The following is a 72,089-nucleotide window of genomic DNA, read 5'->3' as shown; positions in this document are numbered from 1 at the left end:
TTCCTTCAGAAAGTGCAGGTGTGGGGAGGAAAAAAAAAAAAAAAATGATATAAATAATTTAGCAAATGTGATTATGACATAATTATTTTTCTTTTTGTGGCATTCTGTATGCTTTTTCATGCATTTTTCAAAAAATTAAAAATAAGTATCATGCCCGTACTAATAAGTATGGAACTGTTACCCTATTTAGTGTAGTATCAATGACTCTTCATGAAGAGATTTGATCCCAACACCTGTATCTACTATCTTACACCTAAGCAGACAAAGGAATCTGAGGAAAGAGAGGACTAGAACTACACATAGCCTGCATGTGAAAAGCTTAACAAAGAATCACATTAATCACATTTTAAAATAGTTAAGTCCCTTTGGAAAAGGCACTTTCTCATTTTTTTTTCCTCTAGGTGAACATAGGTTTCTTTTTGTTCATGATAGTAATGGAGATTTGTTTTAGGGTCAATTTGTACATTTTTCCATCTTTTCACTAACATGAACTCATATATGTTTTGGTTATATGCTGTCTAGTCTTTGAAATAGTACATGTTTCTAATTTATGTCAGCATGAAAAGTTCTATGTAAATAAGTTATCACAATATAGACTGTTTAATTGGGGCATGCTATGTCACTGTAGCTGCTCTATTGAGATGTCTCTTGGGAAACTGATTAAGCTTACTGATAGTGAATGGTAATATGGTAATAACCACTGCTTAATCAGGACAGTAATTAGCATCAATTCTGTCTAATTGAACTAAATTTAACTGGAGTCAAGAAGTAAAGCACTGATTAACCTCCAAACTATTGATCAGGGCTCATGAATTCTCCAAAGACACAGAATAATTATATCAATAAATGACATAAATGTTTAACTTTATAAATCAAACGGTATCTGGAAATACAGTACAGCATAAATAGTATTCCTACTTGGGCAAAATCAGTCTGCATACATTATCTCTGTAGTCATGATTCCTTTTCAAATTTAAATTGTTCAACAAAAATTTACATAGCTGATAGTGTTTAGCTGATTCTGACTATCTGCAGTGCTTTTTTTAGTACCTGTATATCAGGGATCACTCAATTCCACAACTTTGGGTAACTGGTAAACTGTAGAAGTATGGCATAGATGTTACAATGTCTGAAAGTAATGATACACCAGGGCAGAAAACTGCTTAACACTGGATCTCTTACTGTTCACATCCTTATACCTGTAGAATTATGCCAGCAACAAAGGGTTTCATTTCTTCCTCATAAGATGTTATGGTAGCACATTCTTGTCTCCAAATGTTGCAGACTTTCCATATTAGATCCAAAATGCTCAAGTGTACTTCATTGCACCTTTGAACTAAGCTGCAATTTTTAATTTTTTTTTATTATTATTATTTTTTTTTAATTTTCACATACCTTTAGACTTAATTATCATGTTTCTGCTGTCCTTTTCCAGAAATTCCTGTGCAATGTCCACTCAGGGCAATGTCACCAATTAAGAAAGGATGGCTATTCTTTCGGTGTTATGATAACTTTCTTTTTCTTTCTTTCTTTTTTTTTTTTTTGAGTTTCTTTCTGTGCTTTTCTTAATATTTCTTCATAACAGTTAAAGAGTGGAATTGCAAACTTGTCTTATATCTACCCTCAAGTTAAACCAATTATTTCACTCATGTTTTTTTTTTTCATGAGAATGTCCACGGAGAATAATTTCCAAAGGAATCAAAGTACCTTTGTTATAAACAAAGGCAAAAAGGAACTACATTCATTTTAGACCTTTTCTACATAGCTAGGATGCATGTATATAATATGCATGTCATCTTTGCAAAGCAGAAAGGAATGTTGTTTCCAGTCTAACCTAAGCTACAAGTATGAGAGACAAAACTCCACTGCTTTCTCCTGTTCTCTTCCTGAATGCATGCTATTTGTTTTTGTTTGTTTGTTGGTTTGTTTTTTCTTTTTGATTAATCTTTATTTTGTTTATTATTGACATAGAATTTTACAACAGTTGAATGAATCATCCTTCCATAACACCAGTAGAGGGTTTTTTTTTAGTGTTTGGACTTTTTTTCCCCCAAAATCCTGATTTAGTTGATTAGGCTGCAAATCTATGCAAGTGTTCCATCTTGATAGCTGAAAAATTATGTACTTCCAGCAAACAATCGTGTTTTTATTATTTGTTTTGCCACACCTAACTTCTCAAAACAACCTAGTCAGTGTGTATAAGTTCAAGACTTGTTCAAGTCACCAAGATATTCCTTAGACACTTCTGAATTATATAGTTTTTGTGTAATAGCCTAACTTTGCATGGGTTTAGACTAGATGATCAGAATACTCATAATCAAGGGACAAACAAAATGGATTTGGCCTGGATAGCCAGCTGTCTTGATAGGTAGTGAATTCCAATCTTTTTTTTTAAGAAAGCCTTCTTTGAAGAAAATTTGATCATGTTCTTCTAATTCATTCAGTACGACTTAGCCCATCAACATTGTCTATTTTTCTGATGACCACAACTGACTTACCAATACTGAGTCAAAACTACTTAGGTACGCCAGGTCTGTCTATAGATATTCATATATATCTCTTTATTATTCCCCTTTTTACAGGATGAAGGCATAGATATAAGCCTGGTGGCTCTTTAGGAAGCCCAAACTGTCATGGCAACAGCTTTCTTTTGGCCTCCCTTCTGTGTTTGACTTCCAAGGAATGAATAAGAGAATCAATCTGTCTTGTTGAACACAGGGTTAAAGTTACCTTTAAATCAGAAGCATAACAAAACTTTTAATGCTGTTACCTTTACTCCAGATTATTGTGTTCCCTTTTTGGGTAACCACCAGTCTATTCACACACATACATGGGCAGAGCAATTGTCCTTTCCCACACTTTGCATCATGAGATCTTACAGAATCGTAGAATCATTTCAGTTGGAAGAGACACTCAAGATCATGGAGTCCAACCATATCCTAACATAACTCTAACACTAAACCATGTCCCTAAGAACCTCATCTAAACACCAATCTTGCTGCTCTTTGATTGTAGTTAACCACTATCATTGCATGAACATCCCATACTGCAGAACCAGTACAATCAACCTGCAATCCCATAAACCATGCCAAAAAGTTATGGTTCAAACTATCTCTTACAAAATAGTGTTCCCTGAAATAACACTCTGCAAACGAATATGTGCTGAAAAGTCACAGCTATAGTGTGAATGAATATGGTCAAAACACTTGTGAAAACACTCTGATGCAAGTGGTGGATGAGCTGACTAGGAGAGGAGCACTGCTGAACCTCATCCTCACTAGCAAGGAGGGTCTGGTTGAAGCAGTAAAGGTTGAGGGCTGCCTTGGGTGCAGCGACCGTGAAATGGTGGAGTTCAGGATCTCCTGTGGCAGGAACAGAACAGCAAGGAGAATTGTAACCCTGGACTTTAGCAGGGCAAACCTCAGCCTTTTCAGACAATTGCTCAGGGAAATCCCATGGGTAAGGCTGCCTGAAGGTAGAGGGGCCCAAGATAGTTGGTTAGTGTTCAGAGACTGCTTCTACCAAGCTCAAGATCAGAGCATCCCAACACATAGGAAGTCAAGGAAGGGAACCAGGAGACCTGTGTGGTTAAACAGGGAACTGCTGGGTAAGCTCAAGTGGAAGAGGAGAGTTTATAGATCATGGAAGGAGGGGCTGGCCACTTGGGAAGAATATAAGGCTGTTGTCAGAGGATGTAGGGAGGCAACTATAAAAGCTAAGGCCTCCTTAGAATTAAACCTGACGAGAGGGCTCAAGGACAACAGAAAGAGCTTTTTCAAATACATGACAGACAAAACTAACACCAGAGGTAATGTAGGCCCAGTGATGAATGAGGTGGGTACCCTGGTGACAGAAGATACAGAGAAAGCAGAGTTACTGAATGCCTTCTTTGTCTCTGTCTACTCTGCTGGAGACTGTTCTGAGGAGCCCCAGAGGAAGTCAGGACAATGGAGGAGTTTGCCTTAGTTGATGAGGACTGAGTTAGGGAGCAATTAGACAATCTGGACATCCACAAATCCATGGGTCCAGATGGGATGCACCCCTGGGTGCTGAGGGAGCTGTCTGAAGTCATAGCTAGAATACTCTCCATCATCTTTGCCAAGTCTTGGGAAACAAGAGAGGTGCCTGAGGACTGGAGGAAAGCAAATGTCACTCCAGTCTTCAAAAAGGGCAAGAAGGAGGATTGGGCTAACTATAGACCGGTCAGCCTCACCTCCATCCCTGGGAAAGTGATGGAACAACTTATCCTTGGTGCAATGTCATGGCATATCGAGGATAAGAGGGTCATTAGGGACAGTCAACATGGCTTCACCAATGGGAAGTCGTGCTTGACCAAACTCATAGCCTTTTATGAAGACGTAACAAGGTGGATAGATAATGGAGGAGTGGTGGATGTGGTCTACCTTGACTTCAGTAAAGCATTTGACACAGTCTCCCACAGATCAGCTAAGGAAGTGTGGTTTGGATGATTGGGTAGTGAGATGAACTGTGAACTGGCTGAAGGAAAGAAGGCAGAGAGTCGTGGTCAATGGGGCAGAGTCTAGTTGGAGGTGGAGTGCCTCAAGGGTCAGTACTGGGACCAGTACTATTCAATATATTCATCGATGATTTGCATGAGGGAATAGAGTGCACTGTCAGCAAGTTTGATGATGACACCAAGCTAAAAGGAGTGGCTGACATGCCGGAAGGCTGTGCTGCCATCCAGTGAGACCTGGACAGGCTGGAGAGTTGGGCAGGGAAAAATGTAATGAAATACAACAAGGGCAAGTGTAGAATCTTACATCTGGGCATGAACAACCCCAGGTTCCAGTATAGGTTGGGGAATGATCCATTAGAGAGCAGAGTAGGGGAAAGGGACCTGGGGATCCTGGTGGACAGCAGGATGACCATGAGCCAGCACTGTACCCTTGTGGCCAGCAAGGCCAATGGCATCCTGGGGTGTATTACAAGGGGGGTGGTTAGTAGGTCGAGAGAGGTTCTGCTTCCCCTCTACTCCGCCCTGGTGAGACCGCACCTGGAATATTGTGTCCAGATCTGGACCCTTCAGTTCCAGAAGGGCAGGGAACTGCTGGAGAGAGTCCAGCACAGGGCAGCAAAGACGATCAAGGGAGTGGAGCAGCTCCCTTATGAAGAAAGGCTGAGGGAGCTGGGTCTCTTTAGCTTGGAGGAGACTGAAGGGTGGCCTTATTAATGTTTACATTTATATAAAGGGTGAGTGTCATGAGGATGGAGCCAGGCTCTTCTCGGTGACAATCAATGATAGGACAAGGGCTAATGGGTATAAACTGGAACACAAGAGGTTCCACTTAAATATGAGAAGAAACTTCTTCACAGTGAGGGTGACAGAACACTGGAACAGGCTGCCCAGGGAGGTTGTGGAGTCTCTTTCTCTGGAGACATTCAAAACCCGCCTGGACACATTCCTGTGTACCCTCATCTAGGTGCTCCTGCTCCGGCGGGGGGATTGGACTAGGTGATCTTTCAAGGTCGCTTGCAATCCCGAACATTCTGTGATTCTGGAAAAGTATTTTCAATGTTTTAATTTTTTACTTTGTTTATTTATCTGTGTTAGTTATAACTCTCATCAATTTTCCAGTTGGAGATTTTTGAATCAATTGCCATTGCTGATATACACTATGCAACAATACAGAATGTTGCCAAATAGAAAGTACAGGGTAAACTGGTGTTAAACTCTGTTCTTAACAGTCCCAAACTGTGTAGACAAAAGGTTGGATGATCTGAGAGAATCTGCAAAAAAAGATTCCAGCTCAGACAAATATATCCAAAGGCAGCAAATACATGGCTTTTGACTAGTTTAAAAAAAAAAAAAAAATCTATGCGCACTTTGTCTGACATATTTTGATTTTTTATATTTCACTTTCCTTCAATTTATTCTATACACATAATTCTTCCCCTTATCCTTCTGTCAATTATTTCCTTTCTTTCTGGTTTCCATTTTCTTTATGACTGACCCCACCAAGTAAAAATGCACTGTTCATCCAAGATGGTGTTTGTTGTTCATTGTTGTATGTTCAACCCTTCTTCCACCCATTATATATCTCATTTGTTCATATTTCTCATTCCTATAACTCCTTTGAGTCATGCTGAATCTCAGATACTCCCTTGATAAGCAGGAACAACAAACCTGTCATAGCAAAAGTGAAAAATATGTTCAAATGGATTTCTTCCTAAATTTTATTCTGGTATTAACTGAAACATTTAACTTGAAAGTAATTTTTTAAATTTCACATAAATGGTAAGTTGATTTTTTCTATAAAAGTTGTGTTCTGCAGAGTATGTGATATGTGTTTTAAAAAAACAGTTATTTGATTTCACTCATACTTCTTAACATATTTCACTACATATGAGCCTTTCAGATATAGGTATTGGCTGGATAGAAGCCTTACAATTAAAATTACTTGTACTCAGACAAAATAGAGATATTTTTTCTTCTCAGCATTCAGAGTGCTAGACAATACATATTTGAAACATTTGGTTGATAAACTGTAAATTTCTGTATCTATCTAGTTTTTCTTTTTAATTATTATTTTTTATTTTTAAAATTTTTATTTGAAATTTATCTGAGGGTGGAATACTCACATTATCTGATAGATGAACTTATTTGTCTTCATGAATGTCTGAAGGAAAATTCAAGATAAAAATAATTACACATACAGAATCACAGAATCACAGAATTGACTGGGTTGGAAAAGACCTCAGAGATCATCGAGTCCAACCCTTGGTCCAAGTCTAGCCCGTTTACTAGATCATGGCACTAAGTGCCATGTCCAATCTCAGTTTAAAAACCTCCAGGGACGGCGAGTCCACCACCTCCCTGGGCAGGCCATTCCAATGCCTGACCACTCTCTCTGTAAAGAATTTCTTTCTAATATCCAGCCTAAATTTCCCCTGGCAGAGTTTAAGCCCATGCCCCCTTGTCCTATTGCTAACTGCCTGGGAGAAGAGACCAATCCCCACCTGGCTATAACTTCCCTTCAGGTAGTTATAGAGAGTGATGAGGTCACCTCTAAGCCTTCTCTTCTCTAGACTAAACAACCCCAGCTCCCTCAGCCTCTCCCCATAGGTCTTGTGTTCAAGTCCCTTCACCAGTCATGTTGCTCTTCTCTGGACCCGCTCCAGCACTTCGATGTCTTCCCTGAACTGAGGGGCCCAGAACTGAACACAATACTCCAGGTGTGGCCTCACCAATGCAGAGTACAGGGGAAGGATCACTTCCCTTGTCCTGCTGACCACGCTATTTTTGATACAGGACAGGATACCGTTGGCCTTCTTGGCCACCTGGGCACACTGTTGGCTCATGTTGAGCTTCCTGTCAATTAGTACCCCCAGGTCTCTTTCTGTCTGACTGCTCTCCAGCCACTCTGTGCCCAGCCTGTAGCGCTGCAGGGGGTTGTTGTGACCAAAGTGCAGCACCCGGCACTTGGCCTTATTGAACTTCATCCCATTGGAATCAACCCATTTTTCCAACCCCCTTGGTTTTGGTAAATGGGGTATAAAACCACTTAGAAACAATGAAAAAACTGTCCCTGGATTTTTTTGTGTGCTTACACAATGCAAACTTTATACCAAATATAAAGTCTCCAATTGGCAATATTTAAGTATCTATTCTACTTTGCCTGTATAGTATAATATTCTATTGATATCAGTAGATACTATTGAAAAAAGGATATTTGTTTTCTATCAGGAATAATTTAATACCTTTTATCTGATTTTTAATTTTCAGTTGAGAAGTAAAAATGAAATGTGCTTGCATATAGGTAAATTTAAAGAACCTTTATTTCAAGGGAATGGAAATAGTTTCTTGTTTGTTCCTGGCTATGCTATTATTCAGGCTCTGTCTCTGGGGAGCTATGTAGTCGGTAGAGACTGTAGTCTTTGGGGAGTCAGGGATTAATTTACGGGAATCACAGTGTTTCCTTGGAATTATTAAATTATTTCAAAACAGAAATTTACGACAGAATCTTGCTCCTCTGAACAATTTTCATCCATTGCCAAAAAACACCTACATAAGGTATGTATCATTAGACATTCAAATTAAATATTTATGATTAAAATGTAACTTTCCATATTAAATAAAAGATGGTGTTAGTACTTCCAGGATAAAATTGTACTGTCCCATCAGAATGTTTAAATACGTCTTCAAAAGCTACCGCTCAGTGTCTTAATGGATTGTTGAATAGATGTTACACTTTTCTCCCAGTTAAAGTCAGAATTGCCTTTCAAGTGTAACTAATATGTGAATAAACATCCAGGTTTATTCTACTCTCTTTGTCTTTGTGTGAACATTTTAGAGAGTGACCTTTGCAAACAGTGGCTCAGAATGTAAATGGATACTGACTTTCAAAGCTTTTGACAAAGTTAGCACACAGAGAATATGCTGCTATGAAATTAACAGTTCTGCCAGATGGTTTGTACCTGCAAGCTCTGCAATGATTACAATAACCTCATCATACTCCTAGTCTTTCATCACCTTGAATATTTTTATTGCAGTTGTGCAGACATCTTTAAACATTTCACCTCAAAGAGTGAAACTTTCATTTGGGTGAGAAATTCCATCATAAAACTGTGAATTACGGAAATGAATAATCTCATATTAATACTAAGTTTTTAAGTTCCTCACCACCATTTATTCCTTGCTAGGGAGATTGGTAGTATGCTTAACGGCTCAAGAGAAATTTTGAGGTGCCCTGAACACGGAATTTTCATTAAGCATACCATATGTTAGAACTTTTGGAAGTTATTAATACTCTCATCACATTTGGCACCAAAAACATCCCACCACTCTAATGGAAGCACGATCATTTTTTCCCCCTCTTTATAACATATTTCTTAATCCTATAACAGTGGAAAGGCAGAGGAAATCACTCATTGTCATTCTTCAGCAATCCTGCTCAGATTAGAAGAACCATTATAATTCCCATAGTTTTGTCCCAAATGCATTTATAATCAAGTTTTTTTAAAAGAGTTCTCACTGGGGATCCATTTTAATTCAGACTGCATAGTGAATATCTGCATAAGAGTGACACTAACTAGACAGCCACCCTACCTACAACTAAGTGTTCATTCAGTTTGTGAATGTTACAAAACAAAGCACATTCCTGAAAGAGGGCTCTACTTAATCAAGTGGTGTCATAGAGGTTAATTTGCAGTCAGAAATGTTGGGTGCTGTGACCAGTGTCCATCTGAGGTACATTTCAGGGGATCCTGTTTTGGACTAGCTCTATAAAAGTCCTGTGAAGGGCTGCAGAGGATTGAGAAAGCTCTTTGAGCACATCTCCCAGACAGTTTCTAAGGGAATTCAGGTCAGTTCCAAAGTCTCCCTCAAGTAAATTGAAGCACAACAGCTCACAGTAGGATAAGTCTCTTCTGAGGCATGTTCCTGATTTGAACTCAGTGCTAGGGAGACACTCAGAGATGATTGATCTATGCGCTCGCAGAACTACACAGCAGAAGCAAACACGAGTGACAGCTGACATTACACACTAGCTCATTGCAACTGTAGTTTCCTCTGAAAGGGGTGAGCTTGTTCTCAATGCTTCCACTTGACACAGGTCAGCATCTCAGATTGCATCGAGCAATTGTCCATCTACAGTGTGAACTTGTCATCTACAGTAGAAAAAAAAACACCTGGTGGGGAGAGGTGTTCATATGGCATCAGAGAATTAATGTGCTCTGGACCACAACTGTCTGATCTGAAACAAAAGAAGACTGAAACTGGAACCCTCAGCCCTCTAGAATGCCAGTGAAACCACAGACTCCAGGTTTGTACACATTTTTGGACCAAGGAGGTTTGATTCAAGTTTCTCTGTTCCGCAACAGAAGTCTTAACTCTGAGGAAGTCACTTATTTTCTTTGTGCTGCATTTCGTTACTTATAAAATGGTTAAAATACTTTTCTGTGTGTAGTTGTTGTAAGCATAAATAAATTTAAGACTGTGAAGTACTCATACACTACTCCAATGGGCTTGCACAAGAATTATAGATAGACATGCAGTGAATGAAAAGACAACAGTGAACTTGAAGTGTAGTAAACATAATATGAAAAGAAAACCAAAACCCCAGAATGATTCCTACTCCTAGATCTACTTGACAGATTTTAAGTTTTCTGACTAGTATCTCCTTGTTTCTACTGTATTGCTGTGTGGAAGAACAAGAAAAGCAACTAGCGACACTGGAAAAGGGTATTTCCATCTCTTTGACAGGTCAACAAGACAGTCCTCCAACTAGAGCTTTAGAGGACAAATGTTGTAACCCTCAGTTTGCAGAATGCTCTCAGGCTAAATAAACAGAAAGACTGCAGGAAATATTTTCCTTTTTATATCTTCCATTGTTACTACTCCTAGCTCTTAATTGTCACAAGAATAGGTAGAAAAAAGTCTCAGGAAGAAGTGTGATTATATGGATTGTAAGTGGATTATATCCTTTTAAATATCAATACATCACATGCGCTCACTCACTGAATAAGGCTTGCCAGCCAGCTGCCAAGTTGTTTAAAGTCATGCTAACAACCCATCAATTAACAAGTAGAATTGCTGCCTTCTGGTATGGAATATTCTGTCTCACTCCCACCTGAATTCACTCCACATTTGATCATTTCAGTCTAGCTGTAATTTGCTAGATAGCAAAGTAATATCCATCGTATTGATTTGATTTAATACATCAGTTTCTAGGTCTTATGGGGAAAGTGCAAGTCAACCCATACTAACTGTCAAATTTGAGGATCTTGAGCTCTCCATTTCGTACATAACCTGCAGAAGTTTTCTTTTTATTGAATAGTCTTGGAAAAGTTTTCTCACCTCTCCCTTAGCAGCTTGCAGGCAGAGGGGAGAAACATAGTAATATAAAATGACAATATTAGAGATACTGAGCTGTAAGATAGGCAGGAACATCTCTGAGGTTTCTGATTGCATTTACATTGTCTGTACCACTTATGCTCCAGGATGCTGTTGAACTCTTCATTGTCAGTAAAAGTGAACAAGAAAGGCTTAGCATTTTCCATGGCTGTGGATAAAAATTACTTGAGAGCAATCATGTGATCAGCTAAATCTCTGCAGTCTATTAATGCTGGGAATACCACTGTGAATGGACTTGATGCTCTGTGGGGTGCAGAGCTCATGAAAAGCTGTTTATGACCTTCTTCCATATGAACATTATAAGACCGTGCATATGGTAAGTATAATCTCTCATCACATCTTTCAAAGAAAGCAAGTGTGAGCATATGCTTGACTTTCTTTTTGAAGAAATGAATAGAACAGAGTCTGCCTCTTTTTCTCCCCATTTTGCAAAGGCCTTTATAGAAGCTATGATAGAATGTTCTATAACAAGAGAGGCAGAATAAAGAGCAAAGGTTTTATAGAACTGGCAATAGTTACTCTCATACAGATAGCTAGGGGAAAGTGACATACTGTACGGTGATACAGAAAAGTAGAAGAAAAAACACACCAAAACTCTAAAGCGCTGAGAAGCAGGTATTCTCCTTTAGCCCAAAATGGGGACAGAATGGAGGTGTTCTGTGCTGAGCAGAGGGAAGATTTGGTTGCAGGATAAAGTGAAAAAGGAGGGTTATGGGGTGAAATATGAAAAGACGAAGTAACTCAGCAGGAGGATGATTTCTGGAACATGTGGCAATGTGAGTAAAAGATGTCCTTCATCTGCAGAGTTTCCCAGAGAAAAGCAAGACTGAAAGTGCATGCTGGGAGTTTGTTCTGTGCAAGGGCTAGATTCTAATTTCATTTATTTTAAGTGTAATTCCACTGAGTCCAATTCTCATCTTTCACTGTTATTATACAGGCATAATTTCTTGGATTTCTTCCAGTGTAAATATCCAAGAGTTTCTGGATGTAACTTAAGATATATACTCTATGCGCATAACTTTAAATTTAAATTGTTTTGGCTGGACAAAGATACTACTGCCCATTTTTACACTGTGAATGCATGGATATCAGGCTGATTCAGATTTCCAGTGCCAGTACTTGGAACTATTGTTCAGATACATTCTGAAAGACAACTCTCTCTGTAAACACTATCATCAGCAATGCCATGCCAGAATACTCATGGGGAGAAAAAAAACACAAACCCTAAGGAAGTATTTCCATTTTACATAAAATACATCCTAAGTGAATTCAATAACTTGAGTACAAGACTTTTTTTGAGGTTACTAAATATATATTGCCTTTTCATGTTTGTTTATGAGAGAAATCTAACAAAAGAAAACTGATCTCCTTATTAATTAGGCTCAATCATTTTGCCTTTCGATTTGTAAATGCAATTTACAAAGCACCTTGTTAATTATAAGTTTGTCAGACTAGTTGAGTGCTTTTTTCTACAAGAGCTACTTCCAGTGCCCTCTAAGTCAAAACTGACGAGTTATTCCTGTGAAATTTTTTCCCAGAATAGCTAACATTGCTGATGATTGTGTATACAGTTATTGCCATCCTTAAGACATGTCAGCATCTTTGAATGCAGGCATGAGTGCAGATTTTGTGTCTATATCTAAGCTTGCATTCAGCTGGCTAGCTTTGCAGGTGACAGTAGACTGCACTGGTCTCAAATCAATTTATCTGCCTGAATATTATCCCAGGATCCTAGTGAATTTAGGTGCCTGGATTGACCTTTATGATATAGCAGCAACAACATTTGAGCTCACTGTGTTGAGGCTGCACAGTGTTTGTCTCTGTAAGCTGCTTATTCCACTGAAGCGTAAACTTAGGATCAAAGCGCAGATGTGCCGAAAGCAACAAAGAGGTGACTGCATGCAATGCAAGAAACAAGAACAGCTCTTAATCTAGACAGTCTTCAGAAGATTTTTTCATATTTCAAAAGAGTTCAGATTCAAGATTCTTCCTTCTAAAGTATAAAATAGCAAAGGTGTTTACATAACCAAAAATAGTTCACCTCTCAAAATGTTCTATTTGAAATACCCTTACTTACTTGTACTCATTATAGTAAATATCGGGGTCAAGATTTTAATGGCTTTTCAGGAATAGAATGACAGTTTCTTGAAAGTCCTGTCTTGCTTGGAAACTACAGAAAAACTTGATCTCTATGTTTCCCCCTGACCACTTTATTATTCTTGTGCAACGATTACTGTTTCAAAAGATTATTTAATAGCTAAAATAATCTCCTAATTTGCATTGGATATAATCATGCTCCTTCTAGTTGTTCAAGATGACTACTGATGCCTATCCACCTAGATTCTTATATGATCCCACTGGGTAACATCATTTATCTCTGTTTAAAAATAGAAACCATTAACAACTTTCACTTTCTTTCTGCTTTCTCACCCTGCAGCAATAATTGGTTATGTTCTTTAGGGGTGGATGAGAGATGGAGAGGTGAGGGAAATAAAGTTGAAGTTTCTGTTTCATAAAGAGCTTCATTTTTTATTTTTTATTTTTTTAAACTTGGCTTCATTTTAGTGGAAAGTGAAGAACAGACACGTTTACAATCTCCATGAAAAGCCCTAAAGCCTCAGTTCTCATGGTTTCTATGAAGAGATTGAATTCCCTGGGCATTTACTGTTCTTCTGGAGAACACCTTTGCACCTGAAAGTCCAGCAGTCCAGATTAATAAACAGCTACAATCATAAGAGATTTTAGCTTTGGAGGAAAAGCTAAACTAAAGATCTGAAAGATCTTTAAACCGAAGATCTGAATTTAAATCTGAGACCTGTGGCCATTTTTTTTTCTTTTCTTCATATCTTTCTGATATGTTAAGGCATCTCTAGTGAAAATTCGCCTGCCCGTAAGTTTTCCCTGCATTTTCAGTAAACAATGTAATAGTTATAGCAGAATAAAAATGTTGCAGTAAACCATGACTGCAGAGAAAGAAGCAATCCTGTATTTAAATAGAAGTAATTGTTGTGGAAAGTTCTCAGTATCAGTGAAAATAAGCAAATAAAATCTTATCTAATGCAAGGCTTACTGTGAGAAATACATGATGCCAAGAAGCAACAGTAATTGATTGATCCAGAAGATCTACATAATGTGTTCTGAGTCTGAGATAGTCAAATTCTGTCTGAACATAAATTTCAGGTGTTGACCCATCATCACAACTTCAAAATATCTCTCTTATAAAATAAAACTTCTATATATATATACATATATATACATATTGTTTGCAATTAAATGAAGTGGGAGAAGTGTGGAAAACCCCAGAAAATTGGTTTGAAATGTGAACTTACTAAAATATTACATTACTTGCACTGGTATGACTTTCAGAATTTATATGATTTTGTACATTTCCAGAGTTTTTTTTTTTTGACAGAAGGAAGATGTATATATTCTTGTTTATTGAGGAAAAGCAATTTCAATGCAAACATATAATCTCTACTTTATTTACTGTTATGGGAAGACAGTGGTGACATTTCCTGACACAAAGTACAGGGTAAGGGACAAAAAGAAAAAGCATTTCAAGGGTTTCTTGCACACTCTGATAAAAGTCTGATTAACTTATGACAAGAGCATTTTTTCCCTGTATCATGAACTTGTTTTGATGGATACTATTCTGTGACAGACCATTTGGTTCACTATGATATGTGGATTTATATCCTCTTTCAAATATGCCCTTTTGTCCTTTGATATTATTTATCACAGCAGTAATCCTGTTTCATTTTTAATAAAATACCACTTCCTCAAAAGTGAGACTGATGAAATTATTTACTGTGAATTTTCTACCTTTGTAATTCTTGTTTTCTCTTTGTCAAATAATTTATAAACAGATTTCTATCAGGTGATTAACCTTTTGCAGATGCTGAGAGCTATCCAGATGAATTATCTCACTGAGTGTAATGGGGCTTCGTATGTATGCGAGTGTTCACGAATGTGAACAGGGAATATGCAAGATGACCTTATGGCCTTACTTATTTGTGAGTTTGCATAAATGCAATTTCTGTATATATATTTTTTGCAAAACTGTCCCTTTTACTAGCTGCCATCTGTGATATGTTGTCATCATAATGACTGCATTTTAAATAGCAAATGCAATATAGGTTTTAAAATGTGCATGAACATTTGCATCTGTAAGAAAACAAGAGAAAACAAAATGAAATTTTGTTGTAACATATAAAATTTGCATGCAAAAGAAATATTAACATTTTTATACCTTCTTTGACATGAGGTGACTGACAAATATGATACTGTGGGTCACATCTTCCTTTAATTTATGCTATTCTAAACCTGAAAAATCTCGTCTGACTCTAATTAAAAATTGAATCTGGAAATTTGGAATCAATGTTGGATACCCATGCTCCATACCAGAACTCCACAGTTTTACCTTTTCTCCGGGTTATCTTTAAAACTTAGGAAATTAGTTTTATATTGAAGTTCAGCTACTGGTTTAAAATATGCAAACTCCCATGACGATGCTGCATTTAGTTGAATCTTCCACTTTGATACACCCTCCAGCTCTTTTTGTTTCATCATAATAAATATTAAACCACAAAAATTGTTGAACAGAATGACTGCAAGTGAACACTTTGGAATTTAGGTTAGTCTTCAAAGAACAAATTATTTTTGACCACTGACTGCTATTACAAATTATACTTGTCACTTTAAACTTTGCAATGCTCTAGTTTCCTTATTGTTCTAGAATTTTCTGTTCTAATGCAGCATGAAAGAAGAATTGTATCTGAATCAGGTACACTGTAAAAACTAGATCTCCAGTATTTCTTCTGTCCTACTTACTTCTGATGAAACCACTGTATTTTCCAGAAATCTCATCATGCACTGAAAACTTCTCTAGAATTTAGAAAAGAGAAGACAAAGTCCCACCTATATGAGGTAAAAAATAATTCTATATTACAAGTTTATACACTTTTTGAAACCCTAAGAATCTCTCTAAGAACCCTAAGAATTCAGAGAGATTGAATTATGTTAAGCAGCTTAACAGGACACCTTAATTAATAGAGCCCCTTTGATAAATTTTAGCTCTAAGGCAAACTATATTAAGTGAAAAAAAAATAAGTAGAATTAGTAGGCTGCTCACAGAGGTTGAGCTGGCATAAAGCTCGTGTATAGTATGTGTTACAGTCTCCCAATAAAAACAGAGTTTGCTTCATGTCCAGTATTTCTAAGCATCTGGTCAAATAACTAAAAATTATACCATGTGAAAAGTAGGTGTATTCTCTGTTGGTGGCACAAGCATCATTGAAGCTGCTAAAGGGGTTGCATAGAGATTTTGTAGTGTAGCAGGATTCCTAGAATCGTCTTAAACCAATCACCCAAGTGCAAGCACATGCCATGATAAATATAAAGGAGCCATGCTGTGTGGAGGAAACATCAGCCTTTTTACTAACCTTCCTTCTTGATTGAACTGAATACTTTTTGAAAAGGATACAGAAAAATATAATGCACTATACCAGCTATGCAACACAGGATCTGTTTTTACCACAATCTATCTTTAGTGTTTCATTGGATTAAATGTTACAGAATGTTTAAAAATGCAATTTGGTTCAAATTTCTAAGACAAAGTAAAATGGTAGGGTTGACTTAAAAGCTTGGATTTGTAATTTGAAACAGCAATTGAGAACTGACTTCTATTTACTATATTATTTAGCAGATATATTAATTACAGTTGGAGTACTGCAGCATACTGTATCTTAGGATATGGGCATTTTTTTCAGAAATAAGAAAATACGCCAGTATACAAGTGCATTACTACTTTCTATGGTCTATTATTTAAAACAACGATTTCAAGTGTAATTACATTCAGCATGTTGTTTTTTTTTTCATTCTCCTCGTTGTATTCAAATGAGTTCTTTCATCACGTAAATATTTTTGGTTGGGGGGCAGGAAAGAGGAAGGGAGGAAAGGAATGAAAGAGATGGAGCTAAAAAAAGTTGGAAAGAAATAATTTTATTTTTCTGTGCACAGAATGGGTAAATGTAAATTGCAAATATTACCAAGGTTGCCCCTTTCAACTAGAGAAAATTATTAGATATTTTTTATTGTTTTTCTTCAGAGGAAAATATTCCTTCACAGTTTTCTGTTATCATCAGAAAGTAGACAAAAATTTCAAGTTTTACATTTTAAATATATTTTTTTCTACAAGCTTTAGCTATACCAGCTTTGACCAAGAAGCACTATTAAAAGACATGAAAAAACAGTGAAGCTTTACTCCCTGTTTAGTCCTTTCTCCTCTGTAGAGCCATCAGTTAGATACTTGGCATAACTCCCTGGTAGTCAATGTCTTATTTTCTGAGGCCCATGGCTGGTGGCAGGCACCATTTTCTCCAAATGTGAACTTCTTAGCACAGATTCAACTTTAAGCATGCTAGTTGACCAAACAATACTTACGAGTTTATGTGATGAGATACTACTGGAATTGGATTTCAGTACCATTATCAGCTGGTTAAAAAACAAGCTCAGACCCCTCTGCATCCCTGCGTGAGCTTGAACGTTGGTAGCACATGCATATTGTGTAAAATTATTGATTCACTTATAGCGAATAATTATAAGAAATCTACTTTTTTTTTTTTTTTAATATTGTTAATGAAATAGCCAAGAAACCAATTTACTTCCCTTAAAACCAAAACATTTCAGCCTGCCAACATGACAAGCAACAAGCTGTTGGAGAGGATATACATATATGCATATATAGGTCTAGTCAAGGCACATTTCATTTTAGAAGGTTTTCCACTGAAATAATATAAAAGACACATCAGAAAGCTGGTTGTTACTTAAAAACTTACAGATACAAAGGTATACACTTCAGTGAAAAGCTAGGACTAACCTCGCTTGACTGCATAATGCTTTCTTATTATATTGATTCATTCTTTCACTATTATAATAAGTCATTTGCCAGTTATGAAAAGTTCCAGTCCTCAGCTGGGTGAATGGTAGAATCACAGAATAATACAATCACATAGGCTATTTCAGAAGTCAGCAGTACTACTTGTATCTGATACTAATCATAACTTCTCACCCTCTTCAAATCTAACAGTTCAGCACAGTGGAAAATATATCTAAGATCTGACTGAGAATCAAGATGAGTAGCAGATAGCACCGTTACTGCAAATGATGGACATTTTTAAATTATTCTAAAATGATTATAAATCAAAGGAAAGCAAATGTCACTCCAGTTTCCAAAAAGCGCAAGGAGGACCCAGGTAGCTATAGATCAGTCAGCCTCACCTCCATCCCTGGGAAAGTGATGGAACAACTCACCCTTGGTGCAATGTCAAGGCATATCAAGGATAAGAGGGTCATTAGGGGCAGTCAGCATGGCTTCACCAAGGAGAACTCATGCTTCACCAACCTCATAATCTTTTATGAGGACATAACCAGGTGGAGCGATGGTGGTAAAGCAGTGGATGTGGTCTACCTTGACTTCAGTAAAGCATTTGACGCAGTGTCCCACAAGCATCCTTGCTGCTAAGCTGAGGAAGAGCTGTCTGGATGATTGGGTAGTGAGGTGGACTGCAAACTGGCTGAAGGAAAGAAGGCAGAGAGTCGTGGTCAGTGGGGCGGAGTCTAGTTGGAGGCCTGTATTTAATGGAGTGCCTCAAGGGTTGGTACTGGGACCAGTACTATTCAATATATTCATGAATGACTTGGATGAGGGAATAGAGTGCACTGTCAGCAAGTTTGATGATGACACCAAGCTAAAAGGAGTGGCTGACACACCAGAAGACTGTGCTGCCGTCCAGTGAGACATGGGCAGGCTGGAGAGTTGGGCAGGGGAAAAATTAATGGAATATAACAAGGGAAAGTGTAGAGTATTGCATCTGGGCAGGAACAAGCCCAGATTCCAGTATAGGTTGGGGAATGACCTGTTAGAGAGCAGTTTGGGGAAAGGCACCTGGGGATCCTGGTGGACAGCAGGATGACCGTGAGCCAGCCTTATGTCCTTGTGGCTAAGAAGTCCAATAGCATCCTGGGGTGTATTAGAAGGGGGGTGGTTAGTAGGTCGAGGGAAGTTCTCCTCCCCCTCCAACTCTGCCCTGGTGAGACTGCATCTGGAATATTGTATCCAGTTCTGGGCCCTTCAGTTCAAGAAGGACAGGGAACTGCTGGAGGACTCCAGCACAGAGCCACAAAGATGATGAAGGGAGTGGAACATCTCCCTTATGAGGAAAGGCTGAGGGAGCTGGGTCTCTTTAGCTTGGAGAAGAGGAGACTGAGGGGTGGCCTCATTAATGTTTACAAATATATAAAAGGCGAGTATCATGAGGCTGGAGCCAGGCTCTTCTCAGTGACAACCAATGATAGGACAAGGGGCAATGGGTACAAACAAGAACACAGGAGGTTCTACTTAAATATGAGAAGAAACTCCTTCACAGTGGGAGTAACAGAACACTGGAACAGGCTGCCCAGGGAGGTTGTGGAGTCTCCTTCTCTGGAGACATTCAAAACCCGCCTGGACGCCTTCCTGTGTAACCTCATCTAGGTGTTCCTACTCCGGCAAGGGGGATTGGACTAGATGATCTTTTGAGGTCCCTTCCAATCCCTAACATTCCGTGATTCTGTGATACTTATGCAAAATGAATGCCACTTTAGCTGTTATTTCTAAATTATTAAAACAAGAAAAAAAAGAAACAAAGCTTAAGATAATATTTTAAAAAATAATGTATTTGCTTAAGGAAAAGAGGATTTTTTGAAAGTTTTCATTAATGCATTATGTGGTATTGCATCAGTCAGTCACATCCAAACAATGAGACGTGACAGTGTCTGTGCTCCAGCAGGTCCTTCAGCTGTATCCCCTCAGGTACAGGCAGTGCAGCCAAGTGCTCATTGCTCATGGCCTCGGGTGTCTGCATGACTATGATTAAAAACATGGTCTAAATTGATGAGGATGTTTTCTAATGATAGAAAGAAAAGAAATAAATGCCATGAAACAGGATGATGGTCCTGCTCTGAAAAGCCCATCATTGGAAAAAATCCAATACTATAAAACCTGTCTCTGAATTAGCATTTTGCTGTGATCAATTAATAATAATTACAACATAAACAATTAGAATAATGATTCACTTGGATGGGTGAATGCTGCATGGCCATTTTCTCTATGGCTTAATGGAGTGGGAAAGCAACTGGGCTGGATTCATTTGCCACTGATTGTAGGTCAGGACAGTATGAATAAAAGACAGAAAAGGGATTGATTTGACAGAAAAGAAAGTACAGTGAAATCAGAAGTTCTATTTTTTTTAAGACTTCTACGTGAAAGGAAAGATGTTAAGCAATTTACATAGATAAGCACAGTAACATATCCTCAGATCTTCATATTATGTTTCATTTTTTATGTAAAACACTTTTGAATTAATTCAAAGTACTCGTAGTGTGTGCTTTATCTGTTAGAAAAAGTTGGAAGTATTTATCCATTTTGTTTAACTAGTTTTCTATCTTTAAAAAGTTCTGTTAGATATCTCTTTGTAGCTTTATTTTTAACATATCTTTGATGAAGCCTAAAGCTGGAAAAATTTTAATTATTCCTCTTTCTTCCCTTCCTGATTTCTAATAATAAAATAAACTTAGTGATTAAGGCCAGAGAAGAACTGCTGAAATTCATAGCCAACCCTATTCTATCTAAACTGGAGAAAACAAGCTTTGTACAATCCTCTTCAAGGTGATGCCTCAACAGTCCTACCTTTCTGGCTGTACTGAATATCTGGCATAATTAGCAAACAACAGAGAAAGACAATAGAATGTACAGAATCTACAACACATATAACACTGTCACATGAGAATTGGACATGCTGACCCTGAAAAGCCTGTTCTCAGAGCAGAACTGACAGTCCAGGGCTGGATGCCTGAACTCCTCGTGTAACAGCATTAGGCGGTTAAGCACATCAACCTGGACTTTAACACAGTATTTATTGCCTTAGGTAGACATGAAAAGATTTTCCCTGGTATCTCAACTTCTCCAGAGCTTTGAATCTAAATTTTGTTTTTCAAAGAGGTATAGAATAGAAGGTAAAGAGGTAGAGAAACAGAAGTAGAGGTAAAGAATAGAAGTCATTTATTTATATTAATATATGGCTGGCAAAGTACCTCAGGAGGATGGCTCTGTTGTTGTTCTTGTTGAAACTTTGCCACTTGGTGGACAGATGTTTACATTTTTTTGGGTGAAGGAGAGGATATGGAAAAAGAAACATGAATTTTTAAATAGTAATACAGTCATTCAGAATGAGTCCAAATTCTGATCTCTATTCTAAAATATGCAGAGAAGTAAACTGTGTGTAACAGTATGTACATTTATTTACAGAAAATGGGAAGGTGAATGCCTTTGTGAGTTTGCTGCTGTTTTCCATCACATCCCAAGCATGTCAGTGCCATAAGTTCCCTGTCTGATAGATGTATATGAGCCACTACAGCAATGAAATACATACAGAAAGAGCAAAATAGTGGCATAAAGAAAGTGTTTCTTAAACCATAACACAAAAACACACTACCTCAGCAGAGCCACTAACCTTTGAAGAAGAACAGGAATGTATTGTTTCTCTCCACCTTGCCTGGAGAGAATACCATAATTCACAACATCAGTTTTCGGTCTATAATTGGTCTTTGTGTCTCTGAACAGTGTCTCAGAAATTGCTACAGCTATCACATACAGTCACAGGAGGATAAAACAAACCTATTCTGTTTTCTAGGCATCCTCTATTTTTTTTCTTCCTACAAAGTCTGAGGAAAATGGAGTCCCAAAGAAATGAAATTAAAATTGTCAAAGAAAATCCACCTCTGTATTTTTGATATCTTTCCCTATTGCTATTGTTTCTTAAGCTCTCCCTAGCAACTGCTACATTAGCATGGGTTTACTATTAATATGAAATATATCATATAAAACTGGCTACAAAGTTTGTAACAAAATATTTTTGTTTGCGGTACACTTATTCTCAGATGTCCTTGCCTGTGGTAATATATTTAGATGATTTGTTAATGTAGTCCAATGGGTACCTTAAAAATGGAAACAACAGAATTCAGGAAAAGATTGTATCTTGAAAAATTAAACAAGTTCTTCCTGTATAAAACTGAGTAAGTTAAAATAAGCACAACAACAAAAATTAGTTATTTCTCATTCTAAATTCAGTTTTCATTTGAGGAAAACAGAAATTGAAATTACAGAACCTACTGACTAGATTTTAGTTCATTGTCAAGAAATATCTAGTAAAAGTATACCAAACAGCACATGGCTTTAGCAAGATTTTCAGAGTTATTACCCAAAAATCAAATTTATCAGGCAGTTTCTTTGATGTATCATCATAAAAGATCTTCAGCTTGAAGCATATGTCCTTGCTATATCCTAATCATAGCTTTGCTTTACAAACAACAGGCTTGAAAGATTCTGCATATTACAGTGCAGTTTCTCTCCGTATCACATTAACTCTGGTTTTCACATAAATAAATGCCATTGTAACAAGAAAATTAATGTTGGCTGGTAATGTCAGTACCAAGTAGGTAGATTTTTAATAAACTCAAGGTCATATACCTTGACATGTTAGAAAAAGGGGTTGCAACCTCTTGAACCTACAATGCAATCCAGAGTCAAAGAAGGTTGCATATAAAATCTGTACTGAAGTCCTGAAGCTCTGTTTTCCTGGCATTTCGGTTTTCTAGGTTTTTATCTGGCACAGTTGAGACTATGTATTAAGTTATGACATCAATGAGCAACTGCTTTACATAAAGTGATTGAAAATAATTCTTGTCAGGCATCAATAAATCTTTGTTTTATCAAACTTATTTCAGACAGACAGGAGCCAAAAAAAAAAAAGAAAAGAAAGAAAACCAAACCAAACCCCTATGTTTTAATCAGTAAGTGCTACAAATCAGCTAATTAAAAAGTGCACCAGGAATGCTTGTAGTGATTTATAACCAATTTGTGTCTCCAAAAGCATTTGACTGAGACAAATAATTACTGCAAGAGTTGGTAAATGCTAAAGACTTAATACAGTTCATGGCATCATTTTATGTTTTCTTAAAAATAATTATATTATGTCATATACAAGAGAATTAGATTGTCCTATCAGTTACTTAAGCTTCAAGGGTTCTCTGAGCCTGGGAGTAGAAAACTATAGTATTTTAAATTAAACTTAGAGCCCTTAAGGCTTGGTGAGAACAAAGGAGGAAATTCTGAATGTCTTTTAACAAGTTCGGAAAGAAGCTTCTAGCTATTGAAAAAGTTTTTTAATAGCTTTAAAAGATGTTCCTAATTTTTTGCTACATAAGCTTCTAGATGCATTTTTAAGACTTCTGCTCTAAATCCACTCTAATAGTTTTGCTTTTTTCAGATAGACAAATGGGACAACTGTCAGAAAAGTTTTCATCCTGCAAACCACAAAGTTTGCACCTTGCTATAACTATAAAAAAATGATAGATTAGCTGCTTTTTAAAATGGAATATTTCAAGATGCCTTTCATCAGTAGTTAAGGAACTTGGTATCAGTAACATTTTTGGCAATATCAGCATGAAGTGATTCTCTCTGTCCTACAATGTGCAGTATGTGTGTTATGATTTTTTCTCTTTCTCAAGTGCTACTGGCAGTAATTTCTAGTTCTTTTTATTTTTTTAAACCACAGCACAATCAAAACCATACTTAATTGATACATAAAAGAAATCTACGAAAGGTTGCCTGCCACACCTACCTAAAAGCTTTTAAATAAGACTAGTTCTTCGTAAGGTTTTTCTTATTGTTCTGATTCAATGAAAGATGTTTCAGACGGCCCTTGGTTTTAACTAATAGTGTAACTGTTGTTGTCTTGCGGTAGACTTTAATATTAGACTTTTTTTTTTTCCGTGCTTCTGAACACTCATGTAAACTGAAGTGTTACAGTAATCAAGGGCATCATGAGCTGATATTGTGCATAGGAGCACATACTGCAAAATGAATCTCAGTGCCTGGGATTTAGATGTTGACCTTTGGAATTCATATGTATTCCCCGTGGTTCAGTGCCACCTGTCATGAGAACTGTAAATGCATCATAACATTTGTCCTCTAATCTCACACCACCTCAAGTCATAATTATCTAATTCATTGCTATCATCCACCTGACCACGGCAGATGTAACTGAGAGGTGAGGGAGGGACACAGTTTGTAGTCCTTTGACTGTGTAAGACTTAAAGACAGTACCATAAAAGCTGATATTTAGGAATATAGACAAAATTGCAAGCCATGTTTAAGTCTTTACTACTGGGGTATATGATTTGTAACATTTCCATTATCCCATAGCAGAGACTCGTTGCCAATTCAGGGACTCATTATTTGGTTCCTCCTTTGTTGACGGCAGCTGAGAGCTTCAACAGCTCTTAAAAATTACCAATGAAGTAAGTGAATTTTGACCTCTGGAACAAAAGGCTATTCCTTTATAATATAAGTCTGGAGTGGCGTCATACAAATAAGAAGAGAAAATCAAGGTCAGTTTATTACCAGTAATCAAATGAAACACACATTTATTGCAATTTTAAGGAACAGGTCTCTCAGTCCTCATTCAGTGTTTGTGTTGAGCCACAATCTCAGAGGCAGCCCTCAGAGGGCTGTAGAAGGAAATAGCATCAATTTAGCTGTCTGTATCCTGTGCTGAGTACTCGACTGTCATTCTTTCAGAAAATATATAGAAAAATGGATTCCAGAGTTTTGCAATGGGTATGTCCACTGTCTCTGTTCCAGAAAGGCTCTCTGAATTAGAGCACAATTTTTACAGGAACTTAACTTTTTGCATGAAATTTAATAACTAAACACTTTCAGATCCTGTGCTTCAGTTGAACTCATTTTCTCTTTTGTCATCAAAAGAAAATGTTCTTCATGGTAAACTCCTAATACATCACATTTTTATTTAATCTTGGTAAAGTATAGATACTTTGTATCATTATGCATTTTAGAGAACAGTGGAATCAAAAGGATTACAAATTTATTTATGCACCTATGCTGTTTATATTTGCCAGACCTTCTTAAAGAAAAATCACCTTTTCTGCTACAATCTGCAGACTCAGCTGAATTTTACTAGAAACTGATTATGTTCAACAAAAGAAGAAAACACTCAATATATTTCAAAATCAGGCTTTGGGTATGTATGCTTAAGTTCTTAATGCACTTCTGTGAAAATCAGTGTTTTTCTCTCTCTTTCATTGTCAAAAGATTCTCTTTTCACCATTCACAAGAGCAAAATTGCACACTAGAAATTTCAGCATAATCAAAAGGATTCTGAAGAAAGCAAAGAGCCCCCTTATAATGTGTCATTGTTACCGACAATGGGATAGTCAGACAGCAAAAGTTGGACTGTAGCACTTTAAAATGATCATCTGTTTTTTTCCAGAAGTGTACCAGGAATGGAAAGATGAGAAAAGCAAACCTGAATGCAGATTTTGCAGAACCTGGAGTGTGATAGAGTTCACATGGAAAGTTAAGATTCAAAGTTATAGAAAATGGAATTGGTTGCAAAATTCACATTTGGCCTTAGATGTCACTTTTCAGTGACATTTATATTCTTATAAAGTTTAATCTTGGCATCAGACTTACAATATTGCAAGAATTATAAGAAGATAATCTAATGTTATATGGACAGCAGTTGTTTCCTAGCAGAAACACAAACTTTGGGGATAAATCACAAATCATTCAATTCACTCTCCCGCTCAAACTAACAGAAATTAAACAACGCTTTAAAAGTTTTTAAAGAAAAAAATGAAGCATAAAAGGAAACAGAATACTTTAAAATTATTGCTACCCATATTCATGCAATTTGTGAACATCTTATTACAGTTCAAATATTTGTTTGGTGCTCAACATTTCCATATCTCACACGATTCCATTTAATGGAGCAGATGATGAAAGAGATCTGATCCCTGTGTACATACAACAATCGTTAGGAAGTAATGACATCCTTTGCACCTGTTTATGCTGGTCGCATTTGGACAGTTATACTTCTATTCTATTTGCAGTCCCTGTTGGACACTATCAGTTAGGAAATACTGTACTCAAAAACAGACAACGGGAAAAAGAGAGAGATCTATACATTTCTTTTTTTCAAATAATATGATTTTTCAAAAATGTCTAAATTATAATTGTCTGAAATTAATATATAGTATTTTTACCTAGAGAAGCAAGCAAAATAAGCATTGTGTGACCCCGCTTTGATTATAAAAGTGAATTATGTAAGTTAATTAACACTTTCTCTGATTTCCAGATTTCATCTTCCCTTTTTTAACCCTGAGTTCCAGATGCCAGCATAAGTAAGAGACTTTCTTTGAGTTATCACAATGTTTTCCTAAAGGGTTAATTTCAGTAAGCAAAAATGTTAAGAGACTTCAGAAAAAAAAAAATAAATTCTGTGTTGTGAAAAAAGACTAATTTAGGAAATGTTAGGTTTTGTGCTTTTTACATTCAACTTATTGTGTCAGTGTCACTTACCTGTTTTGCTTTGAGCTAAAGTAATTTCCCCTCCTACCCCCTTTTTTTTTTTTCTTTTCAAGCATTTCAGTGAGCACAGACAGGATCTCCGAGCAGCTTTAGAGTATTCCTCTCTTATCCTTACATCTGTTAAAACTGAAAGCTATCAGAGAGTTTGAATGCATTTTTATTTTGGGAGAAATTTAGAGCAAATAGTAGTTCTAACTTCACATTTCCTCTCTGAAAGTGGCCAGTGAAGATATGTGGTGCTAAACATAGAAATCAAGATTGTGGTAAATGGAAATGTGGATTTCGGCATTTATGATCCTAAGCTGGTCAATATAACACACACTAAGTTTTTCTCATTATGAAAGCAGAGAATGCATATCTGCAGTGAATGCAGGTTGCAGTGGACTTTCCTGTTCAAATAATATTTTTATTAATTGTTTTTCCCATTTGTAATCCCTAATCCAGAAACAGCTTTTCACCTTCTGTTATTTTAAACATCTTTATGGAAGAAGTAATAGAATATTTACTAGGTTCGCATTCAAAAATGATGAATGAACTATTGTATGTATGTAGCTAATGTTGGTATGGTAATTCCTATGGACTACAAAATTCATTATGTATTTATTACAGGAAGTGTACTTGAATTTGAGGTGCCTTCTAAAGAACTGAAATAGCATTGCAGGTATTAAAGTACTTTTCTTAGGTTTCCTTAGAACACTTTCAAGTGTTCTAAACTCTGAGAGTTTAGAAGAGACTCTGAGAGTTTAGAAGGTACAATAACCATAGCTAATAAAAAAATAAAAATACCTGTATGTCACAGACTGACGTAGGAACAGGAAACTCATTGGGACCATCTGGAACATGGAGTTCAGTTCTCTGCAGCTATAACAGAGGTATTTATTTTTTAAAGGAGATCTCAGAGCATCTATTCCACAAGAGCAGAGAACCTACTTGTGACTCAGAGGGAATAAAATGAGGATGAGATGAAGCTCACGATAATGAAAATGTAATTTAAATGATCTAAAGAGAATTATTATGCTTTTGAAAAAGAACTATATGTTAAGAAGCACTGGCAAAAATAAAAAAAAAGAAAAAAGAAAAAGAAAAAGGAAAAAAGAAGAAAGAAAAAAGAAAAATGAAAGAAAAAAGAAGAAAAAAAAAGAAAGAAAAAAGAGGAAAAAAGAAGAAAAAAAGAAAAAAGAAAAAAGAAAAGAGAAAAAAGAAAAAAGAAAAAAGAAAAAAGAAAAAAGAAAAAAGAAAAAAGAAAAAAGAAAAGAGAAAAAAGAAAAAAGAAAAAAGAAAAAAGAAAAGAGAAAAAAGAAAAAAGAAAATAAAAAAAGGGCAAGAAATTGAAGAGTATGAGCAAACAAACTCCAGGTTATCTTGAAAAAGAGAGTTACAGTTTCGACGTTAGTGCTCATTTTTATCTCTCTTAATGACCACTCACTGCTACTATATTGGGTAATGCCTAAGAGTCCAACTAGGTAGACTCTCTTAACAGTTACACAGAAGTGTATTTGTCTTATTAACAAAAAATAAGAATGGATTGCTGGGTTCTGGAGGACGGTGAATCTGATATATGGTTTAAAATGTTAAATTCTAACTCCAGTGCTAATATGTGAGAGTTTTATTTGTTCGTTTGTTTATTTTGTTTGTTTTGGATTTTTTTTGTTAACAATGGAACAGTACTCTCAACACAGTACTGTTAATAGAGGAGATATAACTGGTTCTATCTGGAATTTGGTTTTATCTAATAAGTTTCCCTGAGACTTAGAAAGGTATTAAGGAAAATAAAAATGACACCAGAGTCTTTCACAACCCAACTGCAAATGACTTGTTCATAGAATTATGAAACATGAATCAACCAGTCTGAAATAAAAACATTTCAGTGCTCATCTGTGGACATATGTTGCCATTGCAAGTAGTTTCTAGAAAGTTTTTAACTGCAACATAGCACTTTTATGAAGCCAATTGAGGAACAATTTATACATGATCTGTATTTCAATTTTTGCAAAACATTTCTCAGATGAGGTCAATCATAGCATGCTAGTTAGTGTTCAGAAGGAGGAACTCAATCTGATATCTAAAATACCACAAAGAAAGAACAAGGAAGATGGAGGGACAAAAATGAAAGGATAGGAAAGAAATGATGCAATGAATTATTTTTCTTTGCTTCAATCTCTGTCTCCTTTGTATCTTCTTTTTTTCATGTTCCTTTCTTCATCCTTTGATTGTTTCCTTCATCTTGCCATTGTATTTTTTATTAATAGCATACTATTATTGTGCTTGAATATTTCCAAGTTCTTTCTGGGGTCTGTTTCTCATAACAAATAAACAATAAAAGCTAGCTGTGTTGCACATTTATTCTCTGATTTCTTTCATGTTTGGACTTTCTTTAGAAAATATTAATAATAATGCTAGACGAACATCTCCATCCTGTCAATTCTTTGTCTAATTGTTTTCTCTGACTTCAGAGATCCAGAAGTCCAAATTGATGCTTTGGCTTTTTAAAGACTATTCAGTTCTCTAGCCATGAATCAATTTCAAATTAAAACACTGAGTTTTGTAGTATTGCTTTCAACTGCAAAATGTTAAAAGACTTTAAAGATTTAGGAGGGCAAAACGTGACCCCATGGAACACAGGTCCTCATCTATTGCATGTTAAACAGAATTCTTTGGAAATGTCACATGGTCCCAAATAATTATAACAAAAGCTCCTGTTAACAGGGGAAAAAAGTGAAAGTCTCTGAGATTTCTGGCTCAAGCTTTAAGATGGAAATGAATAAGTTAGATATAAAATCATAGACATGAAAACAATTTACATTAGAGCAGTAAATTTTAGAAAAGCTCCATAGAAAAGCTCCTAGTAACTGTTACCAAAGCTAGGTAAAGTGACTAGTGGTGTTTTACAGGGAAACAAAACTCAGTGGCAGAAGGGGTGGTTCTCTTGATGTAACAGATTAATTTCTTATTAATACACATTACATGATGCATACGATCTTACAGAATATCTCACGTGTTAAACTCAGAAGCCTTGGATTCCAAGTTTTATTCTGTTCCCAATTTATGATAGTGTATGCAGTAAAGTTTCAAGGTAGAGTTTTGCTTTAGTATTGCCTCTCAACAGTTAATCACTTTATGTATTAAGAAGGTAGAAATTGTGTTATGATTATTATATGATATATGTTATATATATATAATCATATGTTATATGATTACATTTTGACATGGATTTAATATGCACTTGTGTCAGTTCACCCAAGTTTGCTTGCAAGCTTTTACCTACACTGGTGCCACAGCGAAATGCTATGCACTAGAATGCCCTGTCCATATAAATCAGAGTACTGTGATAGGAAACTTGGCATCTGGTATCAATCACCAGTGGTTTTAATTGGTAAAATACACAGCAATGCTATGCTCTTCTGATGGCTTAAGCTGAGATCTCTTCGTGTCAGGAGCCACATTTTTTTTTCTCTGTTGCGTTTTTTTTTTTTTCCCAATTTATATCCTACCTCTCTGCCACTCCCATCTCAGTCATCACTGAAAACCTTTCTGAAATTTTTTAAATATGTCATCACTAAATATGTCAGATTCAGCTACATGATTCTAAGTTTCTAAACCAGAATTCTATAGCAAACCACAGTCACTTGGTCTTCCTGTATTACCACACTGTTACAGATGCAAACACGATCATTTTGTCATTCTTTTAAAGCAGAATTTTGTAACTACCACATAACACTAAGTGTTTTAACAGGTGTTGAAGTTTGCTTTTCTGGCATTTTCCCAGTACTGCCTGTCATATGTCGGCTTCTGAGATCCCAAACCCACTCACTGCAAAATACTGCAGAAGCCACTCCTAGTACTTCCCATTCACAAGCTCTGAAAACTCCATGGGAGTAATCAGAACAGCTACTCATTTCTACTGCTCTGCTCTCTAGCACAGACTCTGTTGTAGTCCCTCTTACTGAGTCCAGCTTCCTTCCTCCCACCGCCTTGACACATTCTCTACTGACATTGTCTCCATGCATTGAAATATTGTCCTCAGTTAAAAAACAAAACAAAACAACAACTCTGTTTTGCTAATATCTAAATCTGGATGATTTTATTGTCCTTTCACCAATGCTACATCATGCATTAAATGAGATTGTTGGTGTAGGCTGAGGTCTCCATGTTAATGACAGCTGGAGAGAAATCTGGAACTTTCTTTGCAGCAGGTGACAAATAACTAGTTTCCTGGAAACCTGCCTCCTGAAAAACTATAGTCACTCAAAGTAAGATTCACAGTCTCTGTGCACAGGTAAAGAAAACTGATCCATAAAGCTAAATTCCTCAGTTCTTCATGTAATAAATGGAGGTAGATGCCTCCTAATTGGGGTGCTCTGAGGTGCCCTTTGGAGATGCCTACTTTTATTCTTTGGACATATAATGAGCCTATGCAATTAACTGAGGCTCCCAAATTAGGTGTCTAATGTAGACACCATGAAAAAAATCCTCTTCCCCTACTTACAACAGAACATTATGCAATCTGTAGGTCTAATGAAAGACTTTAGAAAAGACCCCAGCTGGAAAGAAAAATAACATCTTTGAACAAGTCCATTTTTATATTCATACAACTTTTATTTTTTCTTTCTTAAAAATACATCAGACAGCGAATTTCCAACTAATTTGGAATTCTGCATAGTTGACTACTTATGAATAACTAGTATGTACATATTATATAAGATACCATTTATGTATGTACAGAAATTAATCTTTTTGAAGGTCATCTTTTCTCCTTCTCTGATACTCTAAATCATTTCTATTTCCATGTAAAAGGGTCCTTATATTTGTATCTGGGGGCTAAATTATGTCTAATATGCTTATTCTATCTTAACCTAAATTTAGAACAAAAAAAAATTCTCAAATCTTTTCCCATTAACAATACCAACTACAGGTTTGTATTTTCTTCTCTTTCCTCTCCTCTCCTCTCCTCTCCTCTCCTCTCCTCTCCTCTCCTCTCCTCTCCTCTCCTCTCCTCTCCTCTCCTCTCCTCTCCTCTCCTCTCCTCTCCTCTCCTCTCCTCTCCTCTCCCTCTCCCTCTCCCTCTCCCTCTCCCTCTCCCTCTCCCTCTCCCTCTCCCTCTCCCCTTCCCCTTCCCCTTCCCCTTCCCCTTCCCCTTCCCCTTCCCCTTCCCCTTCCCCTTCCCCTTCCTTTTCTTTTTGTCTTTTATTTTTTGTATAATCTTTGTAATTCATGCCTCTTCCAAGCTAAATACAGGGAAAAGGCGTAGACTGCTGCAATTCACACAGAAGGTTTTCCAGGCTGCTGTGTGGAGGATGCTGTAGGTCAATGATACATCAGTTCAGAGGGCAGTCATTTTCTATTTATCACTTCTGCCACAATCTAACCACATGTATTAGACCAACACAGATTATATCTGGGCTAGATCATGATATTTTAAAGGCTGTAGATAGTTTTCTTTTAGCTTGTTTCCAATAATGAGCAAGAAAAAAATGACAGGATTTGAGAGACGGGAAATAAATAGTAAAAACAACAATTTGTCCTAATAAGACATCTGAATCAAGCTAATTTTCATTCCTTAAGAATATGTATATTTTAATTAACAGCAAACACCAATGAACTTCAAGAAAATTGACCTATAGATATATTTTATGCTTCACATATATATACCTGTTAAAAACCTTGAAATATTATGCCACCATAGTCAGCTTTGCACACTGTCTATATTCATGTCCAATAAGACACCTGCTCTGTTAATTAATTAATGCTCTTATAAATCTGTTTTGGCCTTTTAAACCAGTACTTAAACTGCAAAAAAGAATGTGGGATTCTATTGTTTTGCTTTCACTTAGTGTTTTGCCTGTCATAGTAAGAAAATTTAATTTGCATTATTAGTAACTGTCAACAGCATACTCTGAGCAGAAGGCAAATACAGCAGGTGGTAAAAAAGAGAAGAGTTTGCTGAAAGCAGAAAAGCAAAACAAATGAATTCCAGGAACTGCTAATCTAGTTATGCATAAATTTAAAACAAAATGCATGCAAAGCTTTCACTGAAGGTGAATACTTGACAGAAAAGGAGACAAACTGACCAGTTTTTATAAGACCATTTGCCAGAAAGCTCAAGTGCTAAAAACCCTTCATAATCTTCTAATTGATTTAATGCAACTTCTGTAAACTTAACCTGTCAGACATTTTGAAACTTATGGCAGAGAGGACTTTTTCTTTGCTTACTAACACATAAAATAAATGACCCTTTCAGTTTACTACACTTTTCAGTGGTCAAAATTTAAACTTTAAAAATGTTTGTGTAGTTAATTAGCATCCACATGATATTTATTGTGACAGGTTTATTAGATAAAATACTCTTAAATGACTTACAAGAAGTGACAAAAATCGTGCTGGCTGACTATTTGATATTTTGTAATCATCTGTTTTTCAGTAACATATCAAAAAAGAGTATGCAGACAATTAGGACTTTGCCAAACAAGTAAAGTCTGTCAGCTTCTTTGCTTTTTCTTCCATTTCTGATGATGTGTGCAGGTTGAGAGAAATGTGACAAGCTCTTTGACAGTTCCCCAGAATCTGGAGAGCAGTCTGTCTGGAGCCCAACACAGAACTGCAATTCTCCCAAATCTCAACTTTTTCCTCATATGGGATATTCAACTTTTGGCACTCAACAGAAATGTCTTCAAAATAATTGGTTATAGTGGAGGTTGAAGATGGCTTGATCTTAAAACATTAGGTGGCTTCAGCTAAATGGTTCTTAAAATTCCTCTAATCCCAGTGGAACAATTGTCTCTGTTTCTTGCAAAACTCTGGAATTACTTGGCCCAAAATTTGTTAAAAATTCAAACAATAACAACAAATCTTCTTGTTTTGAAATTCAAAAGCATGCAAACAGAAGGTGAAGAATCAAGAATTTCTTTCTTCCCAAAAGTTCTTTCAGATGTATATCTTACCTACTTAACAGGCAAATAAGTGTGCCTTCAAGGTTCAGTGACACCAGGTTTGACTATAAGGTGACTTCTCTGTCTTACCCACATGATATGTATCCCCTTTGCTCATTTATTTCTTTACTCAAGTCTTCATAAACGTAACACATAGAAATGACAGAGAAAAAGGGAACTGGACAAACAGGAATGCCAGATAAAATGACTCTTGTGAGGAAATTCCACCTTCACAGAATTAAGCAACTTTACAGACAAAACCCCATATTAATTCTTGGCTTTCACTTCACTGGTACAACAAGGGTGTCAAGAGGTCATTGATAACGAAGAGCAGTAAGGTTCATTTCAGAAAGTCTCCAGTTGCAAGTTCCAGTTGTATCAAGCCTGTTACACCAGTTACTGGAACTGCCACTGGTGCCAGTGGGAGCTGGGGCAGCCATTAGCAGCATAGCAGAGATAACACCAGGATCCTTTGGAGCTGCTAAACTTCTAAGGAAAGGAGTTACAGAAGAACTCCACAGGAGCTCTGCTACACGCAGGGAAGTTAGTGTGCAGATACTGAGGCATAATTAAGGCAACTGGGGCACAATGTTTCATGTTGTTTAGAACAAATTCCTGGATATAGTCCGTCTTTGGTTATTCTTTGCATAGACATTTTTCCCTGTTGACAGTTCGACAGGACAGATGGTCTCAGATCTCTGTCACCACTACACAGAACTCTGTGGAGAACTCTTTCCTTTTTTTTTTTTTTTTTTTTTTTCAGTTGCGAAGTTTAAATTACTCACATTTTTGAAATTCCAGTGTTACAATTACTAATTATGTTTAAGTAAGCTGAGTAGCTTTATTTGAAAACTGAAAAAGAAAAGCCTTCACGCGACTAGACCCCTAAAATCACCTTAAAGCTTACCATCAGTTTTAATGAGGTTGAAGGGACAGTTACTTTTCTGCTTTTTTAACACGATTTTTGCTGTATTTCTTATGAGAAAGTGCTTTTCACTTTAATGATATAATCTATTCTTGAATGCATAGGTGAGCGTGGCAATAAACAACAGTCACACGAGAGATAAATCTCCATTCCCAGCTGCATCTGAGTCATGACTAAGAAAATCCTGCTGTTGCTAATATATTCCTCCACATTTTAAAATCTAATTGTTTTGGATCTATATAAGAGGAGAAAAAAAGAAAAAAAAAGAAAAGTAAAGAAAAGTAAAGTATCAGTCTATGAGCTTTCTAACACAATCAGTCTTGTTAGGGTTGTTGTGCCTTGCAGCACAAATTTTACGGGATAGTTTCAATCTCTTTTACTAAAGAAAAAACAAAAAGGAACATTCCCTTCCTACAATTTAAAGCTAGAGAACTTGAAAGGAGAATAAGAGAATACAGAGAAATCAACTACCACATTTCCTTTTGCTTTTATTAATAAAAAAATAATTCTGATTGCTGACCTAGATATGTATGTTTCCCTATGCAGCTTACTGTTAAATTTTAAGATTCACAACCATAAGTGGACACTGAAGGAAAAAAAAAAATAGAATTTGATTAACAGTTTTATGACTATTAATAATGCTTGTACCTTAGCAAAATGACCCCCTGATAAAACAGAATCTAGTCTTACAGTTTAAAGTGTAAATTCTCCTTGTTGCTATAGAGAATGGCTCCTGTGCAAACAGGTCTGATAATAATTGCACATGATAGTGTATAATGGAATGGGAAGAATTCATCTTTCTTTAAAGCAGCAGGTATGCCTCCTTCCTCTCATAGTGTCAAACCTAGATGGAGGTAGTGATCAAACATGGTGTGACAATTTCTGCAATGTCTCCCTGTGGGAACCATTAAAATTCAAATTATGCACAAAAAAAGTCTTGAGTACTTAGCCTGGTAAAATTTTTTTGTCATCGTCCAGGAAATGTGGAATTAAATCTTGCCAAAAAATAGAAAACATATTTCATTGAGCGTTTTTTGATTTTTTTTCTTCACTGAAATATTATTTTTTTGTCAACAGCTTTCTATTAGCTGGTTGAAAGTGATGGGTAAATCACCTCTCCAGGGTCTCAGCCTCAAGCTTCCTCATCATCTAGACATGCTTAACTGTGAAACCATCAAGGCCAATTCATTTCCAGAAAGCAGGAGACAAAGTTAAATGGTTGAAGAGCAACTAAAAGAAGTGTGATATTGCCTAGGACTCTCAGGACCAGCTTGCTGGATCAATTAAAATTATTTCAACTCAGATTCCAGACCTGCTATAGTCAGCTGTAGACTTTATTGCATTTGTAAGGTTGTACCAAACAGCTTTGAATTTGTGTAATAAAAAGAGAGTGTTGCTCATTAAAGCTTTTTAATAAGCAGAAATTACTGAGAGCTTACTTATGAAAGGTTGTTCTTAATAGTAAAAAACAGCTACATCACACTCTACGAAGAACGCCTCACTAGAATACAATACTTAAGCCATAAAAGCCATTAAACAATAAGAGGAGCTCAACAAGAAGCACAATATCTGGGAATGTGAACAGGAGATCAATACATGATATTGTGCGCTATCCTAGGCTGAGTGACAGCCCTGCCTTGAGGCCATAAAGGGGAAGGTAGGCCTGAATTCAAACTTGAGCTGTCTGACAAAACTCATGAGGTGAAGGAGACTGGAGTGTCTCCTCTGGAGGTAGAAGGAGGAACCTTCCCCCATCCTCTAAACTGCCCCTACTTAATGCTCTCATGTTGGAGAATGAAGAGCATGTGAGTAACAGGCTGGATCCAGGAGAAGCTTACCACTGAAAGCTGTCCAGCCACCCACCAGTCTTATAACCATTGCCACCAGAAAAGAACATAAGGTATTAGTAATAAGAGGTTCCTTGCTGAAAGGCACCAAAACATCCATTTGCCCTCCAGACATTTTCTCAGGTAGGGATGTTTGCTGCCTAACAGGAGCTCATACACATGATGATACTGAGAGTTTGCAAAGTCTGTTGAACCCTGCATATTATCATCTGCACCCACTATTCCGTGTGGAGTCTAATGATATTGTGATGAAGCAACTTAAAACCATCAAAAGACACTATATGTCCCTCAGAGCCATGTTAAAGGATCTGGAGCACAAGCAGTGTTCTCTGTCCTCCAAGTCAGAGGAAGTGGGTTAAGGAAGCAGGAAACAAACTGAACAGGTGAATGCCTAGCTGCATGGCTAGTACTATATTGAATGATTTTAGCTTCTATGATCAACCTTTGAGAAGCCAGGTCTGCTGGGAGCATGTAATGGCCTCCTGGTCAAACTAAATTGTAAGAAGGAAATGTATAGGCAGCAAAACCAGGAACATGTATCCTGAGAAGAACATAGGGACACTGTCCAGATGTATGTAGATGGGATCAGGAATGCTGAAGTATAGCAGGAAATTAATTTGGCAAGGAATCTGAAGAATAGTAAGAAGGGCTGATACAGGCACGTCAGTGAGAAAAGGAAGATTGAAAAAAAATCTATCCCATCCCTAATATATAAGATAGAAGAATGAGTGACAACTGACATAAAGAAGGCTGAGGTACTCAACAATTTTTTTCACCTCAGTTTTCACTGGCCGTCATTCATTCCACTTCATTCAAGTCCCTGAACCTCAGCACAAGGACTGGAGGAATAAAATACCTTCCATCATGAGAGAAGATCAGGTTTGAGACCACCTGAGGAACATACACAAGTCCATGGGACCCAATGGGATGCATCCCAGGGTCCTGAGGGAACTGGTAGTTTGAGTTACTAAGCCACTCTCTATTATATTTGAAAAGTCCTGGCAGTCAGGCAAAGTCCCCAGTTACTGGAGAAAAAGGGATATCCCATCCATTTTTAGAACAGATAATAAGGAGGACCCAGGGAGCTACCAACCAGTCAGCCTCTTGTCAGTGCCCAGTAAGATTACTGAAGAGTTCTTCCTGGAAGTTATGTTGAAGCATATGGAAGACAAGGAGGTGATCAGAGACAGTCAACATAGCTTCACCAAAGGCAAATTGTGCTTGACTAGCTTAATGGCCTTTTATAGCGGAGTCACTGCACCAGTGGACAAGGGAAGATCTATGGATATCATCTACCTGAACTTCTGTAAGGCCCTTGATACAGTTCCCACAAAAATTCTTACCTCTAAATTGGAGATAAAAGGGTTTGTTGGTTGGACTTTAGATGGATGAGGAACTGACTGGATGACTATGTTCAAAGCATTACAGTCAACGTCTCAGTGTCCAAGTAGAAACCAGTAATGAGTGGTGTCCCTCAAGTGTCCATACTGGGACCAACACTATTTAGTATCTTCATCAATGACATCCTCAGCAAGCTTACAGGTGACACTAAGCTGATTGGTGAAGTTGATTTGCTTGAGGGAAGGGATGTCTTCCAGAGGGTCATTTACAGGCCTTGACAAGAATGGGCCCAAAGACCTGAGCCTGGGTTGGAGCAATCCCAATATCAATACATACTACGGGATGAATGCATTGAGAGCAGCCCTGTGGAGAAGGACTTGGGGGGTACTAGTGGATGAAAAATTGGACATGAGCTGGCAATATACTCTTGCAGCCTAAGAAGTCAACCATATTTCTGGCTGCATAGGAAGAAGCCATAACAGCACATCAAGGGAAGGGATTGTCCCCCACTGTTCTGTTCTACTGAGACTCCATCTGGAGTACTGCATCCAGCCCCCCAGTACAACAAAGACGTGGATGTGTTAGAGTGGGTCTAGAGGAGGGCCATGAGAATGGTCAGAGGGCTTAGACACCTCTCCTATGAAGAAAGGCTGAGACAGTTGGGGTTGTTCAATCTGGAGAAGGCTCTGGGGAGATCTTATTGTGGTGCTTCAGTCTACAAAGGGAGCTTCTAAGAAAAAGAGAGAAAAGGTTTTACTGGGAACTGTAGAAACAAGTCAAGGGGCAGCAATTTTAAACTGAGAGTAGATTTTGATCAGACATACAGAAGAAACTTTTTGCAGTGAGAGTGGTTAGAGACACTAGCAGGTTGCACAAAGAAGTTGTGGATACTCTGTCACTGGAAGTGTTCAGTGTCGGGTTGGATGGGAGTTTGAGCAATCTAATCTAGTGAAAGGTGTCCTTGTTCATAGCAGGGGAGATGGAACTGGATGGTCTTTGAAGGTACCTTCTAACCCAAACCATTCTATGATTCTATCATCCATTGTAAGACTCATGATTATGATGATTACATTGATGATATTACATATTTTATGACTGTATTGATACACTTTCAAAGCTGCAGCCTTTAACATTATGCATTTTATTTTTGCATTTAATGTAATTTACAAAAATAAACAGTAAGATTCATGGTATCAGCATGATTTACTGAAATGACAGCTGCCTGTTAACAGGTTGGCACTTTTTAACAAGAAGTGATTCAAAGACCATAATATATTTGCTAGAACATAAATAAAGGAGTTCATTTTGAAGGTTTACTTGTTAGTTTAGTGGGATATATACATGAGCATTAAAATGCAAAACTGTACTTGACACTTTGATCCTGAACATGGCACTCTACTGAAGTGAAACACATCTTTCTCAACTCTACATGCAACAGCAAGTATTTCTCTCTGTGAAGAATACAAGCGGTACTCACTATAATTGCAGAAGTATTGAAAACACTGTTATGCTCCTGACAAGTCTATAAGAAGTGAAGACTTCTGGTGTTTTGCTGGGGCTCTCAAAACCAACTGCAAAGTGGATTTATATATATAAAATATATTAAACATTATAAAAGTATGATTTCTCATAGTCATCATCTAATCAGTGTGGCTAGTTTAGAAATAATATTTGAAGTATCTCCATTAAATATACTATCTACAGTTATTACTGTGTTTTTTCCATTTTCTCTAAGTCTTTGTAATTATGAAAAATGTTATGAAGTTTTTAATTTTTAGTATAAATTTTTAGGAAGTGTTTTGGCATGTTTTTTTTTTTTTTCCTAATAAGTTTGATTGTGAATTTGATATTACAATTATTTTTGTCTTGGAATTTTATTGATTTTAATTGAGCTATGTAAGGCAAAAACTTGTAAAGACAAAATTTGTCACATTTGTTCTTGAAGGTGTATAAATAAATCATCTTACACGTGATTGCACAGGACATTTTTTCAGTCTTCTATATGTCACACCACAAATGACTTTTTCAGAAGCACAGCTTTTCTCATCCTTTTCCTTTTAGTGAGACTAGTCAAGGACCTTAAATATTCACCTATGTCTCACTTGCAGGACTCAAAAGAACTTTTTGAATTTTAGTATGAATTCTCAAACCATTCAAGGATTGATAACTCTGTTTTGTATAAATCTACATTTAATCAACTTATTGTTAACATATGAGAAGATACTGCGTCTTGCAGGAATAATCTTAATGCTACAGTTATTCAATGCCTAAGGCATTTAAAAACAGGCAAGTTTACACATATCACAAGTTCATTTGCCAAACTTACAGATTTCCCCAAATCCTAGGCCAATTAACCTATAAAAAAAGCAAAATATCACAGGAGAATAGTATTAGATAGAAGATTTTTATTAGACAGAGAAGATTTTTATTTTGATTTTAAAAATAAAGTTAGTTAGGATTTATTAGAGGAAAGCTAATTGCAGACCTGAGTATAAATGTGCTATTTCTAGTACATAGTGATTGTCACAGAAGCCTAAATGTTATATTGATGTTCGGTCAACATTTCTGAAGCTAAGGTTTCAAATATGTTATTTAGACCTTTTATCGTGCATTCATCATACTATTTAACTAAGGCTTAGAAATCAAGTAATCTCATTCATATAAAGGAACAATTTGCTGTAAATATTTATCAACAGGAATCATATTGTGTGTGTAGGTATTCTGGAACAAATGTTGCATATTTTAAAAGTGTATTATTATCAGGGTTCTCTAAAGTGCTCTAAATATTGCTGTAGCCATTTCTCCAGTAATGCCGCAATTGAAATAAAAACAGGCATCTAGTTTCATTTCTGTTCATTTGTCTGTAAATTGAGATGATTTTGGAGCATTACTAATTTGCAGAATTTTCATATAGCTTCTGATTAAAATATCACAAGGAATATATATATCTAGGGATTCTGCAATTGTAATTGAAATTGAACTTATTTTGGAGAAAATTTCATGTTAGCTTTTTAATGTCAGTTGTATAGTTAGATATCATTTACATCTATTTAGCATTTTCTACTTTAAAATAGCTTTTTATATCTTCTAACTAGTCACAAATACTCAACTTGCCTCCAAAAATTCCTTCTTATTTCTCATTTTTGCAGATAAACTTTAAACATGCATGATTTTTTACTTTTCTCTCTTGTATCTAAGAACTCTTCAGAAATTTTGTAAGAATAAAGGGGGTAAGGTAATATCACTTAATGTTATGTTAAGTCCTATTAATAGTAGAGAAACTAATATACACATAAGGTGACTTTCCCAAGATCTATTCAGGAGATCACTAACAAAATATGGATTGAAGTGAATAGCTTGTAATTTTTTACTATGTAACTTAATTATAGATTACCTCACAAACAGGTGTCTTTAGCTACCTTATAATAAATATAATCACTTTATTCAGAGCATTTAATAAGCATTCCATTACACTCAGTTCTAGAAATGTGTTAAGATTTTGAAGCTGTTGTTTCATTTCTGTGGCTCATCATTTGCTTTCACCCACCTTTTCTTTCAGTTGCAGGGGTTGTTAATTTTGATCACATAATTTGGTTATTTCCTTCTTGATAAATAAATTAATAACATTTTACAAAACTGTTAAAGAAGAATACTTTACTGACAAGTACAATGTATCATTAACTAGGAGTTTTAACAGCCTGAAAGATTAACTGAATTATTACTCTACACCAATTTCTGAGAAACAAACAGCACAAAAAGGCAAGCCTTTTCTTGCGTGTAAAAAACACTGAAGAAGCCTCTCCCTACAGCATACAGGAAAACAGAAGAACCCAGAAGGAAAATTCAGTCCTTAGCACAAATTTACTATTTGCATGAGCAATAAAGCTGTGAGAAAAATAAATTTTATTCAGATAACTTTAACCAAGGATATGAATGGCCATGGTAAGTTGTGATCATCAAAATTAAGATGTGTATTTCTTTAAATTGGATTCAAAACATACATCATTAGATATAATAAACACACAGTTATAGCTACCATTAAACTAGCTTCAAAGGAGCATCTCTGGGTGTGGCTTACCAATGGAGGAAGAGGGAGAACCAAGGAAGGAAACACAGACCTGAAACCTGAAACTTTTCCCCCATTCTTTCAGGAGAAAAATGCAAAGGATTCTTAATGTAGTTCATCATTGTTTTTTCTAATTGTCTTCTACAGCTGACCACTGAACTGCCTATCTCTTTTGATAGGTCACATGTCAAGAATCCTCAAGATGACAAAGATATTAGGGGAGAGGGTCAGAAGGTCTACCCAATCAGTTAACAAGGAAAGGCTGCTCATCAAAGTCTATGAAGTGTATGTGACTTTTTCTTCTATTTTTCTTCTATTTGGTGCAGACACAGATTATGAAAATAATGGAAAGGGTGAGAATATAGATCCCTGGTTATTTACTACTGCACAGGCTTTTGGGCACTGATCACAATTAGATCATTAAGAAGACACATGAAAATATATTACTAGTGGTATCACTTTAAAAAAGAATTATTCCTAAACTCTAAGGGAAAAGAAATCCACAAAAAACACCAAAATCCAAACAAAAAACCATCTAAATGTAGTAGTTCGCTGATTATTTATTTTCTAATGCCACAACTTGAGGCAAACATTGTCATAACTGAAATAAAAATGAACAGGTTTTTATACTTTTCTCGAGTCTAAGATCTTTGTGAAGGATAAATAATAGCAATATTTCCTTATAAATTTTGCATTCATTGCATGAAATACATGAAATTCCTTGATTCAGATGACATATAGTGTTCACTGGTTCCACAGGTTCAGTGTATATAAAATTAAAAGGTATGTACATGTCTCTGTTTCAAATTTGTGGCAATTCAATATCAAATCCTATTCCTTCTTTAAACTGAAATGTTTAAAATGAGAAAAAGTAAATATATAGATCAGTTTCAATATTTTTTCTCTTTCTTTAGTTCATATTTCCACGTGGTGTCATTTCGTACAGTGATATCTTCAGCTTTCAGGCTGTATTCATGGCAGAGCATTTCTAAATTGCTAATAACCTGTCATTTCTAAGAGATTTGAAAGATGAGTCTCAGAAATCCTCTTCAGTTCTTTTCCATCTTCTAATGCATTAACATTTGTTTTAGTTTCAAGGCAAAAAGTAGAACTGACATTTTTCTCCACATAAATGTGAAGACTCCATACTTTCATTAGCAGACAGGTATTGTTTTAACAAGACAAACACTTTGGAGTGTAGAAATATTCAATATAATATAGATAACCATATATATTCATACAACTGGTGCTGATATAATTCAAAATTAAGTAAACAAACTCAAACTAATATCTAATTAAAGTGAAAATACTGCAATTATTTTTAGAGCAATCTCTCTGAAATAATTTTGTGGAGATTGAAATATCTTCTTGATATTAGTTCCATAAACATGTTTGGTTTTTTTTATGATCTGTGAAATAGTTTCAAGCACCACTGGAAAGTACCTCCTCTTGATGTTTTATTGGATATATCCTTCCCATCATATTTGTTTTCCAGACTCCAAGCAAGCACCAGGGAACACTCTCCAAGCTCTCTATGAGGCCAGTTTCCATGCCTAGAAAATATATTCTCAATTTGTTTTGAAGAAACATGTTTTCAAGCTTAGCAATCTGAGGCTTTTTTTTTTTTTTAAATATATCTTTTTTTCACTGCCTACTGGAGTGGAGGAAAGTGGTGATTAAGATATCTTCAACAGTTACGTGATCAGATATAATCATATGCATATTAAAAAAAAAGATCATCTACAAAACCAAAAATTTGGGGATTGCTTAGAATAAAGAATATCACTATGTGTAAAATCCATCTGCATAGAGTATGCAATGTACGGTTTTGGTTGTATTTTTACAGCATTCTCAATAGCAACCCAATTTGTTTTATAAAAGAACAATGATTATTTTTATATGCCAGCCAGTGGAGCCTTTTAAACTCATCTCAGTCAATATCTGAGACTTAAGAATTTGGGTAAAGTTACCATAAGTAGCATCACGTTTCCTGCTAACCTGGGGTGAACTTTTTAGAATTCATTCCACTCTGGGACAAAACAATTATTTCTTGGTGTCATAAATTCCTAACAGTTCCCTTCTGTCCTCAGCTGTATGTAACAGGCTTGTGCTTATGCTAATTTGATGCTGTGGGATCATAACCCCCTACTGATGCAACAAATTTTAAAGTGTTAACAAAATTACTGTAAGCATTGCAGAAAATGTAAAATAAAAGGTTGCTGTTTTCCAAAAATACCATTCTTGAAAGTATGCTGTGGAATTCATGGTGTGTGCATTCATCTAATACCAATTTATTTTCAAGATAATTATGCAATTTAATAAAAGGAACTCTGCAGGAATATAAAAATTACCGTTCCCTCTCTTATATGAAAACAGTTAGGAGTTGCTTTTGTTTTCTTAAACAACTGAGGTTTACAGAGGTTTTCCTACTTAAACTTTGCAAAGTTCACCCCTAAGGGGAATCTACAGCAAGCTTAATGCTCACATTGTTAGAAAATGAAGATACTCCAGGGACAAGAAAATAAAATAAAGCCAATCTTTTCTCCACTCCAAATAGTTTCTTCCCCATAATTCACCAATATAGTCCCAAATCGGTTTATAACACTTTGGACTTTTCTAAATTACAAATTTCACACTTGCCTTGATTTGAATTGAAATAATGTAATAAGTCAGTGTAATTATTTTCCCCCTTTTGCCCCTATAATGAAATATATCTATTTGTAAAATAATAAAATAGTGTTTGCTATGGACTGAAGGATGGTCAAGTCAAGCTCCACCTGATCCAGTAATAGGTTATCTTTATGTAAAAAAAAAACCCTATAAAAACACACAAATGTTAATGAACATATTTCTTCTTCTTAGAAATTGTACAGTGTTTAAGAAAGTACAGATAAGTGGTTTTAAGTGACAAGAATGGCATTTCATTTTCTCTGGCGAATTGTACATTTGTTTTTTTCCCACCATCTATTCTGGTACATCTTCTTAGGGAAGAAGTAAACAGATAAATGGAGGTGCAATCCAAAGGGAATTGCAGTAGGAGCAATTTTATTTTGTCTGCAGTTCTGTTAGATTCATGTTGTTTATTATTGGCTTGGTGTTGTTTATTACTTGCATTCTCCTGACTCTTATCTTCTAATAGTAATCAAGACCTCTTCATAGTGTCTCTAAAAGCTTATTATTATAGAATAATAGATCAACAAAAGGGATTTATATACATGGATTTCACAAAGGTAACCTTTTATGATTTTCTAACAAAAATTAAAGTAATTTTGTTGTTTAATTATGAAATATTACTTCATTTTAGCCTTCTGTAGTGTGAAACTATTGAAGCTGACACTTCAATTGCTTTTACCCCCAGGTTGATGAGCTCTGAGAGTTAAGCACAGACAACTATCAAAGTATAGGGATCTTTTTAGATTCTTCATACCTAATTACTACAAGTAGGAAGTTTCCTCCAGAGAGGGACCGCTTTCATTCTGTATTTGACAGGCAGAAATTAGTTGCCTAATGGAATGGAATGGTTCTGCAAATTGAAGGAATTAAGTAAGCTTTTTTTTTAATTTAAGCTCCTTTTAAATTAGATTTTAATTTGGATTCAAATGGGAGATTGGTAGAATAAGGTAGTTTATTTTGGATGATTTCCAGTAGCTTTATATTGCCCTTTTCCCATACACCACACCTCTGTTTTCTTTTAGCTAATATTGACAAATACTATGACTGAACAACGAAGTATTCAACTAGCTGCATATTACAACATGGAGTAAGTACTACTAAAGTGGCAAAGCCACCATAGATGAAAGTGAAAAAATGAATAAGCCTAATCCTTTTTATTTCCATGAGCTTTCTTTTGGAAGATTATAGTAACATATAAACTGAACATATATAATATGATCATTTAAAAAATAAATTCCTGCACAAGTAATGTCATTTTTAATTCCCTTTGATTTTAAGAGGATCTCTGAACTATATATGATATTGGAAAAATAATGACTCTACTTAGATATCACATTTTTAAAACAAAATGTTGAAGCATAAATGGTATTATTAGTTTAATTTCAAATAATTGGAAAGTAAACCATCAAATGACTTTTATTTATGTTTTTCACTCTTATGCACTTGTCTTTTCTTTTTTTCTTTCTGATGATTTTCTGATAAACAAAGTTTCTGAATTTATTCCAGTGTTTTTGCTTTTAATATGTTAGCTACTGACAACAAACTTTTAAGAGAAGGAAAGAACTTGCATGCTACCTAAAAAGTGTCTTTATTTTCTTTCTTTTGGACATTTATTCTCATATCTTCAGGAAGAATTGACAGGAACAACATTTTTAAGTATTTGGTTCTGTCATAATCCTCTCTTCAGTGCTGACTACAGGAACATGTCATTTGTGTTTTCCTATCTTATTATGGCCTCTTCCAGGGAGCTTCCCCACCTCATGTGTCTTTTCTAACCTCATCAATGCATTTAAGGAAATCCTTCTCACTTGTGAGATATTAAGATGAAAGGAGGAAGTATTACACCTAGTATGGCCAGAGAAGGAACTTCTTTCAATGACATTTTGTTAGGCTGACTTTGTAGAGATACTCAGCAACATTTCAGACCAAGTTGGCAATATTTAGGGAATGAAAAGGTCTAGATTGTTCATTAAAACAACTGCTTAACTTGGTTAGGAAATAACCCACTGCTTGCTGCATCAGTAAACCAGCACAGACTATAGTATGAAGCACCTTAACTTTCTGCTAAGGTATTTTTGGATGGTCAGAACACAGAGAAAAATAATCACCTTCACTCTAGTAAAAGCAACCGAACAATACTGGCTTTGCTCCAGTCTTCCAAACTATGTCATTTAAAGGGCTATTTCATAAAAAAATCAGGCTAAAAAAAGACACTGTTTGGTTTGCTTTTTTTTTTTTTTTTTTTTTCAGACACTGTAGACAGAGGAAATGAGCATTTGCACACAAACTCAGAATTGAATTGTCATTCAGTCACTGTAATGATAATAGATAATACCAGATATCCCAGGGAGCTGTTGGAATATACAGATATACAGATACTTGTGCATTTCTGTATATTTTTGGACACAGATTTCAGAATAGGAGGTCAAAAGAAAACTTTGTAAAATCCTCCAAGACTTTAACCATTAAATGAGGCTCTTCCTGGACAGTAGTAATTTCCAGAAATGTCTCTTGTGAAGTAGCCTGTTAAGTATCACGAAATATAGGAATATATTTTCGTATGTTACTCTGAGAATGCAGAAATCTCTTGAGAGCTGAAAGTGGGGAAAAAAAAAAAGGAAAAGAAAACAGAATAAAAAATTAGTTCTGGTGGAATATTTTCAGACACACAATTTAACATGAATTTGTGCCAAGACTGATAGACTGTGTGTCCTTGAGACAGGGAATAGAGAAATCCTTGGTTTTCTAAACATCACAAAGCAAACAGAGAGGTTTCATCAGAATCCTTAATGAGAAAAAATTAACCAGCTTAAGTCCTGGACAAGAATCAACTATCCAAAATGTATTTTGCAAAAAGCAAACAAGTGTTTAACTGTGGCAGCTCCTGATGGCAGAGAGAGAGGAAACACATAGTCTGTGAAAGAAAAAGCACAGTTTCATGACTTAAGCCAGCAGAACTAGAGGAAGAGGGTGTGAAAAGAAAATCTTTGTCTGGAGTCATAAGGATAACATGCTTAGGGGTAAGGAAAGAAAGGAAATAACATGCCCTAAGGATGTTTACACATCATGAGAAAACATTCATGAAACGTAAAAATGAAGACATGCAACGGGATATAAGATTTTAAGGTTCGTGATTTAAGCTTTACTGACATGAGAGAATAGACATGAGAGGGATGTTACCGTCAGAGGGTGGTTTAATTCCAACTCAACACCAGAGACAGAAAATACCCCAAATTCTGCAAACAACCCATAAATCTCTTAATAACTTATTGCCAGGTCTATACAACATCAAATGCAATATATAATCTTCTATGCTAACTGGGGATGGTCTAAACCAGTAAAACTGGTGAATTATCTGTCAGCCAACCCAGTCATCACCTAGTCTTTCATCTTTTTTTACAGGCTCAGGAGAAACTAACAGCTCTTAGAAAAGAAAGCTAAGAATAATGATTTTGCCAGCGAGGAAACAGGAGATGATTGGCTTTTGGAGTGATAATGTATAAAGAGATTTAACCCATTAATCTACTTTTCTTACCTAGTACTTTTTAAAAATTTATTTTCAAGGAATTCAATAGATGCAACCCTGCATTATAAAAGAGCTGTTAATTTCTTTAATGGTAGGATTCTGCATACAAAGGTGACACTTAAAATATTTGTGAATTTTCCAAAAGGCTGAGCTCAAATGACAGCATTTCAATGTGTACTTTGCATTAAAGTTATTTCAGTATAGCACTTGAAATAATCAAAAGGAAAGATGGCCTTGTTGCTCCAGACCTTCTGCTCCTCTGCTGCGAGAGCACAGTACAGCTCGTCACAGAAACTACAAAATCAAAGTATTCCAAAGCAACTGAAATGCTTTTGAGAGAAGTAAGTGTTTTGGATGTGGTATCTCTCATGTATTTTTTTCTCAGCAAGGACACTGCCAACAAACTGCCATCGAACTAACTAACTAACTGACTAAATTGTACAGTCTGAAACACAAAAAACATTCACCTCCTTTCAATTTCCATGTCTGTGCTACAGATGTTGAGGCTTCTGTACAGAGCGGAGAAACACGGAAAGTACCTAACTACATACCATATATGCTATATATGCATTTCAGATTCCTTTAAGTATCTTCAAGCTCTCCGAAAAGCAAGGATATGCTATATGGCTTGTGGCATGCTGCACTGCCCTGCATAGTTACATCAACTTATTTTATGAACTAGTAACATGCAGTTTTAATTTTGAACATTTGGGCCCTGCCTAGGAAGGTATGGAATGCTTTCTTTTAGTACTTTTTCCTCAATTGCTCTTACACAAATTTCAGCTCAAAAAGAGAACACAGAAAATAGATACCAATTCTATCCAAACAGAGTGATGTATCTAGTATCTTGGGACATCAAAGGACTTTGTAGATCCCTGCAAAAGAAAAACAGAAAGCTTCCGTTTTCAGTTTGTTTAGTCTCATGGGTATTGTGGCTGCTGAACTAGTCAGCATCTTCTTGTCTGTGTTTCCCTAGGACAATGATAGAGATGAACTGGTGAGAAATAATGTTTCTACCTTTTTTTTTTTTTTTCATTTTTTTGTAACTATCAGGTGTCTTACAAGACCCAAATCATACTATGTTTTTTTCTTCTCAAGTCTCCTCATTTCCCCTTTCAGGTTTTTAAGTTTTCAAAAGGGGACTTCAAAACACAGAAAGACTTCATCACAACTTAACCAATACAATATCAAAATGCAGTGCAAATAACAGTATTTGCATGAAAGCATATAATATATTTCTGATTTTTTTTAACTAGTTAAACAGGACACTAAAGATAATCTAGTGGTAATAAGACATAACCTAAATGTAGCTATCAAACTATTCAACTTCTGATAATGCACTTCTTTTAAACAAATTTCTTTCTTCAAAAGCCTACTGAATTTATCATAAAAGTATATTTACAAATGTACAAAGTGTATTTACAAATGTTTTCTATTTCTATATACACAATGTTTTGAATTGTAATATTGTGTGGACCACATTATGTCTTTTGGTTTATTTTATTTTATTATATTTATTGATATCTCTGAATTTTGTAAACATAAAGAGAAATTGGGATCTTTTAGGCATTCTTGTTTGGGAAAAATGTTAAAAATTGTAATAGAAATTAACATGGTGAAAATAATTTGCTTTGGAGAGAGAAGGCAACATTTTTGGGAGGTTGTTTTTGTTTTGTTGCCTTTTTCTTTTTTTTTAACTAATTAGGGAAACTTTCATTTTCTCAGTTCACCTTGAGCAATGAGAGCTTTTTCATATTGGCTGATGGATCATTTGCAACAGTGGACTACTTTAAGATACTATTTGTGAAGTTATGGTGATGCTACAATATTTTGATAAAACATAATAGGGTCACTTGGAACCTAAAGAAAATAAATTGATATTTAGCTAATAAATTCAGTTCTTACAAATGGTCTGACTCACAGACATAAGTAGCTTTATATGATAATAAGAAGTACTAAAAGCCATGGTGAAGACAAGGTTGTCTGGAACCTTCACATATGATAGCTGTTGCTCATTATTTTCGCTCCAGCAAGCAGGTTGTAAGCTCTACTGGTAACTAGATACTAGAAATATTCAAATTTTTTTTTTTTTTTTTTTTTTTTTTTGTAATGACTTTGAGAATATTGACTTTGACTTCCAAGTTTTGCCAAAGCAAATTGAGTCTTCTATTATAATACATATTTTAGCATGCCTGATCAGTTCTGGGGTTCCCAGTAAAAGAAAGAAATGGACTTGTCAGAGCAGGTCCAGAAGAGTGCCATGAAAATTATTAGAGGGCTGGAATACCTCTCCTTTGAAGAAAGGCTGAGAGACTTGAGGTTACCTTGGAGAAGACTCCAGGGAGACCTTACTGTTGTCCTTCAGTATATGAAGTATTTTTGTAAAATCTACAAACTGTTACTACTATGTATATTAGTATTATCTGATACTACAATACTATGTATCCAAAACCCCAAAGCTTTCAGATCAATTGTATCTCAATGAATATTGAAATATTGTCACACAATATCCTTTTTATTCCAGAGGATTTTCAAAACTTGAGTATGGGCTGTTTCTTCTCATTCTCTCTTTAATTATATTTAGGAATATTTACTTTGCTTTATCTCCTTTTCAGCTACTTATTAATTTATGTTATACTACTCTTCCCTTGAGGCCCTGCAAGATACAAAACAATGTTGAGTTTTGAATCCATTTTAAACACAGTCAGACTCCAGCCTCTTTACCGTATGAAACTGCTGAATTACTCATCCCTTCAAATAGAGACCTGTGTCTTGTGAACTGTAAGCGGTGGTCACTGGAAAGATATAACATTGTGAGAATTTGCAGGTGTCATAATGAATTGGCCTCAAGAAAGAAACTGCATCTTATTTCCAGGCTATACCAGGGCACTATAAAGTAATGAGATATTTAAAAATGAGTTTCAAAAGGGAAAAAGTGCAAAATCCCTCACTGTAAGGAAAAAAAGCCCTTTTAAGTTCCTCTGAAGCAGACAAGTTTCTCATCTGTGCTGCTGGTGGTGTGGAGAATGCAAAACTGCATAATGTGAGAAAGGCAAAGGACAGCCCAAGTTGAATCTAAAATCCAACCTTTTACAGACTACTTTTCTTATCCATTTATTGAAAGCATTTTTGTTCTTTTGAATGGTTATATTACACCTGGCTGAACAGCTTTAGACATGAGTCTTAAAATAACTATGCCTTTTATGTTATTAGTCTCCTGTACTTCCTTCATCCTATGGAATCAGAAACCTCAAAAGTATTCCTGGTAACACTAGTGCATGACGAACAAAGAACAAACGAAGTTGCAGAAATCTTAGCCTTGGCAGAGAACTGCTCTTCCCGCAATACCAAATAGACTAGAAAGTACTAAAATAGGTGATTACTGCATGGTGTTCTAACAACAGATACTTCATCACCGATAGATCTCTAACAATGATCCTCTTAGATGCCTAACTGTCTTGAGCTGAGTATTTCTAGAGTTTTCAGTGTGAACTAAGAAAAAAGAATAAATAGAAAAGATTCTCCCTTCACGTTTCTTCATGTTTGCTGATGTTATTAGTTTTTTCCTCATAATCCAAATGAAGCTTTATGATTAATTTGACCTTATAAAAGAATTAGCCTCATAATTTTCAGTCTAGTAATTACAGCAAACAAGATTTTAAAATTCATATTACATGCTCTTAAAATAATGTTCTTTAAAAGTATATATGTACTTCCAGATAGATATGCAGTTCTTATAAATTATAAATTTCTGAGGTGCTGTTTTAGAGTACTTTTCTAGCAATCATGGTCTCTTCTGCAACTTGCTTAAGAAGTGAGCATCTGCTTTTCTCACAAAAATTCACACATTGTCCTTATGAAGCATAGTAAAAAAATTTTGAGTGACTGAGCTTCAGCTGACTATATCTTTGAAGTAGTAGAAAAAATAGTACATTTTTAACAAAAAAGGTAGTCTGAAAGACTATAATTAAAATTTACATTTACAATTTAAAATTAATGTAATTAGTATTTATTTTTGCTAAAAATCCTTCATTCTTGAGTAAGATCCCTAGCTTACAAGGATAAAAAGGAATCTTAAAATTAGACATTTAATTTATTGCTTTAACTTAAATTCTACCAATTTAATTAATAAGCTTCTATGATAGCAAAGACAGATGTAAGTTTAGATTTTCATCCAAACTTCAGGCTTAAATATATCAAGAAAATGTGATAAAACCAGAGTATTTAATAATATATCATCTGAATCTATAATTCCTCCAAATAAAAAGAAGTTTCATTCAAATGGAAAAAGATCACCAACTTTCAAACCAGTTTGAATCAAAATGAAACCAGAATACAATACAGAATTTTCATATGGAAAAAATAACGGAACCATTTTGACACCTATCATGGGCTCAGCGAGAAGGTTAAATACAAAGAAACTGGGCAAATGCCATCTTCTGAATCAACTAGTCTTTCTGCACAGTATGACTAAAAGTTTTAGACAAGAGACTATTTACGAACATTTATGAAAATAAATGTCACTATTTTACTGCATGGAACTCAAACAATTATTCCTAATTCTTCTTTGTTTGAGAATGTTTGAGTCAAAGCATGAAATTGTTAAAAGGGATGATGAACTCTCTAAGTTTTCAAGACTATAACAAAAATTTATTTTTTAATACCTCTGATAGATTGCATTTCTTAACATAAATCAGTTTAAAACACTTATCAAATGCATACATTCAATGATGATACTAATGCATCTGAGCAAAAATAAATAAGTTTAGCGAGTAATTAAAAAAAAAAATGAATGAAAACAACAGCTTTGAAATTTTAATACAGACTGAGCATCAAAACAGCAGGCCATGACCTTCATACGATTTCTGAACTGAAAACAAGACAAGTATTTGTGACAAATAGCTTTAAGAAGTGTATTTTTGGCATTGCTAGCCACCTTTCTGCCCAAAGCAAAGCTCCATGGCTATGTTAAGCAGCTGAAAATAGAGGGTTTTTAAAAGAGAGTGTTATCTGAGCTTCCACTCCAGTACTGCAAGGAGCTTTCCTATGATGCATTTTATGGATTTTAAGTGAAACCTGTACTATATCACATGGCATTGTGTCACCAGACTCCTGTTCATGGAACTATGTTAAAATAACTAGATCACAAAAAATCGGAATTTGATGTCCTGCAGTAAGGCTTGCTTACTCAGTCCCTTCCCACCCCAAGCAAAATGCAAGCACTCTTTTCTTCTCACATATCGTACACATTATTCCTACCAAAATTCAATCATGCTCAATTAACACTTGAAATTTTCCAATAATTATGCTGAAGGCAGCAGCAGCACACATAAAGTGATAAGGGAGTCAGGGACTAATATGTGCATAAATTGACTAATAAGAGAAAAGGTCACGGGCTGATATTAGTGAAATTTGATTAGATTTCAGATCCATGTGCTAGAAATCAATGGTTTTTTGGCTTCTGCATTAATGCTCTGGAGTCAGCCACTCTCTACTCTCTGGGGCTCTGCATCTAATCAGGGGCTGTACCAGTGTTACATCCTCTTCTGGGCACAAAGACAGCAAGAAATGAGAGAAGCTTCACAGGTGAGAACTGACAGGCTTTACCATTCCTGCCGACGAGTGGTTTGGGGAGCTGAAAGGGAAAAGCTGCTGCTGTGAGGTGAAGCACCTGTCATGTTGGTCAATGCCCACAGGAAAGGTAAAGCCAGTGCTGGGGATTTTACAGCTCTTTGATAGCTTCCAGTAGCAATCTAGTCAAACCAGGACAGGGCCACAAAGGGCTCTTGGAATAAACACTGTTGCAGAGTGGTTACAAATATGGGAGCTACAAAATGAATTTAATCCCAGAACTGAAAAACACAAAAGGCCCCTGAAACAGGCTTTAGATATATGTTGTTTCCATAATGTGAAATCTGACAGATAACAGGAAATAATGAAGCTTCCCAAACCCTCTGCTGATCCATACGTTGTTCTGGGCACAAGTGGAAGTCTGTAAACTCCCACTGCACCTCTTTTGTTTGCCTTTGCATGCCCAACCATACAATTAAACAGATTGTCAGATACATGACATTGAAGTAACATCTTTTCATGGAAAAAGGAAGCCAATGATCTGAGGAAAAAAAATGTAAGTATGAAAAAAATTAGTCTCCAATTGGAATTACTTCTGATTTGCACCATTTAAAGAATGTGTTATGTCAATACAAAATTGATGAGCCACGAGAGAGGATTAGACCTATGAAACTCAGAAAAAAAGTCATCAGTTAGAGGACAAACATGAAGGGGAACATTTCCTTGCAAAGCATCAGGATGCCTTATATTTTTGAGTGATCATCACCGTCTAATCCAACTGGAAGCCTCAAGGAAAAGACATTTGGAGGGAAGAGATGAACTGCAGTTCCTATTTCGAGAGAAGGAAAGAGGAGCTATCACAAGCAGGATACAATATACGAAGTACATAGTTATTATAGGATGCATAAAAAAATAAACTGCAAAAGGCAATACAGAAAAACAGTCTTTTTTTTTTTGTGGTTAGACTTTAAAATTAATTGGGCTTTGGTAAGATATTCTCTTTCCCCTGGGGCAGGCTTTCCTATAGGGAGAATTGGTTCTGTTCAGGCATTGGAGAAGTGGACCAAACTTCTGATACAGCCTTGGGAACCTGACATGCAACTAAACCAAGAGGTTGCATTGTAGAAATAATCTGTGGTGTATTTAGAACTTGAACAAGCAGGATAAAGAGAAGCCTCTTTTTGACAGACAGTGCCTTTGGTTTTATTTGGTTTATGAAGGGGATGCTAGAAGAAAGCATATTTCTGTAGAAGCTTTCTTGGTTTGGGCCACTGAGTCTTCTGAAGCTTGAACTATCAGCCGAACCCACCACAGAAAAAAATCAAAAGAAAAAGCTTTTCACTATTTCAGTATGGCTCTTGCTTGTTACAGGAAATCCTGCTGGTTCCAACATGTAACCTGCTTGCATCCACCTACTGTGAGCAGAATATCCACTGCAAAGCATGCTGTCACTGCCTTCAAACTACACATTTTCTATTTTGTTTTTGATATCTGAGTACAGGAGTCCGTGTCAGGCCCTTGTCTTTAAGCAAAGTGTGATCTGTGCATACAGGGCTTTGCTTGATAGGTGACACTATTCCAAGTCATGTTTGTGTTTTCTGCCCTGGTGGTGTCTGCCTGCCCAGCTACCCACAGGAGACTCCGAAAGCTATAGGGATTGTGTGAAAATACATACAGGTTTATTCTCCAAATCACTGAAGAAGACAAGGTATTTCTAGTCCAGGTTCCTAAGCAGATGGCAATTCAGATGTACTTTATTTCAAGATAAACTTCACAGAGCTGATTAAAGCTTGTTATGTAGTTCCTTTTGGCCGCTAGAAAGATATAATCAGGGTGAACATAAGAATTTGAACACGGATAGCTTTCTTCTTTTCAAATACTCTTAACATCAAAGCTATTAGCAAACGCTGTAATAATTTCCTTCATGTTTGTTTCTTGATTGCTTTCATATGTTTCTGACTTTCACCAATGTTTCCTTTATCAATCATTGGATGTTTTTTAAAGTTCACTTACTGCTTAAATCACAGAGGTGAAAAAACAGCAAAACCACATATAAGTACTATTTTAAGTACTAATTAACTTAAAGATTTTTTTTTGGACTGACTTTACGCGCTCATGTGTCCTCCAGTCATATATGCTGTTCACTTCCTCATGTTATACTGTCCCTGAATAGATTGCAAAAAAGGTTGGCATAGGGAACATTATAAATCAGGATTAATTGTAACCATTTTCAGCACTGAGCAAACCCTCTGCTGTTTATGGACCCAATGGGGATTGTACCCAGAGAATACTACCTGAAATCAGGTAGCATTCAAATACTGTCTTTAGTACTGTCCTGAGGGTCACTAGAAACCTTATATCTCCATCTGTGAAAATGGTAAGTGATGTAATATATGTAGATAAAATTAATCTTTAAAGAAAATTAAAATATATTCTGGAGCAAAGGAAAAGAAATATCATGTTATTCATCCTTTATGTTCCCAAAAAACACAATGGTATTAAGCCAAAGGCAAATTTGATTCAGTATTTTTTATCCACACTATCTAGACTTTGACGATATTTGCATATTTATTTTCTAAGTATGCAATCTAATGGCAAATCCTAGAATATCATTAGGTATTCTACATAATTCAGCATCATTCTAAAGTAATGTATTGCAGTTTTAGGTGTGGCAATTAAAATAAGTAGAGTGAAAGTTTTACAGGCATGGCTTTGTAAGACAGCTGTCATGTACTTGGCCACATAAAAAAATCAGTTATCATGCACAATTAATAAGGCAGAGCCACGTTTATGTTGATACAGACCAGCAGCTAGTACAAAGCTTGGGAGTAAATGTTGAGAATACAGTAAGTACAACCCCTAAATTCAGATGTAAAGTGTGCCTTTAAAGTACATTCATGTTTTGGGTTTATTGAATTCACACTTTGGCTATATTGACTCTGCATCTGTCTCTTCCTCTTTCTTTTATCCCCTCTGACACTCCCCAGGACTCTGTGCTGGTGCTGTGGAACCACAATGTGGCACAGTGACAGATGGTGATGCTACTTCAGTTTAATCTCAACATACAAATACGGAGTTCCTAAGGAAGAATACCTTGTCTTTTTTTATGACCCAGTGCTTTTCATATGCTAAGGGTAAGAGCAGTTAACTCTTTGTTCTTCTAACCAAACTATTTGCCTCAGGACAATCTCTGCAGTAAGCAGATAGATATGCAAAGAAAACTTTTGAAACTGCTCAATAGGTTTAGTCTTTGTGAGGTTTTTCTTGTTTGGTTGGTTGTTTTTTATGTGTGCGTGTTTTTGTTTTGTTGGTTGGTTGGTTTTCTCTGTGTGTATGTGTGTTTTTTGTGTAGAGAGTTGGTTGTTTTGGGGTTTTTCTTGTTTGTTTTGGGTAATGAGCTACATATTCCTATACATTAAAGCATATTTTATATATTTTAATAATTGTTACAGAGAAGAACAATATGTTTCTATATTTTTTACCTTTAAAATAGTTACATTTACCACCCCAGAGATACTATTAGTTTGCTGAGAAAAAAAAAAAAAATTAATTTTTTTTTACAGGCAACTTAATCAAACAGCAGCCTGAAAATACTGATTTAGAAGGGACTATAACACTACAAATAATTAAAAATCTAGAACTATTTATATGCACATTTGTCTCCTGTCCTTAGACTCTATTGCCCAATAGCACTATATTTTCATGACGTGTAGTCTGAACCACAAATTCCTTATGTTATTTTCAACAGTTGTATATATCTTGATGAATGGCCAAGTGGTGGTGTTTTTATTTCTCTCTCTGAGAATGAAATTCTAATAACAACTTTCAAGAAGAACCTCAAATGCACTTGATAGATTTTTGACATTACAGTCAATGACCAGATGTTAAAGACCCACAATAAGTATCCTGTGCTAAAATAAAATAATAGCCATAGGTATGACAGAAAGTAAACAGATCACAGACTACAACAGTTTTTTAGTTTCTCTGAGAACTAAAGTCTTGGAAATTTGATTCAGGGATTCATTTGAGAGGGATTAATTCATTGATAGTTAATATTGAGTGCTTTGAGGAGTGAGAAATGCAGATTCAACCCACTGTTCTTCTAAGGCAAAGCAAGAGCTTGAACATACACACATACTCTGGTATGCTCTTGTGGTAAGGGAACGGGTCTAGCTCTCTTTCCTTCCTCCCCCTTACTATTATTTATTGATAAGTTTACATTAATTCATTTAAGAACAAGAGACTGAGCAAGAAACCTGAACAAAAAGTTGTTTCATTTTGTGCCACTGTCTTTACCTTCTTCACTTTTTCTTCTCCTTTTCTCATTCCTTGTTCTCCTGGAAGGGTGTATCCTGGATCTGACAGCTTCTCCTTGAAAACAGTCTGTTTCTAGGGACAGTGATCGTTAGAGTAAGGTAGTCACCTGGGAGATGGAAGGCATCATCTGTAGTGTTAATTGAACTGTAATGAATTATTGCCAAGTGATTCAGTAAATTACAAGTGATGTACTTTGCTGAAAAACTGACCAAATTTGCCCACAAACCTAAGAATTAAGGTAGTATTTTTTACAATTAGATGTACATGTGTCATGCCCAATACAGAAACTGAATTAAACATCTGGATCCAAAAATGTTATCTGTTTGTGATTTCAAAGGCTAGTTAACTTGTTCAAAGATTTTTCTTTTCTGAGCAGAACTGGAATGTATTATTAAAACAATCTTTTACATTCAAAGAGAACAGCTCCTCTGAGGATATAATTCCTGTATAAGCAAACATCCCTTCACAGTTCAAAGTCAGTTTCTAGCCATTTACAAGCTAAGACACAGAATAGCTTCCCTTACAAAACTCCATGAGTGCACTTCTCTCCCTGGGTCATTACAATTCACAAACCACTTGCTTGCACAAACTCAGTGTAATGCACACTATGGTCTTGAATCAACTGTCTTATTTGAGAAGGAACGTGGTGACGGTCAAAGCACTAAGCATTGCTGCCAGCTCCACAAATGCTGGATCAACTACCTCCTCCAACACTACTCAACATGCACTCCTTTCACACAGTGAACTTCACCATCATTTTGGTAAAGGGGCAGGATAGTCCATTCAGTATTTCTTTCCTTTTTCTTTCTTTTTATTTTTTTATTTTCTTCAAAAAGAACACCTTCCATGGGAAACAAGGGTCTTTCCCAAAGTCACTTCTCTGCAGGAAAAGTGATTTAATAATTTGTTTTCATTTTTTTGGTAGGGACATCCTAGCAGAATTTCGTTTAGTTTGTTTCAGTATTTTCTATGGTAAAAGCTACTTATTTTCCAGACTGAACTATCTGGCTCTTTTTCCTGTCAAAGCTGATCATCAAATTCTTATGCCCTCTGAAGAATCTATAGCACTACTGTATACTAAGCCCTTCCTTCTGTGTAACAATGTATGTCCTTAAAGCCCATCTTATCTCTGCTAGGTTTTCTTGTACCTCATTCTTTGTAGTTCATGATTGCACCATGCCATAGACTCTGTGTGAAGAGACAGGGAATGTGAATAAATACCAAACACCAGGAAAGCTAATGAACGTTCTCAAATCTCTTAAAATAGAAAAATAAAAATAATTTAAAAAAACACCAAAACAAACAAAAAAACCCCAACCAACCAAATAAAAACACTACCACTACTACCACAAAACTCCCCAGCCCCCCACCCCTAAACCAAAAACAAACCCAAAACCAATCAAACAAAAACCACAAGAAAACAACCCCCCCATACCTGCTGGGTTTTATTTATTTTCAGTGGTTTCCTGATAGATTTTCATAGACATTATTTTCCCATAGCAGAAGCTGGAAAAGTGGGCACATGTGAACATCATGGGGTTCAACAAGACCACCTGCAAGTTCCTCCACCTGGGTCAGGGCAACTCCTACTATCGATACATACTAGGGGATAAAGGGAGTGAGAGCAGCCCTGAGGAGAAGGACTTGGGGGTACTGGTGGATGAAAGATTGGATGTGAACAGACAGTGTAGGCTCACAGCCCAGAAAGCCAATATGGGCTGCACTGAAAGTAGTGTGGCCAGCAGGTTGAAGGAGGTGATTCTGCCCCTCTACTATGCTCAGATCCCACCTGCAGTACCTCATCCAGCTCTGGAGTCCTCAGTACAGGAAAGACATGGACCTGTTGGAGAAGGTCTAGATGAAGGCCACCAAGATGATCAGAGGGCCGGAACACATCTCCGAGATGTGAGAGAGAGCTGGGGTTGTTCAGCCTGGAGAAGAGAAGACTCTGGGAAGACATTATTGCAGCATATGAGAAAGATGGGGACAAACATTTTAGAAGGACTTGTTGCAACTGGAAAAGTGGCAATGGTTTTAAACTAAAAGAGGGGAGATTTAGACAAGCTATAAGTAAGAAATTTTTCACATCGAGGTTAGCGAAATGCTGGAACAGGTTGACAAGAGAGATAGATGCACCGAACCTGGAAACATTCAAGGTCAGGTTGGATGGGGCTCTGAGCAACCTGATCTAGTTGAAGATGTCCCTGCTCCTTGCATGGGGGTTGGACTAGATAACCTTTAAAGGTCCCTTCCAACCCAAACTATTCTATAATTTTAAGCAGAATTATGTATTTTCTGAATTCTAAGATGATTAAACTCTGATGTTTTTAAATAGAAACACAGTCTTTCAGTTTGAGTCTTTTTTTCCTCTTTAGTAGCTGGTTATCAACTTTCTAAAACATTTGGACAGACACTGTGGCAGTTGCACACCCCCCTGAGATCCCAAGCCTTCAATAGGGCAGTTGATGGCTCCCTAGCACCTTTTGTGGCCCACTGTGCCTGTCCCCAGGTACACAACTAAGGTGGAACCAGGGTGCTGATAGTCACATCCTCCTCTACCTCAGGGCAGGGTGACTTCACCTCCACCCAGCTGGGGGGGCAGGAGGGGTGGGACCCTCAGTCGATTGACAGAGTCCTCAACAAAGGGGGTGCCCAGAGAAGATGAGAAGCTTCTGGACTATGTTGCAATGCCACAGCCAGATCTGAGCAGACTATAAAAGAAGACCCCTTTTAAGTGGTGGTCTTAGAGCAGCAGGTCTGTGAACTGGAGCCCTCCCCTTAGACTTCCCGGGACTGAGAGCACATCACCTCATCCTGTGGTGAGTGGTTATTTTTCTCTACTGCATATAACCTTGAGTGAGTCCTTGCTTAACCCAGGCAAGTGTGAGCTCTCGCCTAACCCAGGCGAGTGATTATTTCTTCTGGGTAACCTGAAGTGAAAGGCCTCTGGTTTTTGTTTCTTGTGAGTGTGTGCATGCATATTGTGGATCCTAATTATTCTTGTGTTGTACCCCAGTAATCTCCTCAACTGATATATGAACCCATATTTTATGTTGTCAGAGTGTTAAATAATTGTATAAACCCTGTTTCTAGTTGGTTTAATTGCTACACTTTTCTGGCTACAATAAAGCCTGTTTTAGAAATTTTTGTCCACCTCAAATTGACTTTTGGGGTGCCTCCATGGCAGACACCCCTATTTATTATTGTTGAACTTCAAAGAAATCAATACTTATTTTTGCAACGTCAACTAGAAAATTTCACCAGGGGGATTGAGAATGTCCAAAAGCTACTTAGTGCCAGTCCAGGAAGTGGGAACCTAAAGGCTTTCAACTCTGTGCTTTTCCCTACTCCTAACATATTACAAGGCAATGAGCAGTGTAAAGAAAATTAATATATCTTTTGGCTCTTTGCATGCCTGTTTTGTAAGCTCTAATTATTCTAGTGCTAGAGTTAAATTTCTAATAATACATATATGCCCTAATGAATCAGCTAAGCTCTTAGGAACTGGCTTTTAGGGAAGCAGAACGCTGTAATTCTCCTACATGCACCATATGTATAATAAAAATAAAACATAAAAAGCTTATGTTTAGTGCTGCTAACACTAGCAACCCTAAAAAAGTTGCAGACAAAATGGGGTCATGGTTTCCACTCAATAATCATCAGAAGCAGCTAGCTGTGGCAGGGAGTGCACCAGCAGCAATTAGGGGTGGCAGCAGCAGGCAGTGTTCCCACCACATATTAATAGTTTGGAAGCGTTTTGTGCTTACCTGAGGTGCAATGCCTCCCAGAGCACCTGCTGGAGTGCTGCAAATCCACATCATCCCCAGCATGGCCCAGTACTTTAAAGGCTCAGGTGAGCCCTTACTGATTGCTAGAGGAACAAAACTGAAAAGGTAGTTAAGAAAAAAACAAAAAATACGAACTTTTCTTTTGGTGTTGACTTGCTTAAAAATCAATGGTTTTTAAAAAACCCTGGTGAGAGGAAGGCTTCAAAGTCAGACAAGATATTTTCCAAAAAAGTGTGATGAACAAAAACACAGCTTCTTTGGCTAGATCTCTCCATGTGCACTGGAAATGCTGCAGGTCTGTTAAATGACAAAGTTTGGTCACCTTGAGTCTTACATGATAAGAAATAAACTATTGGAGATGTCAATCTCCAGGGAAAAGGAAAAAAAAAAAAAAAAGGAGAGAGAAAGAGAGAAGAAAAAAGAATATACTTACGTGAACCAAAGACTACACAAAGATTTTTTACAAGTGAAGATACAAAGGGACCTGAAGCAAATAGGTGGAGCTTTTTCTCTATGGAAGAAGTGTTGGCAGAAGTTGATATGTAAAATATGAACTTAGAGTGATGATAAAATGTCTCTCCTAAAAACAGAGTTCTGGTTTCAAATAAACCACTGGAAGTTAATCCTTGCTTTTTGGTCCAGTTGGGCCAAGAAAGACTGTGTCTTCATTGCATATTATGAATAATTTACCATAATTTGTTTCTACCTATTAAGCTTTAAATGATGACTGGTCCTACTTTTTTTCCCCTAATCTGTAACACACGAGCTATTTAACAGATGCTGAAGTTACCCTTTCCTAACTCCTGTGAATAATTTTACTATATACAGAAGATCAGGTTGTGTTCTTTATAACCTGAAACCAAACCCTCAATGCATTAAAAACTTCCTTAAAATCTTGTCATTTGAAAATATTTCCTATCATTTAAAAATTCTGAAGATGCTTTGACACAAAAGATTATTGTTTTCACATTAGAAAACATGGTTTATGAAAAAGCAAGACAATGTACTGAATACCACAGGTATCATTACTGAACAAAATACCGTTACTTCACAGATATTTCTACAGGTGAGTAAACTATTCCATGAACTACTCTTCTATTAAATTAAGCGGTTTTTCTACATGTATCACTCACAACAAGGATTTCTTGCTTACTACTAGCTTATATTAAAAAAAGAAACATTACCACACAGGAATAACCATATTCCTCACAAAGGATAAATCCACATAATTATGGTTCTTTTTTTCTGTATTTATTTGTATATAGTAGGTAAAAACTAAAATTAAAAAACAAACAGACAAACAAAAACAACACCAAAACCAAATAAAATCCCAACATCTAAATAAAGTTGTGTGCACAAACTATGAGCCAACAAAATGATTTGGAAGTAAATATTGCTGATATAATTTGCATATGACACAAATATTGGTGGCATGACAAATGAGGAGTGCCAAATGATTGAGCATTCCTGGTAAACAAAACTTTTCCAAAGGGGAATGTTTTACTTTGACGATATGCAAACTGATATAGACAGGAAAGATTCATGTCAGCACTGAATCCAGAAGGATGGTTAAGGAAGGGGTCTCCCAACAAGAAAGCAAAACCTCTTACGTGGGGATCTGAGAAAAAACATCATGTGCCAGCCTAATGATAATTTTTCATGGGGAAGTCTAACATAATCCTTGGAACCATAGAGTCGTGGAATAATAGAATGGTTTGAGTAGGAAAAGACCTTTACAGGCCATCCAGTCCAACTCCCCTGCCATGACCAAGGACATCTTCAACTAGATCAGGTTGCTCAGACCCCCATCCAGCCTGGCCTGGAATGTTTCCAGGGATGGGGCATCTACCACCACCTCCCTGGGCAAACTGTACCAGTGTTCCACTACCCTCATAAAAAAAGATAGAGCTTTGGCATTATGGTAGATATGGTAGTTATGGGTGGACTCTTATCTACTGTGCATCATACTCACATATCAAGTTAGGTTTACCTTAATCAGGAAACAGCCAAAGTGTTATTTGTATTTTATGTGCCTGGGCACTAACCAACTGAATTTCGCTAATGTGAGCTATGAGCTCGTTACCATTCTGCTGCAGCACGAGCTCCAATGTCCCCTTTCAAAGCCATTTTAGAATTAAGATTAAACTGTGCATCTAATTGTGGACCAAAGGTGTCTTAATTGTCTCTCCAGTCTTTCAGAACAAAAGAGAGAATGATGAAATAACTGAAGTTTTCTCTGAAACTGGAAAGCTGTAGCATTCTGCACTTGGATGCTGTTTCAGGCAACCTTGTCACTAATTTTCTTACACAGTCTCTCTGCTTTACCTGCTTTTGCTTCTACATCACTATGCGGCCAATGCAAAGCCCACGGCCACCTCTGTCCACTCTCATCAAACGGGGAACAAGTGGCTGAGATTGATCTGAAACTTGGTCCTTCACATTGAAAAAAACCTGGTCTTTCAAGGGCGTCAAAAGATGTGTGGAGGCTATATTGTTCTCCGAAGTGTATGTGATATATTTTCATACATGTTTGACAGTCATACATGTTTTGGCAAGCATTGGGAAAAGACATTAATTCATCTTAATAAAAGATTGACACAGATTTTTTGTTTATTTTAGGGTTTCTCTTTAGGGGCAGCAGTTTTTGGCAAGTCATTATCTCTTACTGAGAACCTGGAGACTTTGAAGAAAGGATATATCCTTACAGAATTGCTGTGACTTCTGATCATTTTAATTCTCAGTTTTTCGCAAATCAGAAACCCAGGACCCAGCAAGAACACACGTTTTCAGAACTATTCTCATATTACGAATTCAGATAGCAAAACTTTCTAAACTGAAGTGTGTTATTCCTAATTTAGAAATAAATTTTCAGGAGCACTCAATTTCCTGGAGACAAGAGAATGTTTACCTCTCAGTAGCATTTCATCAAGTAAACAACCAGAGAATGCTTCAATTTTCCTTATCCTCCCAGACTTAGATGCACTTGACTTTTATTATTCACACCATGCTATTTGCAAACTCGAGGACTGAGTAGAATTCTCTGTGTACTGCAGACAGGCAGTTTTAAATGTGTGTTTTACAAGCTATTCAGTGCTTTCCCTGCAGTTTATAATTACTTCTGTTACCTCCAAATCTCTCTACACAAAGCAAATAATGAGTTTTGAAATCTATCTTCATAAACAGATTATCTTGTGTTCATTTAATATTAAAATACCAATAAGATTTGGCATATGCAGCAGAACACAAAAAAGAATAAATACTAACAAAGGAATGAAAAATACAGTGAAGTGTTACTTAAAGGGAAAAATTCTTCATGGTTATTTAAGTGGTGATATGATCTAGAGGCCATCTCTATTTGTTTTGAATGAACTTTCACTGAAGAGCACTATTCTGGAAGATAAAAGCATCTCCAGGTGTCAGTGACAAAAGAAGTTAAAGTTCATTCAGCTATCTCGAAACGAAAATGTATATTTTACACTATTTATGAGTAGTGCCAAATCAGCTGTGCATTTCTCACTTCTTCCATCAATACAATATTTTTAGAAATATGTTGAAATAGATTTCAGAAGCTAATCACAATCTATTTTTATTACTCATCCCACAAACATTAAATTGCCAAGTGTATGTCTCCAGTTTAGTCTTTTTTCAGAAGACACAGTCATACAATTTATTACTTTTAAATCATGTTTATCGGTGGAAGAACTAAAGCGCAACAACTTATGATGGAACAGCATTGAAAAACAAATTTTGCTTGAGTTTCAGCTATCATCACTGGCTTCCACTATATGAATCTCTTTCCAGTACTAACATTAGATTACCAACTTTATTTTAGTGGTTTGTATCACTATGCTTCATTATCCAATGGTACTTCAATTTAAATACATGGATCTTCTTTGTAATCTCAGCCCACAGTCTGTGAAAAGGTTACAATGCATTGCTCCGAGACAGTCAAGGTGAGTCTGGGGAATCTACAGCAAAAGGATTCACTGTAACTCAATTTTTCTAGTTAAAATAGCATTCTTTCCTCTGTTTCACATTTTTTCTTGTATTTCCTTCTGTATTATTTTTTAACTGAATTCAAAGGTAGCAGATTAATAAATAAATAAATAGCTTCCCTAGTTTTAATTGCGTGGAATCCTGGTGATAGCATCTTAATAACATTTCATTTTTCACTCAGAAAAGGATTAGCATTTGGTCTATATAGTCAAAATGCCCAAGACGTGTGCTATTACACTTGAGGCAATGCTAAGCATCAAATCACAGCAACTGAAGTTTCTAAGTTTCTGATTTCATACTTTTTCAGAAAAACACTTCGACATTGTTTAAAAGAGTTTGTTTGTTTTTTTTTTTTCCCCTCACCAATTTGAAATGGCTCTGTTAAAAACTGTATTGAAAGTAAAAATCTCAGACATACATTTCAAGGAGGTGTACACACCTTTTTTACATTTAATTTCAGCCTACATTAAAAAGTTTACCACCACGATTATAATGCCTGCTGGCTATGTACTATTGTATTCTTTCAAAAAAAGTAGGTCAGTTCAACTTTTTTGTTATCTTTCCTCAGAACTAGAACACATACCAAGATTACCAGAAAACAGTAATTTTATTTCTGAAGTTTAGTCAATGTACTTTTTCAATTTGTGGGAAAATACTTATCTGTCTTTTGAGAGGCATACCCCAGAAAAGCCATTAATTCATTTATTCCAGATGGCTCTTACACTAGATAGTAGTCCCTAGTTCTATCTCTAGCTTTATCTGTGTTCTGCACATTCAGACATTGTGGAAGGAATAAGTACATTAAGCCACAGGTTCACTGGACAGTCTTCAGCAAGGGAAAATCTCTTACTACCTCTTATTTCAAAAATAAGTCCAACTTGCAGGTAAAATTTTCTGCAGGAAGATTATTTGAAGCAAATTCTTCCACAGAACAGGTACTCCCCGGTGAAAATGGCAGGTTTTGAGCAAAACAAAGAATCTACTTTAACATGAGCTTCTTTACTATATTGCAACATAATAAGACAATAAGGAAGCAACTTAATATTTCTTGGAAGTTTCCCTGTGGATTAATAGTTTAATTTCATGAGAGGATTTTGAAACATTGTTGGGAAGCCCTCTTTCACAGATCTGTCAACAGCAGTGCCTACAGAATACGGAAATAACAGGCTTCATGCTGAAATGAGAATAATCCTGCTCAGCTCAAAACAGTAGACAGCTCTCCTCCAGCAATTCCTGCATGGCAGTTTGTAGGATGTTTGCTGCAAGAAGAGTAAAACTATACACTTAAAAAATGATGGCATATCCAACGTAGATTGGATAGAAATTTAAATCTATGTTTAATGGGTTTTATAAGGTGTCATTTCATATTTCTTTAAAGCAGTGATTCTAAATCTGCAAGGCGCAGTAGCCAAGAAATTCAGGGCATTATCTGTGGCTCACAGAACTGACTGTATTATTTATGTCAATTCTGTACTAGAAGATGATTTTTTTTGGTGCTGATAACCAGGTAGCTTCTGAGCCTAGAAGCAAGTGATGAGAAAGAACAACTTCTGCAGTACCATTATGGAAACAAATGTGTAATCATGGTATAAAAATAAGCCCCTGTGATTTAGGGATTCAATTTATTTTTAATTAGTATCAATATATAAGTACAACTATTCTATTGGGCTATAAAGCTGCATACAGTCCTCTCTGTAGACGGAAACAGAGAGAGGTTATTGAAAAAAATCTCGTTTCTGTAGGTTTCATACTACAAATCATTGTCCAATCAAGTGCTCCATTTTATTTCTTCCCTACTTTTTCTTTTACTTGATGCTCCCCCATTGAGGTATAAGCAATTCTCAGGGGTTAAGCTAGAACAGATGAACATGGTTTTCCCATGCAACTTGCACAGAGATTAGCCTTAGGCACGTTGTAAATAATTAGTGAATAGATGTTCTTATAATATAACAAACATTTTGATTAATGTGTTTTGTTTCCAGAGTGTCATACGTAAAATTTAATGAGAATAAGAAGTTCTATATATGGCAAAATGACAGAAAAGCTTATTTTAAAAATTTTTGCAGTGGAATCTGTGGAATTCCACAGGCTAAACTTTAAAAATTTCAATTGTATCTTTTGAATACCAGCCCTACAATGCACAACGAAATGATTCAGTCAGCAAACACTGTTTTCTCCTCTTGAACAAAATGGTATTGTCACAATCTCAAAAACTGTATGTCTCCCAGCCTCCATTAAAAAAAAAAAAATAGAGTGCTAAGTACTGTACAGCAAAACAATTAATTCTTCAGGCCTTCTCAGTACTCCATGAAATGGAAGGCGAGTGTCAGAGGATTTCTTAGGGAAAGAAGTGAGGGAGAGGTGCATAAATCAGACATGCCAGGGATTGCCACATACAACCTTGAGTGATGAGCAAAGGACATACAAAGAGTAAGAAGTATGAATCCCACAAAACTTCTGTGAATGCTGTGCTCAACATTATTGTTGTTTTAAAAACATTACTAGTCTTTTAAGCAAAAAAAACCAAAGCAAACCTACAAGTAAAAAAAAAGAAAACAACCTCATGACTCTTGCACCTGTACCAGAGACAGCCACACCAGGGCAGACAAAAGGCCTCACTCTTTCCTTATCATGTGTCTGCAAGCCCTCCTGAGCATACCTCTAGGGAAGGGTATATGATCTGAGCAAACCTCTAGTTCTATTTTCGCGAAATGTTCTTTGGACCTCCAGCCACTTGCATCTTAGGGACTGTGGAGGTGAAAGTAGTAGAATATGCCAGGTGACTTTAAGGGGTGACTGAAGGCAGCAGAGTGTTGGCCAGGGCAGGGGAAGTGGCCCTGCAGTGTAACGGTGCTGGTAAGACCAGGCCATCCCAGGACCTGCCTGAACAAAAACTGCTGAAGTCTGAAACACATCAAATTTGCTGCTCAATCTTGAAATGTTTAACCTGTTTTGGTGAAGGATGTGGAACGATAAAGTTAAAAAAGCAGATTTTTAATTCAGTTGCAGTCACGTGTCCTGCATAATCCAAAATAACCATGTGCCTTGGGCTCTGCTATATGTAGGACAAAAACGTATTTTATACTCTTGGTGCAATGAGCAGCCTCATGTGTCTACTGCGGTGTTGTGGCTGAGCAGTCCTTGGTCTAAACAGCCATAGCAACTGCCTTTAATATACCTCTCAGATTGAAAAGAGCATTCAGGGGATGATATTCTCATCCGTACCACAATTTACACACATTCAACTAACGGCATGCAACTGCGTAGGGCTCTTCTCTTCCTCCAAATATAATACTGTGAACTGAGTCATAACATTTGGCATTTGACATCGGTCTCTAAGTACGTTGATCTTTTGACCACCATAAATATGAAAAATATTAAAATACTTAAGAAGAATACTGCAGTTATCTACACTGGATTCTTATGGCAGAAAAGGCATAGAATATAAAAATATTCAGAGAGTAGTAGTTCAAGTGGCAAGCTATGACTGTACTTTGTAAAAAAAAGTAAAAAAAAGTCCCATTTTGTGTTCCTGTTTACATGTACCTTGATAATTAGAAGTATATCTTTCCTCTTAATATAGATAGAGCTTAATCTCTGTGTTTGTTGTAAATCAAAACATAAACTTTTTTTTTTTTAAATAGTATTTGTTTTAATGAACATATTTTTTGTTAGCCCTGTCCTTGGGAGTGAATATATTCTGAGATTATATTTATTTTTTACTGAATGGTTATAAAAGTTTTAAAAAACCTGTCTTGAAAATAAATACCTCACAACAACTACATACTTTACATACTTTTCACTTTTAATAATACATTAATTATTAAAGAACTCTGAAATTTCTATAGCAACAGCATACTTCATAAGATCACTTTATTCCCACTTGCATGTATTAAGATGAGCTGTTGTTCGTGTCTCAGACAATAACCAGTAAGAACTGGTCATCTAAATCAGAACTTCCAATGTAATTGCCAAGACAAACATTTCCTGGAAGAAAGTGGAACAAAACACATAACATATCTTCTTAACCTTCACTTTGATGGTTTCTACTCTGAAGACTGAGCACCCTTAGCAACCACATATTCAGGTTTTATCCCTTTTATTGGATACTCCATTTCAACTGCTATTAACATGGAGGTCTCAAGGGAATAACTACTCAGAAGAAAGATATGAGACTTTTGAAACCACTCCCTTTCTGTTGCAAAAGAAGTATTATTCTGTAATGAACAATTTCAAACACTAGTAATACAATTATCTTTGAGTAACTCAGAGAGGCAGGATTGTAATACTTTTCAGAACAGCTGCCACAAAAAAAAAAACATTTAGAACGTAGATGAAAACCAGGGATCAGGAAGTAAGGTATCAGGAATTAAAATTAACCATGCTCTTCATGCACACTGAGTGATGAAACTATCTTTTAAAGTACATTTAGCAAAAAAGATTAAAATATAGATGCTTGGATTTCCATGAAACTACTTATTTGACTTTTATTTCTTTGATACTCTATCATCTTTAAGTGAGGCAACATTCTTAACTAGATCTGCAGAATGCTGCATTTTTCTCAGTTTCCTGGGCTTTGCAAAACTTCAAACTTGTTTATTAGAATAACCTCAGTAGACGACCAGACATGTTTGATGTCATATGACTGTCTCTTGATGGCACTTCATGGATCCCCGTGCTGTCTCCTACGACTACTATTGAATTCAAAGTAATGTTTATTTTGTTTGTTCTTTGTTAGATATTAAAAAATCAGGAAAGAAAGGAAAATAGAAGCCCTCAGGACAAACATTGTTTCTCTGTCTCTGAATATATTGCAACAAGCTCAAATCACGAAACATCTGACATCAAGATTCTTGAAAATGTGTAAGAATTGTGAGAAATCATAATGAAGGCACATATTCATATTGAATATTTTTCTTGAAAGAAAAAAAAGGACTTACTCCAGCTAACCTGAGAAATCACAGATACACTTCAGAAGTCTTTGAATAATAAAAGAGAAGGGTCACAGAATTGCAGAATGATAGGGATAGGAAGAGACCTCGAAATATCACCTGGTCCAATCCCCCTGTTGGAGCAGGAACACCTAGATGAGGTTACACAGGAATGTGTCCAGGTGGGTTTTAAATGTCTCCAGAGAATAAGACTGCATAACCTCCCTGTGCAGCCTGTTCCAGTGTTCTAATGCCCTCAACGAGAAGAAGTTTCTTCTCATATTAAAATGGAGCCTCCTGTGTTCCAGTTTGTAGCCATTGCCCTGTCTCCTATCACTGTTTGTGACCCAGAAGAGCCTGGCTACATCCTAATGACACTCACCCTTTATATATTTATAAGCATTAATGAGGTCACCCCTCAGTCTCCTCCAGGCTAAAGAGATCCAGGGCCCTCAACCTTTCCTCATAAAGGAGATGCCCCACTCCCTTCATCATCTTTGTTGCTCCGTGTTGGACTCTCTCCAGCAGTTCCCTGTCCCTCTTGAACTGAAGGGCCCAGACCTGGACACAATATTCCAGATGTGGTCTCCCCAGGGCAGAGCAGAGGGGCAGGAGAACCTCTCTCGACCTACTAACCACCCCCCTTCTAATACACCACAGGATGCCATTGGCCTTCTTGGCTACAAGGACACAGTGCTGACTCGTGGTCATCCTGCTGTCCACCAGGACCCCCAGGTCCTTTTCCCCTACACTGCTCTCTAACCCCGACTTACACTGGAACCTGGGGTTGTTCCTGCCCAGATGCAATACTCTACACTTTCCCTTGTTATATTTAATTAAATTCTTCCCTGCCCAACTCTCCAGCCTGTCCAGGTCTCGCTGGATGGCAGCACAGCCTTCTGGTGTGTCAGACACTCCTCCCAGCCTGGTGTCATCAGCAGACTTGCTGATAGTACACTCTATTTCCTCATCCAAGTCATTGATGAATATATTGAATAGTACTGGTTCCAGTACTGACCCTTGAGGCACTCCATTCCGCCATACAGGCCTCCAACTGGACTCTGCCTCATTGACCACGACTCTCTGGGTTCTTTCTTTCAGTCATTTCACAGTTCACCTCACTCCCTGTTCATTCAGACCGCACTTCCTTATCTTAGCAGTGAGAATGCTGTGGGAGACCGTGTCAAATGCTTTACTGAAATCAAGGTAGACCACATCCACTGCTTTGCCCTTACAATCATTGCTTTAAAATCATTATTAACATTTTATCTGAAGTGTATTGAAGCTGATAAAAAGACCCATCCTTTTATTTGTTGCACTTAATCTGAAGGATATAAAAAGACACAACAAGTTAAGTGGACTCTTGGAGACAAAAATAAAAAATCCTCTGTCATCTAGATAGTGTGAGTGGCAGTGTCATCCAGGCACCGCTTTAAATGAGGTTTCTGAGATTACAGTTTAAACCACAGTTACCATTCAAAGAAAGGATATGCTACTAGTTTAAGGGGTAGTAAAAAAAACCCAAACCCTTATGCCCTAGGAAGGGATAAGTTTACCACTGTGATAAAAAAAACAACCAAACAGAATCATTTCTCCTGTAAAAAATGCACAGAATTCCCACTAGAAAATAGAGGGAAAGCAGTTCAAAGTCAGTTTTAGCCATTAAAAAAAAGTAATGTAGCAAAATGGAAAGCATGGAAGAAAACTCTTCTTGGTGGTGCTGAGAAATAACATGCCAAAGCCACCTTCTAAAGGCATAGATGCAATAGTCTTCATTTTGTCTCAAATCAGACTTTATGTTAAAAATCCAGCAAATCACTAC

This window comes from Columba livia, chromosome 2 (assembly GCF_036013475.1).
Source record: "Columba livia isolate bColLiv1 breed racing homer chromosome 2, bColLiv1.pat.W.v2, whole genome shotgun sequence".
Taxonomy (NCBI): Eukaryota; Metazoa; Chordata; class Aves; order Columbiformes; family Columbidae; genus Columba; species Columba livia.
The sequence above is the reverse complement of the archived record's forward strand: the minus strand, read 5'-3'. Positions refer to the sequence as shown.